The following is a 71072-nucleotide window of genomic DNA, read 5'->3' as shown; positions in this document are numbered from 1 at the left end:
TTGCTCCGCTGAAAACTGCCGGTTCTCCTCAGAGCCGGCAGCAAGGGGAGGACGCAGAGTGAGTACAACCTCATGAATTTTAGATCGATGTAAATAAACTCCACAACGTGGTAGAGGATTGCATGGAGGTGTCAGAGGAGATTCCTCTTTATCACCACTTTCACTGCTTATTGATGGATGTATATTCATCGCATCTTAAAGTCAATCAGTCAAATTTTATTTGTTATAGTGCATTTTCATGCTGAGGTACGTATAGCATGATGCATTTTCCCAGGAGAATCAAAAAACAGAAAATCCAGGCCAGCTGGGAAAAAAAACTGGAAAATGATTCCCTCACTCGAAGACAAGGCAGTCATGAGACTCCAGTAAAATAATAATTGAAATTAATGGAATTATCTGTCTTTATATATTTGTGTGCAGCGTATGTGTGTGTGTGTGTGTGTGTGTGTGTGTGTGTGTGTATGTCTACTGAAAAAAAGTGGTACAGAGGATTGACAAGAATTATGATATTTTACTAGCCTAAGTATTATATTTAAGAGCATATAAGATTAGCCTATTTGAGCCTGCTGAGATGATGTCAGACAGAAACACTGGCTGAGTCATTCACAGGGCTCAGATTTCCACAGGTTGTAAATCTGAATTGTTCTGTCATGGTTGGTTAGAGTGTCAGTGATCGGACATGGTCAACCTGTGTTCTAAATGTTGGTGACCAGCAGTGAAAGGGTGTGTGTGTGTGTTTTGATTTGCGATGTCGATGAGGAGCTTCAGGGTTCAGAGGGGCCAGATGCCATTTTATTGGGTCCCAATCCGAGTCAGAGGTCATCTGGCAAAGGTCACCCAGGCCTAACAGGGTCCGAACAGGAAGTGGGTCTTGTCATCAGTCCCATCACATTAACAGGACCTGAGGGAGGCTGTTCCCCTCTCTGTGACCCCAGAGCGACGGGGAGATGGGGGTGAGGACTCACACCGCACATTACCTGTTATATCTTACTTAATTAACCATTAATTAATATATTATTAAAGCAGTATGAACATGCTTTGCAGTACATTTGTTAAAGCAGCATATAACGGTCACTCTTTGTAAATGACCTCAGGAAAGACCTGCAAAACAAGTCCGTTAAATTGTATTGTGTTTTTGGATGTGTGATGAGAAGTAACTTAGATGACAAGAGACACTGCAGACAGTTCATTAATGCTAACAGTTGGCAATGCAAAATAAAAAAAAAATGTTCATTTACTGACGTTAGAAGAATGTATTAAAATTAATGGAACCTTAATAACAAGTTATGTGAAGGTTGTTGGCTGAATCCCTGCATACATATCTCTATGACAATCCACTGTAAAAAAGAGTTTTAAGAAGGACTTTTTTCACTGATCAGATAGATTGATTTGACCCACTCTGCTGAAACCCAGCAAGCTGGAAAATGAAGAAGGATAACAGAAATAACGGCAACCTGAACAAAAACCATCAGAGCTGGTGTACCTCTGTGAAACGAACACAGTTCCAAGGAGCTGGAATTTCTCAGCTCAGCATTTCTGAGTGAGGCATTGTGGGAATATCTGGTCTGAAGAAGAGTGGGATTGCTGGGTAGAGCAGTGGGCACAGTTTGTGGTGCTGGCCGTGTGACTAACGTGGAAGCAGAGACCGTGAGACAAGAGCCAGATCTCTGCTACCCTGTGGTAGGTCTCCACTCTGTGTGTGCGTGTGTGCGTGTGTGCGTGTGTGTGTGTGTGTGCGTGTGCGTGTGTGTGTTCTTGTGTTCTGCACTACTTACATAACCACACAGGGAGAGCTAAACACAGACACACAGAGAGAGAGAGAGAGAGAGAGAGAGAAGAGACGGGGAGAGGAAAGACAAGGTGGGGGGAGAGAGAGAGAGAGAGAGAGAAGAAAGAAGAGGCCCCTGGGGGGAGGGGGAGAGCTTGAACAGAGACAGGAAGACAGACAGCTCTGTGGGTGATGCTATATACACATACACCAGCAAACGCAAAGCAAGCATGAATCCTCCAGCTTCAGCAATTCACTATTCAGTAGAACTGGAGTCCTCTCCATCAGGAAGTTGTTTCTGTAGAGATCTTTTACCAGCCCCTTCAAATATCCAGGTTTAACCGCAAAAAACCATGAGGAGTCAACAATATTAGAAGCGCTGCTTGACCAGGTTTCAATGGTTCGCCAAACAAGATACAAGCTAGCTGGTACAGATAATAAGTGCATTAAACCATCAGATTACTTTTTAAAAATAGTTTACTAGGAAACAGTTTTGAGACATGAGAAATTCCTTTAGGTGGTAGTGTTTCAGGTGCTCAGGTGAGAGCGGAAGAGCTGTGTCTTCAGATGTTTCTTGAAGACGGACAGGAAGTCAGCAAAACAGAAGAAGAGTGGGGACAATGGCAGAGAAAGTTCTGGAGAAAGTTCCTTCAGGAATCAGTGGGCCTCTCACTGTTTTACAGCCACTTCCTGAAACTCAGACTGTTCTGGAAGTATGCAAGTGGTGCTGAGTGACAGGGATGGATGATATTTTTAACAGGAGATATTGTACACAACCCTCCCCCATTTCTCTCTCTGTCTCTGTCTCTCTCTCTCTCTCTCTCTGTCTCTCTCTCTCTGTCTCTGTCTCTCTCTCTGTCTCTCTCTGTCTCTCTCTCTCTGTCTCTGTCTCTCTCTCTGTCTCTGTCTCTGTCTCTGTCTCTGTCTCTGTCTCTGTCTCTCTCTCTGTCTCTGTCTCTTTCTGTCTCTGTCTCTCTCTCTGTCTCTCTCTCTTTCTGTCTCTGTCTCTCTCTGTCTCTCTCTCTCTGTCTCTGTCTCTCTCTCTGTCTCTCTCTGTCTCTCTCTCTCTCTCTGTATCTCTCTCTCTCTCTCAGTCTGTCAGTCTTTTATCTCTACTTCTCTGACCCTCCCTCAGATTGATTCAATTCAAAATGCTTTATTGGCATGAGATATACTTATATCCATAACATAAGAACAGCACTAACGGTAGCAACAGTGCAAATCGGACATGACTTATTTAGTCCAGATTCGGTGCATTCTGTCCCTCAGGAATGTGCTGGCAGAAACACAGCTTCCTTCCTGCATGATAATCTCTCCTCTCTGTCAGAGCTGAGAAAAATTGGGAATATTTTCAGGATTTCGTTGAAGAAAGCTCCTGTGGTTTCTGTCTACGTCTCACTTCAGGAGGGACAGCTCTGCCTCCATCTCTTGCCGCTTGCACGCTTCACAAACAGCCTCTCATTTTCTCTTAAGATGCGGGAAAACGGGAAGCATTCTTACCAGTCGTGATGAAACAACTAAAGTTCCTCTCCAGCAGTGCAGAAGTTCATGTGTTCAGTAACTAAGTGTTAATACATATGCAATAACATATATATTAATACTTTATGGCGTCTTGTTAAGTGTCTGTGATAGATAGGAATTCACCAGAGTCTTAAGGACAGTAGATTCAGTCTCCTTAGGTGCTGCAGTTACAAGCTCTTGCATCACAGCAAAGAGACCCAGCCCTCCTCCATTCCTATGAGTCAAACCAGGACAGAGTGGCAGCCTGGCAATGTGTCAGCGATCTTCAGTCTCCTCAGAGCAGACATGACACACTCCAGGCTAATCTAATCTGCGATAACATCTCACTACCAATGCTTTATTGCACGCAGTTTATTTTTTTTGCTTAGGTTGTTAAATACAAGATCAGAACTGGCCAAATTTAACAAAGTTCACTGAGCTTACCACACACACACACACACACACACACACACTCACAGTTAATAGGATGCTAAATATGTTGTTGATACAGACAGAAAAGAGCAATTAACAATTGATGTTTAGAATGTGCTGCACTTAAAGAAAATCTGAAGCTCATATCAGAAACAGACAAATCCAAAGGTCCATTTCTAGCAAAATACAGTGAGCAAACATTCTTTGTTCTGATGTTTGTGCGGAAAATTTGGGCTCTTTTTGGTTGTTTGTATGAATTTGGGGGGGGGGGGGGGGGGGGTTCGGTGGGCAGGCGTTTTAAAATGACAGCAAGATGTTTGAAGTGGAGTTTGTGAGCTCCCTGACATAGAGCAGCTCCTGCAGTGTTGGTGAGCTCTGTGAAAATGCTCTTATCATCCTGTATTCTGTTATTGCCCCGTATAAACACCGGGGGGATGTTTGCTGTTACTGAGGTTTCTGTGCTCTGGCTAGCAGTGGGGACAGAGGAGAGGGAGAGAGAGAGCCGTGAGAGAGGACTCGCTTACAGACATCGGGCAGGGGTGAAGCAGTGCATCATGGGCCGGCACTAAGCCAACATAGCTGAAGCCAGAGGAACTGTCTGAAGGGAAGTGCAGACCTAGTGCTGCTTTACCACTCATGAGACAGCACAGTTTAGATGTGGATCACAGAATTTAAACCACTGGAAATGCTAAAAGCCGAATCGTGGCAACCAGCTGTTTGTTGGATCACAGACACAAACCAAAAGAAGCTGGAAGTGGACTTGTATTATCTAAACAGCCAGATATCTCACCAGATTAAAATGCACTCACTTTTGATTTGAAATCATGATTACCTGCAGAAAATGTGTGGAGTTGTTTTATTTTTTTGAGCTCAAGTTTTTGAATATGTTGTTGCATGAACCTACCCATTTCGTAACCATAGCTGTTTGCGTTAGCTGTTGGTGCTGTATCTGTGTTTGGATGCCACCAGCTGCCCTTGTCGGTGGGTCAGTGTCTGGGTCAGTCTCCCCCCTTTGAAGTAAAAGGGCTGAGGTCATGATCAGTACTGTGTTAACTGACCCTTGATCAGCCAGAGGTGTGGCTCCCTACCGCCATCTTCTGGAGCTATCCTCTCTATGATACAGCTGGATATACCCTGACATAATTTAATAGGATGGGCAAAAGAGCAGCGTACTTATTGAGATTGACTCCTAAAATGTTCTCTGTTGTTAGGCCAGTTGCCGACACGTTACCATGGCGTTGCACTCGTCTCTAGAGTTCCACTGTCAGGCGGCCTGCTATGACTGTATTTCCTATTGGCCTTTCACTTCCTTTAACTGATGCACACTGCTGGAGCTCCTTCTGTTCAGAGAACAATGAGGGTTTCTTCTGAGAGCACTTTTTCAAAGAAAATGTTAACAAAAAAATTCTCTGTTAAGAAAAAGAAAGTGGTAGTTGTGCTATTGACCATAGCAGCAAATCATTGTTTTTCGGGAGAAAACGGTGAGGCTTAATATTTTTCCAGCAGGGGGCGTTCATATACAGTCTAAATGATCATAAATTAATGAAAAAAAAGATGATCATTTTATCTTTTTTGCATTGTTACAACAGTACAGCAAAAGGAAAAGCACATGCCACTCTGAAAGGGTTTATGTTCTGATGCCTTTCTTTGGTTTGTTTGTGTTCAGACAACATCGAATTAATTCCCAGCAGATATGCTAAAAGTAATATAATAACTTTGTAATTCAGAGAACAGTGCCGGGTGACCTCACTCTAATATCAGACATGGAATTAGCTTTTTACATGGGTGACATTAACTCAAGAAAACTCTTATCTAAAAATATTTGTCAGAAAGCCTGCTATCTCACAACATGATATTTTAGGTACATTTCAGCGAATCTGGAACCACTGAGTCCCACTCTTTTGCAGTTTCATAGAGAGAGAAACTTTAATATTATCTGATAAAAAGATGCTGCCACACGAAACCCATTCGTCTTTTAAACGTGAGCAACAACAGGAAAACAGTGTGGACGAAATTTGTAAGATTTTAAAACTGAAAACAAACAGTTGATCATACTTTCCATGCCCCGTGGTTACAGCATGGTGACGGGTTCAGAGCTTCCACTCTGTGTCATTTTCTGTAAAATACTACTGCTTTCACTGATCTGACCTTAACCGCATTTTGAGATTTTTGGAAAGTGATACTATTTTAGAGAAGGTGCATTCGGTCTGTACTTCTGCCTCTGTCCAGTTATGTTCCATATAAACAAGAAGCTTGGGGCTTTATTTAGGGTCTCTTACTCTAAAATGAAACTCTGTCTGCACAATTCAAGTTTTACAATTAGGCTGTAACTTTTGTTTGCCTCAAAACAGATTCCAGCTTAAAATCAGATGAAACCTAGAAATAATTTTCCTTGGTCTTCATCAAGAGGTTTCCTTGTTTTGCCATTTACTGTTTTTAAATATTTTTAGATCAGCACCATCAGTCATTTTAATAACCTTGAGGAGATTTTTTTTCTGATTTTCACGTCTGAGAATTAAATTATCACACTTTTTCTCTTATTTTCACTTTTGACACCTTAGGGAATTCATTTTATCTTACTTTTTTTTGGTCTTTTACAGTATGTTTTATTTGACACAAGATGATTAAGGTTTGTCTATTATGCATATTTCAGGTATTTAAAAACCTCTATCCTGCACGGAGTTAGTGGTTGTTCCGGCTAAGAAACCCATGTGACTGTTCCAGATGGCTCTATTGGTGGACAATCAAAGCAACAGTAACACAGTTCGGATGGCTTAGCCAGCACAAATCCTGACCTCTTTCCTCTTATTACTTTGGGGAGGTCTGTTTGGACTCAGTTTTTTTTTTTGTCTGGAAGCCTCTATATGTCATAAACTTTAAATGGAGTTACAGGTATAAATCCAATTGGGGTCTGTGCCTTTGTGGGCTGAAATGAGACTCTGAATATCAATCACTTCAGAAAATGCAGACGCAGGTACCTGGCCGTGTGTAAGGGCATTTGCCTTTGATTGTATCTGACTGCAATGCTCAAGAATCTAAGGAAGAGCTAAAGGCTTATCCTCGTGGTGGCTTAGAGGAGAGGCCATTGAAGGGGGGTTGGCGGTCGTTCTTGTAAAGCAGGGCTCAATGGTGTGATGGGGCAGTTTTCCAGAAGTCGTTGAGAGCGTTTGGGGGGGGGGGGGGGGTTCCCCTCCGCGCTCAGACGCAAATTGCTCTCCTTGGTGGGTGCTTACTCAACGCTCTCTCAGCAACACTTCACACATAATGAATCACTGCCTCTGAGATAACGAGGTCTGCTAACCAGCAGCTTTGAAAATGTGCACATTTCGAAAAATCCTGATGTGGTATCTTTTGCTTTGGGAAGGCCTGTGTTTTCTCATAGCTGAAGATGCATTTTTGCATTCAATAAAGTATCTTGTTTTCTTATGTTTTGTTGCTGAATTTGTTCGTAATTCCCTCTAATACATTTCTGATTCTCATATTTCCTGTTGGTACAGAGGCTGGTCATGAAGCTCTGAGATCATACACTTGCTATTAGTGATCCTGCTAAATATTTTCACACAGATGAAAAGGGAGAAAAAAGATGAATATGAACAACCTCATCTGTCTCTGTTTCAGAACAAGGCTCCAACTCATCGCATCACTGACAAACACACATGTGTCATGGAGAAGAAGAGCTCTGCTCCGCCTGAACCCTTGGTCAATTAGGTAAAGTGAGACGCTTGTCTTGACCCAGCATGGATGTATATTTGTAAGTGTAATAGATCTGTATGCAGAGTAATTGTGTATTAATGATGCAATTAATTGTGTTATACAGGATTTGTGTGTGTGTGTGTGTGTGTGCGTGTGCGTGTGCGTGCGCGTGCGCGTGCGCGTGCGCGTGCGCGTGCGCGTGCGCGTGCGCGTGTGTGTGTGTGTGAGCGTGTGTGTGTGTGTGTGTGTGCGTGTGTGTGTGTGTTTTGGTCATAAGCTAAGCATTGCTACATAAATTTTTGTTGACTACACAAAGTCTGCTCACCTTTTTTGGCCATTTAGAACTATTGCGATTAAACACGTTGTCTTTCGAGTCAATGTTATGTTTAAAAATACTGTAAAATAATAATGCTTCTTGGTGGAAAAGTTGTTTTATATTTTTTAAATGTAATATTAATGGAAAAGAAAACAAAGTACTGAAAATGAACAGATAAGCTTGTTCGAACATAATACTTTAATGTCTAACAGTGTGTTACAGTTTATTCTGTATATTTAACCATTATTTTGCTTAAATGATATGAAAGAACGGTGTGCCCTGGTGCGTTGACCAGTAAGTTTGTGTGTTTTTACATGAAAGATGCTCATTCTGAGATGCCATGGTAATGCCGCACTGCAGTACTGAAACAGGAGCCTTCAGCTTACAAGCATATTATCACCATAAACAGATGGCCTTTATACCCCCATTGTCCACATTATTGCTGTCTAATAAGAGATGTCATTTCAGCATGGCTGTGTTATTGGATACTTGTTGTGTGTGTGTGTGCATGTGTGTGTGTGTGTGTTTATTTATTATTCACCTGAACCTGTTTAAACATCAGATACTTAGATCTTGCATGTATGAGCTCCCCCCTTGGGCCATAGCAGTGAATGGACTGTAAATTGCATTTTTAAACAGAAAGTTTCACTATGACCCGAGGAACTTGCTAAAATACCTATATGACTTGGACGAGTTGCTTTTAAAGTGAAAATTCTTGGCTTTTGGTGACTTGGCATAGAGCGTAGTCACAGTTCTGAGAAGGAGGAGAAAACTGTCTGTGCTGGTTTGGTGTGTCTGAGAAAATGATGATGTGAAGGTTAGGAGGAAGAGCAGAATGAATACAAAGAATGTGCGATTAATGTTCTTTTTTTAGGTACGTGTTGACAGAACGATGTTTTCAGCAAAGTAGGGGGTTACCAACAGCCACTCGGGCTCATGCTTTTTCACAACGTTTGTCATGTCTGAAGAAAGTTTGACAGCTACATCAGAACAACCAATGGGGTTTTTTTTATTCAGCTTTCAAGAAAGCTTGGGCTTGTTCTGTGAAATGTCTCAATGTTACATTACATTACATTATTTAGCAGACGCTCTTATCCAGAGCGACTTACATCGGTTACAGTTTTTTTTTGTTATCCATTTATACAGCTGGATATTTACTGAGGCAGTTGTGGGTTAAGTACCTTGCCCAGTCTGGTTCCTTAAGCGCTATGCTACACTGCCGCCTGATGTCCTTTTAGCTAATGATGTTTGACATGCAGTACCAGTCAAAAGTTTTGGCACACCAACTCATGGTTTTTCTTTCTTTATTTTTACTATTTTCCACATTTTAGAATAATAGTAAAGACATCAAAACTATGAAATAACACAAATGGAATTATGCAGTGATCAAAAAGGCGTTAAACAAATCAAAACTATCGTTTATTTTAGATTCTTCAAAGCAGTCAAGAAAATATTTTTTCAAATTAATTCTTTTTTTTTTTGGGAAATAAATTCACACTATTTATATTTGTCTAAGAAATAAATTTCAAGCATTTACCCATAAGTCTTTAGATGAAAATGCCTTTGAATGCATGTTTCCCGGTATCTTAGTCAGGTGTTTTACCGGTATTGTGTGTGCCTCATTGAGTTTTTACATTCGCTGGAGAAAGGCACAAAGGATATTGAAATAAAACGTAGGGAACCTCTTGGACTTGGAAACTACTGGACACAGCATACACAGCCTTCACGAGCCTGGACAATCATTGATTGTTATGTCCAACCTAACACTCTCACTTTTTTCTGGTTTTAATTTTCACACACAATGACCCACAGCAGTCTTGAAGTGGTAAAATTATTTATAATTGTGCACATTTATGAATATGTTGACACTCTACTGTTGCATCAGACTTCAGATGGGTTTAGCGCTTGGTTTATTACCAACGACACATGCTTGTGTTTATATGAACAGAAACCAGAACTTTATAGATGGTTAATGGTTGTTACTATGGTAGCCAGTCAGTCAGTGAGTGACAGACACAACCATATCTGGGACAGCTTCCTCTGTCCCAGCCCATAATATTAAATTCATAACAAAACTTATCAGCGTGGTTAGAACATATTTACATGTATTGTGTACTGTATCTACAGGAAAGTGGAACAAAGAAAAAACACATAATGAGTAATGATTTAAAACAAAAAGGGTTTGCATACAGGAACAGCTACTATAATAACCAGCAAGACAACCAGACATTCATATTTGAGTGTTTATTATCATTATGCTATATCAGCAGTTACAGGTGATTAGTAATGTTGTAGTTAGATATGTTGTGGTTATTTTATCAAACATTTTATATCAATGAAAATGTAGTTATTAGATGTAAGTAGTTACTGGCTGTACACACAGGCACACATGCAGGGACACACACAGTATATCTACAGTATGTCAACACTTAATCCATGCAATATACAGTTTTTCACTAAAGTTGCATGGTACGTTTCCATTTGCACATCTGTGTTTATTTAATGGCTGTAACGGTAGAGCTCTGTTTTTTTTTTTTGTTAATCAATATAATTCTATAAAAGATGATGTGGATTCAGTTATGACAGAGAGATAGAGAGATAGAGAGAAAGATGGGGGGGGGGGGTTATACAGGAAAGACCATTAAAACTCTAGATTCAACTGAAACACGAAACCCGAAAACTCTGGATCCAAATTCACTCCATTATAAAAACCTGAAATACCAAGAGCTGAACCCAGAAAAGAGTCCCCTCAGTCAGCTGGTCCTGATGCCCACTGAGTAGAACAACACCACCATCGGTCAACTGCAGGAAAGCACTGCAAAAACGATTCTAATTACAGTCAAATAATTATTAAGCACCTCAGACATGCTTAACTGGAACATTGGGAAAAATGGAATCCTATTACTCCGTAAAAACAGAGATTATACCTTGGCAGAATGTCTGACCATGGTCAAAACTGCAAGAGGCAGAAGCATGGTAATTTTACATTTACATTTATTTATTTAGCAGACGCTTTTATCCAAAGCGACGTACAAAAGTGCAAATTAATTTAAAAAAAAGTGCAAAAGTGTAATTAATAATTCATAAATTTATGATTTACTGCTACATGTAACATGTAAGGTTAATTATTGTTTCTTTCTTATATAATTGTTTACTTTATTGTTCGCATTATTGCTTTGGCATCACAACGTTTGTTTGAAATGAATTGAGAGATTGAAAGACAGAGACAGAGGGAGAGGGAGAGGGAGAGAGAGAGAGAGAGGGAGAGGGAGAGGTAGGGAGGGAGGGAGGGAGGGAGAGAGAGACAGAGACAGAGGTAGGGAGGGAGGGAGGGAGGAGTCTCACTGAACTGATACACTTGGACTGGTTTTCTGTATGGACTTGATTCCCTCCTTGTCTGAGATGCAGCGGTTGTCCTGAGTCCTGCTGTGGTGCAGGAGACTGTGCAGCCAGTGCTGGCCCACCGGCACCTGCGCAATGCTCTCCTGCTCTATATCATCAGCTCAGAAGGGCTTCGACCTGAAACCACGCGGTGCGGGGAGGTGCACCTGTGACACCCTGTCAGGGGGCTGGGTTTTCGCGGTCCGGAACTCCAGAGAGACTGGCGCACTGGTGTAGTGTCACGTATCCAGCGGTCAGGGCCTGCGGAGATGGGCTAGTCACACAGAGTAAACCCTGAGAGACCAGAGCCCAGTAATACTGAAACAGGGGCCTGGATTGGTCAGGCAGAGGACAGGCAAGCGGACAGGGCAACCCATTAATATCAGTCACTCATCAGTTACTCAGTAACGTCAGTCATCACCATTTCTAACTGCTTTTTATTACCGGACATGGCAATTTTCCAGAGACACTGATGGGTAGCGAATTACTGAGGTGTCGAAACAGTTTAATTCAGCGGCATGTGATTGATACTGTTATACTGAAAAGTAATACCCACTCTGATGTGTGATGTACCCTTGAGTAAGATATTTAGCCCATACATCATCACTGAATATCCATCTGGATAAGTGGATGACGTGGTAACGATGCTAGATGCTCTGGATAAGCAACTGTGATTTTGCAGGTATTTCAGTAAATATTCCACTTGTGTTTTTTTTTTTTTTCTTATTCCTTTTGTAAGTTAATCATCTGTGTTTTTTGTAATTCAGTGTATGCCTGAAATCAAACACTGCGCATTTGGAAAATAATGTGCAATTCAGATACATCTGTATGGAGGAGTTGGATGTGCATTTGAAAAGCAGTCGCTAAATCTTGCCAAATGGCTTGATCTTCCAGTCGTGAAATGTATGCCACCCAAGCCATTTTAATTACTTACCCTTATTTTCAACATAAGTGAAGTGCAGTGCCTCTGGGTATTTTGGGACACCACAGCAATGTTTGATTCACATCAAACCTAACATTTTTACATACTTATCATTTTGAAAGGGGATTACAAGAATTTGAACTGAATGGATTGAAACTTTTCGTATCTTTCATACCCATTGAGTGTTTTTTTTTTTCTTAAGCAAAACAAAATCCAACACGCAGTGGGATTCTTGATTGAACTGATTGTTGATCTCATTCACGGTTTATCCAGCAGAGGCAGGTCTTATCTGTGAAGAGCCTGTTATTTACAAGCAAATGCGTGCTATTTAAAGCTGTCGGAGGGACTTCTGTTGTTATTTCACGCTTGCGCGGGTTTCCTGTTTGCGCGGTGACGCAGTAGAGTCAGGTGCGGTGAGCGCGCACAGGGATTGGAAAAGTGGAAACTGTGTGAGGTAGAGGAGGCCCTCTCCCTGCTGCCACCGGCGCGGCGCCGACGCCCACGCGGCCTCACGTGATTTCTCACGGTTTCGTTTCTCGGCAGAGGCGGGAAGGAGGGAACGGCGGACCGGGGTCTGGCTGGCACGGCCCTCGACAGGAGGCCTTTTGCTGAAAACGGAGGCAGCGGCAAGGCTTTCTCCTGTCAGGGGGAAACCACCACCTGTGTGGTCGTGGTCCTTGTCGTGGGGCTCTGATCAGCATCGGGTTTCTGAACCGTCACCGTGGCGGAGAGAAAGAGAGAGAGAGAGAGACTGACGGTCTGCATCGGCTGAGCACACCGAGAGGGAGAGATCAAGCCGGTGGAACATGTCGGAAACAAAACAAAAACAAAAATGACACCTTTTACCTCGAAGTGTGTTTGTGGCGCAGAGGTGTTATGAGTGGGGAGGTGTGGGGAGGTGTGGGGGGAGTGTTTCTGGCGAAGGGGAATAACCTAGAGAACAGGTTCAGTTGATAATACTGTGTGTGCAAAAATAGACTTACTGGAATCCGCTTACTGTACCTCGGCTTCAGACCTTCTCAAAAGCATCGCGGACGTGTTTCAAATTAACCATCGAAGTTTGGCAAAATTTCTGTTTTTAACGCGCGAATTTGAACGCTCACCAAAATAGTGAACTGTGAGGTAGACACTTCAGCACTTTCACACACAGTATCAAAATGAAAAAGGTGATAAAAAATAAAGCACCATGTATTAGGGTACAGGCAAACCCCCTTACATGCATTGCCAGACTGCTAAATTCCTCATGACCCCAAATCTGCCATGACTCTTTAAATGACATGCTGGGCCTGGACGACAGGCAAATTGTCTTTGAATTATAGGCAATGAGAGTACCATACTGCCCCTGAAATTACCCATAATGCTGTGCAACTATCCGACAAATGATTACATGAATTTGATCTTTAATGTGAGGTGTCAGGTGGGTAGAGGTGAGGCAGCAGTGTAGCATAGTCGTTAAGGAGCAGGACTCGTGACCAAAAGGTTCAATTCCCTGCTGGGGCACTGTTGTTGTACCCTTGGGCAAATTGCCTCAGTAAATATCCAGCTGTATAAATGGATAACATTGTAACTGACGTAAGTCACTCTGGGTAAGAGCGTCTGCTAAATGCCAATAATGTAATGTAATGTAGAGGTGGGTCTACAGGTGACCAGTGACTTTGCTGTTCTGACCATTACAGGAAGCTCGTTCCACCACAGAGGACATGACCAGGGTGCACAGTTTTGGGATGGGGGGACAACCAGGTATCTTGAAGTGCAGTGGCCTGGCTGGTGTGTAGGTAGGGATGGGTGATGGATTGAAGATAAGAAGGAGCCATTCTCCACACCACTCGGTAAGCTAACACCAGCATTTTGAAACAGTCTCAAGACTTCGCCGATATCTAGTCAAGGGAGATCAAAATGGGTGAGACATGGAAAATTTGGGAACATTTTGGCCCAGCCAAGGTATATATACATACTTACATTTATCAAGCCAGGGGTTTCTATGAAACTTGACTCATTCATCCTTATAGTAAAAATCTATGATTTCAGCTCAGGGAAACCCAGGCAAACACCTGCAAATAAAATTTCCTGACCCCTGTTTCCTGAAAACTGTTTTTGAGAGAGGCCCCTGTAAAACAATGGAAAAGACAACCGCCACTCAACAGTAGTGTAAAAAAACATAAGAAGAAAATATACATCATAATATCCATCATAGACCTTCTTCCAGTATAGAAGTTATTTCTCTACATAAACTGTTAGGCTGGCCTTTGGTGGGATCTGACAGGCTACAGGTGGGTGGGTCCCTTACAGCTGTGAAAAGGGGAGGAGTTTGGGGTCTTCCTAGCCAATAAATTTCCCATGTCATTTTCACCTCTAGCTTCCCCTGTGGAAATTTGCTCAAACGATAACAGTGTTTGACAGTCACCCAAGCCCATAACTTGGAATATGGTTATTGTGGTAAAATGTTATCTGCAGTCGACCACGTACGTAAAAATACATGAATTTTTATAATTATATTACATGTATTATATTGCAAGTGTATTACATGAACAGGTTGCAAAACCCAAAGGGTGTGTTCATATGGTGTTGACCAAGCAGCCGTTAGAGACATACATTTCTGTGTTGTGGTGGAATACGTTGTGCTGCATTCTCTGTTCGAGGTGAGCTTGAGTTTTCCTGTAAAATCACAGCGTACGATAATGGCATATGTGCTCTCCTGTTAGTGGCTGTCCTTACAGTAAATGCTGGAACGAGAGGTGGACAGAGAAACTGCGTGCAAAGGGGGGCAGCGGACAGTAACTCACAGTGTACAGGGTAGTGCGTACGCTCTCTCGTCTTAGAGGCGCTCCTTACAGTAAAGGCTGGAAAGAGAGGTGGCCACTGCGTCTGACTGGGGGGTTTCCTGCACCCGTCAGCGTGTGCGAGCACCGCAGGTATTAAAAAAACCGCGTGGGTGGGGGCGCCACAACGGCCTCTCCAGCCTGTCAAATGTCAGCGCCGAAACCCCGGAGCCCCTGCGAGGCTTTCCAGCGAAGCGCGGCTCCCGTGTCTCCGCTCCCGGGGCTGCGGTCGCGGTTTTGTGATGAGTTTCAGCGCCAGGCGGGCTGGATTCACAGGAAGCGCGCTGTTAACCTGGGGGTTTCGGTGCAGCAGGGCCAGGCTGACACGAAGGGGGGTTCTCTTCTCACGGCACGCTGAGGGATATACAGTGATTATACGTCAGGGATCCATCCTCCGTGAGCGTGTTATCTCTGTTTAGAATGAGCGGTTTGGTGAAGCAGAGTTAGAGCTGGAAAATGGTTTGCCAACGTGAGAATTGCAGTGATATCCCTCACCGTACTCACCATACAACAGTGTGAAAGTGCAAGAGCTCTACCATGCCTTAGACACAGTGGACAAGCATAAGCTTGCATCATGTGTGTGTGTATGTGTGTAGGTGTATGTGTGTGTGCGCACGTGTGAATGTGTGTGTGTATTTCTGTATGCATGTGTGTGTGTGTTTGTGTGTTTATATATGTATGCATGCATGTATGTATGTTTGTGTGTTGATGTGCATGTGAGCGTTTGTGCATGGGTGTGTGTGCGTGAGTATATTTGTGTATGCATGTGTATGTGTGCGTGTGTATGTATGTGTGTTTGTGTGTGTGTGTGTGTGTGTGTGTGAGAGAGAGAGAGAGAGAGAGAGAGAGCACAGATGAAGACTAAGGTGAAACTACTGTGGTTTTCTTAAAGGGAACTTTGGTAGAAAGTATGGCCATGTGGAGTGAGGATGAGGAAGACAGCCAGGCTGTACCCACACAGGGCTTCAGACCTCTGCCTTCCCTCTGAGTTAGGAATAAAAGACATAACACCATCACTGCATGTCTAACTCATCTTTCAGATAACATCTTTCATGCTTCTGTCATTCAAACATGCATTAAAATGGGACACGTCTACCCACTTGTCTACATCATTGTGTGATAAGTCTTTCTCTGTTCATGGCTGAAATGACTAATATTCTAAAACGATCCAGGCAAGTGTAATTATGAATGAGAGTGTAGTAAAGGAGCAATGTGTGGCAGTAGGGAGGAGTTTGCTGGCTCAGGACCCAGGTGGGCCACTGCTTTTTTAAAATGTTTGGGTGAATAAGGTAGTGCTTCGGTAAATTCCTTCAGCAAAGAGCCACCTCTACGCTCCTGGGTGAAATACAGCTTGCTCTGGATGAAGTTAGGATTAGAGTCATAGCTTCACTTTTGGCACATTTTCGCTTTTGGTGCAATAGGTGCAGTTTTTTGGTGCAGTTTTGCTGGGTGAAACGTCAGCAGACTTTGACATACCGGTGACTTGTGCTCCATTTACTGCCTGCTTGTCTTTGAAAATGCTGTGTCTGCTGTTATTCTTCACACTTTCTTTGAGGCAGGATTGGTTATACCAATGAATGGAACTAGGGTGGCTCTCTGAGTTGAAGTTCATCTGGATTTCAGTGGAATTAAGTGAATGACGTGCAACCAGTACAGCAGCCCCAAATATGTCCACATGTAGATAGTGTACCAAAACTGTAAAAAAAAAAAAAAAAAAAAAAACTTAAATGGGATTCTGGGATATTTAGCTGAAAAGTAGTGAGTGTTAATCAAAAGAGGTCATATTAATAAAATCATGCTGTGTTTTCATCAGACCGCATTTACGCTGTTCACCTCCGGATTATGCTAAGGGTATTGTGAAGAAGTACAGAGACAGGCAACAGGACTAGGTCCCAGTATCAAAGGTATCGTTTATGAAGAGAAGCCCAAGATATCTTTAGCCTCAACATAAGGGGGATCCTGAGTGACATGATTGAAGAATTTTCGAAAGGGAAGGCTGCCTGAATCTGCATTCCCACGGCTGTGCAAATCATAATGCTCTGTGCTCTTACACCATTGTGGCAGAGGCTTAGCTCTGATCTGACTGGGTGACCTTGACTCTGTCCCCACATGCGTGCTCATGTCACACCAGACCCTGAGTGGGATGTGTAATGTGTCAGGACTCGGTACCCCCCAAAACGTTTTTTCCGAGCAGTTCATGAATCTTCTCGGCTTCCCGAGCGGGGCTTCCGACACATTTGATGTTGTAGCAAGCCTACAGGGAAAAGCGTGGGGTAATCTCTGAATGTAAATCGGGGGTTAGTTATAGTAAAAGTTATAAATAAAAAATTGATATTTTGTGGCGTGGCATTTACAGACACTCTGATTCCTTAGTTTCGGACTTGAGCGGGTGCATGTGGGCACGTAGTTTCGGCTCAGGCGTGTCAGATACCACTCGCTCAGGATTGTCGAGACTTGCGAAACACATTTGTGGCGCTTGGCTAGCTTCCCCCTCTTCTCACATGCTACCTGACTGCCTGCGGACGGGGAAGCGAAACAAGGCTTCAGCGCAGACCTGCACCTTTAGACCGAAAACGGAACTGCTTCAAAACCTGGACAACCAGACCGGGACAGGACAAACAACTGCTTCACCACCATTACTGCGTGTTCACAGTGTAATAGTTGTGTAGCTACAGTGGTACATGTCTGCAGCCTGCACTCAGGTACACCTTATCTCATGCTCATTGTACAATAGCTGTATATAACACAGTGCAATAATTGTATAAAACTAATAGTTGTACAGACCCGCAGCCTGCATTCATGTACACTTTAACTTATTGCGCAGTAGCTGTTTGTATGTATTTTTATATACTTTATTCCTTCCATCCTTATTCCATGCATGTGTCCATGTACTGTTGTGTTTGGTGTATCGGTACTGTTGTGTTTGGTGTATCGGTACTGTTGTGTTTGGTGTATCGGTACTGTTGTGTTTGGTGTATCGGTACTGTTGTTTGGTAGTTGTCGTTTGTCAACTTGATGTGTGAAAGCACTGTGAGAGGCAGCGGGAACTGGAGTCAGATTCCTTGCGTGTCTGGAAGCACGCACAGCCAATAAAGTCTGAGTCTGATGAACGTGGTCTCTCCAGACGCCTCTGCCTGTTGCTGGAAGTGTCCTAAGACTGTTTTGCACTTTACAGGAGTTATGGTACTGTTAATGTTGCATGTGCCTTTCCGCTTTTAATGATGAACACACAGAAACAAGGCCAGGGTGGGGGTACGTGGTGTGTGTTTTCCCCACAACAGAGGTGCTTTTCCTCAGTTTTAATGTGTATTTGATGTTCCATCGTTGTAAGTTTGTTACCTGGTAAACATACCGCTGCTGCTTCCATTTATATATTCCATATCCCAAATTTAAAGTTGCTGGCACTACGCTAGCAGGGACTGGGGTAGGAATGAAAAAAAACAAAGACGACAGGGGACCATTTCTGGCACCATGTGACTTGCACCTAGAATTCGGATGTGTGACTGTTTTGGGGATGAACACACGAACCTCAGTTTGTGTAAATCGGACATGAATTCCATGCTGTGTTTTATGATCCATGCTGTTATTATTATTTTGTTTTATGTGATCCATAATTCTTTATTTTTGATGTCGGATTGTGACTTTATGCTTTTATTCACCCAAAATATGTCAAAAACATTAATAAATTTAAAAAATTTAAAAAAAAAAAAACGTTGCTGGCATAGAAATACAGGACCAGGCCTTTCCAGAGTTTCAGCCCAGCTGGGATGCAGTACATTCTGCCACACTCATAGACATATCTGACGATTCACTGCATATCTATGGTGAAAAGCAGGAAAGTGTGGCAAGCACAGCGTCCAGGCTGATTGTGTCCACGGGAAACGAGAAAAGAGGAAGTGGGAAGTTTGCTCTAAAGGTTAGACGCATAACACCTGCATCTTAACAGCGTCTGCAAGTGGGTCTTCCCTTTAGCAGAGATTTACCCCACTATTCTCATCTTCTGGACCTAATTTAAGCTTGGGAGAGTTTTTTTTTATTTTATTTGGTGGAAAAAAGAGTGGGGAGGAATCTGAAAATAACCTGATCACCAGTGAACGGAGGAAATCTGTCTTTAAGGGAGACTTTGTTCAGACAGATGCAAGGTGACAATGCAAGCGCGGCTTCCTTTACAACACCAAAAAACAACTGATACCATCTCACACAGAGAAAGCCTAATTATACTGTAAGTGTATGGACTTGATTCCCTCCTTGTCTGAGATGCAGCAGTTGTGTGAGAGAGAGAGAGGGGGGGAGAGAGAGAGAGAGAGAGAGAGAGAGAGGGAGGGGGGGGGAAGAGAGAATTGCGATACTCTTTGACTAGTAAACTGACATCTTATTTATTCATGTTTTGCAGGTTGCTAATGATTTGTTTGTTCATGTCGATGTCTCTCTGCAGTGGTTCTAAAACAGCGTCTCTAAGTGTCAGGGGTGTGTGTGTGTGTGCGTGTGTGTGCGTGTGTGTGTGTGTGTGTGTGTGTGTGTGTATGTGTCTGTGTGCGTGTGTGTGTGTGCATGTGTGTGTGTGCGCGCGCGTGTGTGTGTGTGTGTGTGCGCACGTGTGTGTGTGTGTGTGTGTGTATGTGTGGAGCTATGAGTATCTGGCCCTTCAGAAATGACTTTGAGGTTTCTCCCCTGTCTTTGATTTTGAGATCAGCATCAAAGAAGAGGGGGAAAAATACAAATGAAACAGGGATTGATAATGTGCAACGGCAGCAGAATGACTTTGTGCATGGCTGAAATGATTCAGGGAATCATTAGCATGTTAGCTGCATGGTGACTGCCACATGCTTTCATATGAGGTCTCCAGTCACCCTGAACCTCAATCTGTAGTTCCCCTATTTACACGTGATGGACCACCGGACCCTGCGGCCATAAATGACTGCTGAATCTAAGAAATCTGCCTCTTTTTCCTGCAAACAAAACCACAGTCTGTCCCTAACCACAACCCCAACATCCCAGCACCTACCCATGCCCCCCCCCACCCCCCACGCACACACACCAGGTTAGCTCCTTGGCTGGGCACCCAGACCTTTAAAATACAATCAGTAGTTTTCTTAGATGTATCAACCACATTGCTGTACAAAAGAAGATTTTTAGATACTCTCTATGGCCAACTAAATACTTTCCCTGAGGTTTATTTCCTCTGCAGAGCAATTGCGGGAGACTGTTGAAACTGTACCATTCAGCAGGACTAATTTGCATGGAGGAGATTAAGGAAGTCTCCAGTCCTGCTCTTACACAAATGTGCTCTGTAGCTCTGAGAGCTCATTCCACAGAGGGCTGTTTGCTTACATTAGAGCAAAGTGTCAACCTTATACCAATATAGCAAGAATCCTAGAAGGTAAATTACATGCGTCTGACAGATGCAAGTGGTTGGTTCAGAGGGGTATATTCCTATGGCTACTGTAGCTCTTCCACTGCAGCAGAGAGTGTAATTACTATAATTTCTATTATAATTATAATACTATAATTAATATAATTTCTAGCAAATACAGTTGCATCTATCACAGTCACGGAATGATCATTAAAGCGAATAGTAGAATAGTTTGGTCTCTAGCCTGTGTGTGTGTGTATGTGTGTGTGTTTATGTGTGTATGTGAAGGAGACAGTTATGCTGTCTGCAGCAGTTATACTGCAAAGGATTTCAAAATGGACTACCTCTCCTTTCTGCGCATGAAAGGTGTCTCATCTCGCAGTTCACCTCCACAAATTGGAACGTCACAGGACCTGCTCAGGAGCCGCCAGAGAAAACGAGTAGATACCAATGTGCCACGCCCTCTGAGTCATGCCCGCGTCCCATCAGAAGACTGGCATCGTCATGGCAGCCATACCCAAGAAAGCTGGTCAGTGTGAGTGGCGCTAACTGCTGTCTGAATCAGTGGTGGTTGACATCTAACCGTCACCCATGACTCACTGTAGATCAAAGACTGCACAGAGCGTTCAGAGAATCTACACAAGGATGTGAGCACTCAGATGTCATTTTGTATTTTGCTTTTGGTGTTTATAACAGAAAACCTTTCCAGAAGCTAATGGCCACACTTTACAGAAACAACAGAGGAATCAACAATAAAATAAAAATAAAATAAAAATGTATTAGCGTAAGATTAGTCCACAACAAACTGGCACTACGAACTTAACGATTTATGATTTTTCTGTTTTTCTTTAGTCGTTGAAATCCTGAGGAGCAACAGACTCCAGCCCATTTTTTAATGTTTGCGTGCATCTTCGTAAATGCTTGTTAGTGAAATAAAATTATTATGAAAAAGAAAATTTTATAACTGGGTATGTAATCATGATCAAACCTTTCTCTGATTTTTCACTACAGTGAGAGGATTAGTGTTATTAACAGAGAAGGAAACACAGAGATGGGCTCTTCAGATTATTTTAGATCGATTTACATACCTAGCACCACTGTGGTTAAATCGAATGCCCCCTCCATAAATTTCACTGGAAAACCAGATCTGATATTAAAGTTTCTTTCCCTGTAAGGGTTCAAAGGAACCTGGAAAGTTGTTCAGATTACCCGTAAAGATGGAAATTTCCTGTGTAATCAGACAATATCTATACAGCCTCATGCAGATTTGTTTGTCTGTTTTTCACCATTTTGACATGACTCTGTGTGAGCACTAACTGAACACTAAGCCCACCAAACCCAACCGCGACAGCTTTCACTCCTGAGTGGGAGAACAAGGCAAGGTTCATACAAGACAATGCGACTGCTTGTCACACTACAAGTCCCACAATGCACCAGGAGGCAGATAGCACGCGGAGGATAGGCACATTTTCCCGACGCTACTGGAGAGGAGTGACCCCTGACTATGGCGCATGGGGCCAGTATGACCTGGGAACTCTGGCCAACATACCCACATCTATCTCCAGGTGAAATCAATCAATCAAATTTTATTCGTTATATCGCATTTTTACTATAAAGATTGTCACAAAGCGCTGTACGTATAGCATAGTGCATTTTTCAGAGGGAATTAAAAAACCAGAAAACCCAGGCCAGTTGGGGAAAAATTGAAAATTATTCCCTGACCCTGGGAAAAATCAGCCGAGAAGCTCCTGGAAAACATTGGCATAATAACACAGAAGGCATCAGTTCATGTCAAAAGTTCGTGGACAGGGGATGGAAGTATTAGCCTCAGGCAGGGTATGAGTGGAGACCCTCCTTCTGAGAGTGGAAGGCGCAGCAATGGTTGAGGCCAGTTTGCTCTGCAGCTGATGTGATCCCGGCCGTCATCCTCATTCATTCAAAGAGAGAAATGACCTGTAAATCACACTGATTTTACATTGCATTACATTGCATTACCGTCATTTAGCAGATGCTCGTATCCAGAGCGACTTCAATAAAGTACAGTTTTACATGTTATCCATTTATACAGCTGGATATTTACTGAGGCAATTCTGAGTTAAGTACCTTGCCTTACCTTGCCCAAGGGTACAGCAGCAGTGCCCCAGCAGGGAATTGAACCGGCAACCTTTCGGTTACAACCTCTGCTACTTATGCTACATTACTGATTTCTGAAAGGATGTCCAGCCACTGATCAGAATGCTTTCACAGTAATCAGAGAACCAAAATGTCTGTGTAGCAGCAGCAGGCTTTTAGCATAAACGCAAATCTGTGCTGCCGAGGCCCGAGGCAGCGGCAAGAAGGCTTTTCCTAAGTGCTTTAGAAGAAAAGGAACCATCTCCTCTTCTTGTTTATGTCCTTCCTCAAATGAGCTGTTTCCTTTCAAGTTTAGCGGCTCCAACGCCCACTGATCTCTCTCTGAAGTGTGGGCTGAGTGCTACTAGCTTTTTCATTTATTTTGTTTATGGTGCATCATTATTTACTGTAATACAGACTGTCCGGGAATCTTCCAGATGCCTCAGTGTTGGAGGAGCTTTTCTTTGAAATCGGGTGACCCAAATATACGCCAGCCAAACAGCGTCTAGCAAGGGAAGCCCCCGTGCATCATGCTGACTTTGTCAGTTGTGCTACGGCGACATCAGAACGAAAGACCATTGGCAAAACTATGACCTATGAAGGGAATGAGTGTGACTTCATGTGATAAAAAAAACGATCCTGATCCTACAGAAAATGACCTCATGCCGAATGATCATCAATTCGAATGATCATCAATCTTTCTTATATTTTCTTCTAATATTTAATTAGAGGCCTTTGTGTTTGAATTACAGTCAGGATACTTTTATTTTGACCTGAGTTTGACATTATTATGCATATGATCCACACGAGCATGTAAGTATAAGCCTTCCTCAGTCTGCCAGCAGTGCTTCTGGAGTGGCTTTAACTGGGCTCCGTGGATTTGGGTTCCAGTTTTTCTTTTGCCAGTTGACTCTGGGTTTTCTGGTTTTTGTTTCCCTTACTCTGTAACAATCCAGTTATGAAAATACCCACTGACTGATACATTTTGATTGACTGAGTCACTTAGTTGTTGGTTGGCTGAGTGAAATTACTGGAACAATTTGATAAATGTTAAAAAAAAAAAAAAATCTAAACAAGACATTCAACTTTCAATTCATACATGAAGGATTTGGTAATATCTTAATTTATTTTTAATGTTAACGGTAATATGAGAGCAAGTTTCACACAAGTTAATTTCTTTTAAGATGCCCTTTTCTCATTTTCTGTTCATTAGTGCGAGTTGTTTTAGTTTTTATGTATTTATTTTTATACTATAGAACTAGTTTTTAGTTTTAGTTTAATAGTTAAGTATTTATATTTGACAGTATACATGTATGGTCCTGTCCTGTTGATCAAGCTTACTTTAATTTTAAAGGAGGGAGAGAGGGAGAGAAGTGTGGGAAGGAAAGAACAAGAGAGAGAAAGAGAGGCGTGGGGGTGAAATGAAGAGAGAGGGGGAGACTGGGGTCTTCCCCCTCCTTCTCCCTGCTTTCTTGCAGAACTGTGTCACAGGCCTCCGTATCGCCTGGAGCTGAGGCGAGAATCTACTCCCTCACCTGTCAGTCATTTCTCTCTCTCTCTCTCTCTCTCTCTCTCTCTCTCACACACACACACACACACACACACACACACACACACACACACTCTTATAGGCAAATACACAAGGACACACCCACACACAAACACTCAAACATACACTATCACACATACAAACACTCAAACACATACGTTCACAGATACACACACACACACACGCACACAAACACACTCTCTCTCGGGCACATACGCGCGCACCTGCCTACACAAACACTCAAACACACTATCACACAAACAAACACACATGTACAAACTCAACCACACATATTCTCTCTCTCTCACACACACGCATACAACACAAAATGCTTGCAATACAGAAGACTTATTTTGCGATGCCACTATACCAGAAACATATGACAATTTCACTGCACCATCACCTAAACCACAGAAAGGAAGCTGGGATCAGCACTGCAAAGGTGAGGGCAGCAAGCTGTGTGTTTTTGAGAGAAGGTGGGAGTAACTGCCAAAAAGCCAAGTGTTATTACAAGTCGAGATTTTATTCATTGATTTTATGATTTAATACAAAAAATCAAGGGCAAATAAAACATAGATCCTTTGAAAATCCTGATTTTCTGTATACTGTACATTTACCTGGATACATTTCAGTGCAATTCATCCATACACCCCGTCACACCTCATTTGCATATACAAATATTATTTAAGTAACAAATTGGTAAAAAAAAATAATAATAATAAAATAAAATGAGAAGAAAATAACATTTTGTACCAGTAATTCAGTTTAACATTAGTCCATACACATCCATACAGGTTGAGTGAGGGCAATAGCTTTCTCATACTGGTTTCAGTGTAACTCAAGATTCAGGGCAAAGAACTCACATAATCTAATTCATACTGGGAGGGAAGGAGACTGTCGATGTGTATGAAGGGAAAGAGACAGGGAGAGGGAGAAATAGAGGGGCACAGAGATTTAAAGGGAATAGAGAGGGACAGAAAGAAAAAAAATGTTCATCTTTACACATGTTCACTGGCTTAGGTGTGTAGTTTTCATTAATTTATTATTTATTTCTGTTTTTCTTTACCTATCGTGTAAGATGCCTTGGTAATATTTACAAAACATGATTCCTGCCACTAAAGCAAATTGAATCTAATTGAACCGAGAGAGTGAGAGAGCGAGAGAGAGAGAGAGAGACACGTAGAAAGATGGAGTGAGAGAGAGGAAGGACGGACAGAGGGACAGAGACGGAAGGAGGACGCCACGTTTTTTTTCTGCCCAAGTCCGTTGGTGTAGTTTTGCGTCCCCTGGCCCAGAGATGTCCGCCTTAGTGATGAGAACTCATTGAGGTCCACATTCGAAACCAGCTTGTCTTTCTGTTTTAGTTCCACACAGTAGTGGCAGTGTCCATTTGCAGGCCCAGCTAGTGTCCGCAGATCAGCACCCTCACTCCGGGAGGGCGTGGTGGTGGATAGGCCTCTGGTAGTCCTCCGTGGGGGTGGCCGACTGCACCGGCATCTCGTACCCGCGGCTGTAGTGACCGCTGGACTGCTGGGCGAAGTAGAGGAGCTGCTTGGCGAACACTGGCTCCACCTAGAGCATCGGAGGGGAAGGACGCCAATTTTAAAAGTCAGGCTCTGGTTAAGCAAATCACTCACAGTCAAGTAACAGTTAAGAGTCAAGTGGTGTCAAGAGGTGTCAAAAGATTCGGTGATGTGACCAATTTGGACGTTCATTTGAATCTTTTCTGTAATACTGTAATATGTGGGGACACTGGGGATCCTCACTTTGTTGTTCTCGGAAATCGTGGATGTGGGGATGTTTAAGGCTGTTTCCAGAGAGAGAGAACAGTCTAAGACTGGTGAGGACATAGTCAGGCTTTAAGATTTTCATCTCAGGTTGATTGGCAGTGATTTCATATTTTACAACTGCCATGTCAAAACAGAAACAAACATGAAAAACCACAATATAGCTAGATATGAGGACCAAACATCTGGAAGAGGAACAGGAGAAAAACAGATTCTGTACTATGAGTGCTTTAGAATAGTAGCATGAGGCTGTCTGTCAGAGAAACAGTTGGGTCATGTAGTTCATAAAATCAGATGGATTGTGGGTAACCCACCTGGGCAGTGATCATCTTGCTTTGCCTCTGGGGGTCGGGGTACTCGTCCCCAAAACAGAGGACCACCTGGAACCTGGGGGCAGGCCTACCATGATAGGCAAAGCCCTGGAGCTCTGAGGGGCGGGGAAAGATGAGAGGCAGCCAATGAGAAGCCACTTCAGTCCATGTCATTTTGTTTGATTAGTTGAAGAAGGTCATCTTAAAAAGACTGGGTACACAGCAGCCAAGAGCTCTCAGTGACAGGTATTCTCCATGATGGCAGATACTTTCAGCTCTATTAAAAGACACTGTTTCCATACCTAAGAAATAAACATAATTTTTTTGCATAATTTTTGACAGGTTTGCTTTATTCTCCCCCACAGACCTCAAAGTTCTCAAGAAGTCCTGAGGACCTTTTAAAGCTGTGTGGTCGGCTTTGGTGGATTTTCTTTTTTTAGATTCCATTGTTCAAATGAAAGCAGACAAAACATATGCAAAAGAGGATGTACAGATTTCAGGAGAAATTAGCTGGTGGTTTCTAGGTCCTCGATCCTGTGGAAATTATTACTGATTAAATGTCAGGCAGTAGCTGAGAAGAAGAGAGATGGAGAGATGGAGAGTGGTAGATGAGCTGACCAAAAACGTAGGCAGTACTGAGCTGTGTGTTGCCGGGAAACTAGGTGAGATGTCTGCAGGCTAGCAGTGGGAATGAGGCAGATGTGTTCACTGTGTCCACACCCTCGATAGACACGGTGCTTACTCTCTGAAGCATGTTTAAACGGCGCAGCAGTAGTCACTGATGACCTGCCGTGACTGCCCCTTCTCCATGCTTTTAATCATAACCGATGCTGTAGGACTGATCGTTCAATGTATACTACCCCTAACAAGAATTGTATTTTAACATAACTTAACATATGTGATTGAATGCTGTTTTGGCATATTGCAACATATTTCCTTTTTCTATAATATGTAACTTGTATTTGAAATATATTATTGGGCCCAATAATGTTTCATTTCAGTATGGAACACAGATAGATAGATAGATAGATAGATGGATTGATCATTGCCACTAGTCTTTAGAAAATACACCGTGGCTCCTGTTGGATTACGTGTTCCTCATTGCAGAGACTGTGTCTGAGAGAGACTATATTGTGGCTTGTATTGGAGTGTGTGTTCCTCATTGCAGAGACTGTGTCTGAGAGAGACTAGTTTGTGGCCTGAACTGGAGTGTGTGTTCCTCATTGCAGAGACTGTGTCTGAGAGAGACTAGTTTGTGGCCTGAACTGGAGTGTGTGTTCCTCACTGTGGAGCTCGTGTCTGAGAGAGACTAGTTTGTGGCCTGAACTGGAGTGTGTGTTCCTCACTGTGGAGCTCGTGTCTGAGGGTGTGTGCGTGCCGCTCACCGCTGAGGAACTGCTGCGTGTCGAGCAGCTTGCAGGTCTGCTCCTTCTCCAGCTTGTTGGGCTTGTCGGCGAAGGGTGCCAGCGGCCCCTCCCAGAACACCCGGCCCTGGCACAGGCGCTTGGCGTAGAGCCCGTCGGGCGCCATCCACAGCAGCACGCCCCTCTCCAGCGCGGCAGGCAGCTTCTCCGCCCCTTTCCTCTGCGACTGGGGGTAGGGGAAGGGGAACAGCACCTGGTCCATGCTACTGGGCAGCTTGTCGTCCATGCAGGTGGAGATCCGGCAGCCCTCCAGGCTGCTGGTGGTCACCTCCTTCACCAGGGACTCGCGGTAGAACAGGGAGATGTGCAAGCGGCAGTCTGGGGGACAGAGCGGAGCGGAGCATTGTGGGTAATGTTTCACCGGCACTGTCAGTTAACACGTTGCTTAAGTATCAACGAACACCTAGCACAAGGTCCATACTTAAACACAGGACCTGACAAACTGATGAGAAAAACATCACAGAATGCATGAACCCAAGAATACAAAAGCTAAATCCTAAAATGTCACAGAAAAAAACTAATTTTATTTCCACTCTCTGTTAAGTGGCCCTAATACCTGTGTACTTACAGTGTACATACACAGGTACTACTGTGTTCCTTAGCAACCAGTGTATAGATACACATTGCGGTTGTTTCACAGGTGATATTCCACAAAACCACTAACAGGATTAATAACTGTGAATGCTGTGTTACTATGTTTATAAGACCAGCAGTAACTAAGGAAGTACAGATTAAACAAACAGTTATTGGGGCCCCTTGACTCAAAGTGGGACCCTCATTTCTGGGGGGGTCTGAGCCCCAGTGCCTGATGGTGAAAACGATGAAACATGATAACCGTTGTTAAAAGCCTTAGACCATCAACACCAGTCGCTACGCCTGGGGCCTCACAGCTTCTGACATAGACACAGGGTTTACACTGCAAACATTGATAAGGTTTCTCATTGACCTTCATAATTTTTATGAACCAAATCAAGAGATAAAATTTGACAGCCCGTTGTTAAAAGCTGTGATGTTTGGAAGTACTGTGGGGCCCACCCCACCGTGAGGGAGAACACTGAATCTTTTACAAGGCTGAAGACGCACAGCAAATGAAGGAAGCAGACGACCATCTCACTGGAACACAGACGTGACCCGCCGCGGTATAAATAGGACCCAGAACGTCTTCATCGACAGCTCTACGATCCAGCACTCGAGAAAAAAAAAGACCGCACTGCCTCCTGCCTTCAGTAACAAAAGCCATGTTTATAAGTGTGATGCAGGAATTCTGTGGAAAACCTTCTGTCCCCTGCCCTGTTCACCTCTAACCAGCCTGGACTAAGGAGTGAGAAATAAAATAAATTCAGAATGGGGAACTAAACTCGTGGCACAAAAGCAGCACTGTGGTCTCTGATCAGACACGTCAAACTACTACTCCTTTCTAATAAGCAACAATGTGCTCTTTTATACCGCGGCCAAAAAAAAAAAAAAAATCCCAAAGCAAATTATTAATAACCACTGCCATACAGTTATAGACACAGCCAGGAGTCTGAGATGCGAACTCTGAACTGTGAGATTGAGCTATCCAGAATATACTAAGGAAAAAAACAGACATCTTGCTGTGCATCTGCATTCCGTCTTCAAACTCAAGATGCAATTCAATCCAAACCCTCACTCTACAGCACCTGGTTCACATCAGTGAGAATGATTATATCCAACAGTTACTCAACCATTTTTGACTGCTTTAAAAAAAAAAAAACAATTCTGCCTTAAATTTGACCAAACTATTCGGAGAGTTCGTAATTAATGTGAGTCGTGTGTGTGTGTGTTTGTATGAGCGAGCACCTGTGTGCATAAGTAAGGGTGTGTATGTGTGTGTGTGTGTGTGTGTGTGTGTGTGTGTGTGTCTTTACCAGAGAGAGCCATGGCCTCCGCTGACCTCATGCTGGGGTCCAGAGAGAAGGCTGGAGGAGGCTGGGACTCTGTGGGTGAACAGGTGTAGAAGGACCCTGTTACCTGATACCCTGTGACACAGCAGAGAGAAAAGACGTCTCTTTAAAACCCTGCGGTGAGATTCCCGCTCTGATCGTTCCCACCGTCTGCCTTAAAGCACAATGCAAACCGCTCCTGACTGAAGAAAAATAAAGTCATGTTTTGGTAATGACATATTAAAGCAAATGTTTCTGTATTTCCCCTCACAGCATTACACACCAGAGCAGCTTCTGGAATTAACTGAATATCTTTTGACAGAAACAAACAAACAAAAACCGGGAGATGATGGTTTAAATTCACCACTCAAAGTTACGGTGTGTGCCGCGGTAAGGCTGAATCTGTTCTTTGTCTTTCTGCCTGGATCTGATGAAAAGCGTCACCTCTTCAGCAGAAGAAGAGGAAGTCAACAGCCTCCACATGGTGTGATTGTTACCACAGCTTTACACGCTGTCTGCAAAGAGCCTGCAAAAAGGCCTTTCCAAAAGTCCCCTTCCACCAGAGAACACACCTTTCTTTCACAGGCGACCTCTGATCTTTCATTCCCTGGAACTGGCAAGTCTTCTGGCGGCCAGCTCTGAGTGACTGAGCCCTGAGCATAGCCTCCTGGTGTGTACAGATCACACGGCACTCTCTCCTCTCCCTCCACAGTAAGAGCCCTGCCCCTGCCCTGCCCTGCCCCTCCCACGGGCCCACCCCCAGACTCCACCCCCTCATACCGTTCTCACAGGGCACCCCCTGCCAGGAGAGGTTGCGCGGGGGGTATGGGCACTGGCCGAACTGCAGCTCTGTGGGCGTCTGTGGGTCCTGCACAAAGTCCCTCCAGTCCCTCCTCTCATGAGGAATATAGCCGGGCACCTGGGGGGCGGAGAAGGGGGAGACCAGCGTCACTTTGGGGGTCCCTGTACACACGTTTCCGTGGCAACACACAGGTAAGCTGAGGTGTTTTTACTGGTTTATGCTGTATGTCTTTGCAACCGATGGCTAACATGTTCATTCACTATCTACTCCAGAATCGCATGAATAACATTGTTTTGACAGACAGGTGGACATCACAAAATGAAAAGGCAAGACAGCCCACCATACTGGATGATTACACGCAGGGGAAAGAATCAGAAAGAAGTGGTTGTAGAGAAGGAAACAACTCTGACTTCCACGGAACCAGACTACAGTTTCTGTAAGCGCCACTGAAACCCCACAGGAAGAAGTCTCCCTTTGGGCACCTAATAATTCTTCTATATTCTCTATAACCACACAGCTGGGATATCTCCTCGAAGCGGTTCACAGAATTCACAGAAAGCCACACAACAGAACTCCTGGGGATCTGAACCCAAAACCATCTGGTCACCACCCCGTTTCGTGAGCCCTGTGCCCCCCCCACCGTTTCAGCGCTGGAAGGGCGGAGTCACCTGAGGCTGCAGGGGTGGGTATGATGGGTGAACGGAGAAGCCGTGAGAGTTGGAGTGAGAAGACGGGTCCTCCACGCTTATCTGCTTGGCTCCTAGAAAAAAACAAGATGGCGCAAGATCACAGCATTGTCACAGCGTTGGATACACACAACTGGATAAGCTTCAGCCTCCAGACACAATCACCAGCCAGGCTGGGCTGAATAACCTGGTCTCATTGTCCAAATTGCTTGGCTCCTATTTGAAGGCCAAGATCCTCTTTAACCCCTAAGAGCTTTGCCCTTAGCTTTGAGTTATGAATTTGAGCAGGCAATGCATTGACTTTCTTATAAAACATTATCACTGAAATGGCCAAAGAATGTGTTTAAAAAAACCATCAACAAAGACTACGGCAACTGAAGCTGAACTACTCTAAGTCAGTGACAAGCTGCACAGTGGTTATACTGCACTGAGTCTGGAAAACCCTGTGTGTGAACACAGCCTTCTCAAAGCAACTGCCCAAAAAACACACACACAAAAAAAGTGGGGGAGCAGGGGGGTGTAAACTCGACACGATTCGCAGGCCGTGCGCTGTGTTGTGTTTTTCCGCACTGAGCAACCGTAGCCCTCTAAAAAAAGCCTCCGAGCTTCGCAGCGCAGCACGTCAGCTTCCTCTCAGCTTCCTGCTCTGGTGACGGAGAGCACAGCGGGCCACTGAGAGGGTGCTGCGAGTCTCACACCAGAAAAACACACACACACACACACTCACACACAACGTGTTTGCCTGATGTGCAGCTGCACAGCGTCGGCCATTCATGTGCAAAAAAAAAAACATGAACCCATTCAAGCCGCGTTTCTCTGAAGGTCTCCCCGCGTTTCTCTGAAGGTCTCCCCTGCGTTTCTCTGAAGGTCTCCCCGCGTTTCTCTGAAGGTCTCCCCGCGTTTCTCTGAACCGCTGCCACTCCTCACGACCATGGCCATGCGTCCTGCCGATCACAGGTTCAGACGGAGCGCAACTCCTCCTCCGTGTTTTTAGTTGTGATTATCAGTGTATGAGGGGTGTCATGAGTAGGACGTTATGGTCGAACTGGATGGCGCTGTGCTGTCTTATTTGTGGCTGCTGTGTGGCACTTGCTTGCTGGCTATCTGTACCTTTGCACTGCGTTATGTTTTCTAACATTCTGTCAGCACTAAATATGATATGGATTGATATGTTGGTGTGTAGGTGTATATGGCAGCAGATTATCCCAGTTAAATAACGCACATCTTCTCTCTCTCTCTCTCTCTCTCTCACACACACACACACACATACTCACACACACACACATACTCTCTCTCTCACACACACACACATACTCTCTCTCTCTCACACACACACACACACACACACACAGGCACACACACACACACACACATATACATGCACACACACGCACAGCATATGGAAGCACTATCAGATGGTAACTTGCCTCTCTTGGCTCCTTCGGGGATGATCCTGTAGACTTTGTAGGGGTCTGATATGTCCAGCTGGCTCCTGTCCACCAGCTCGTCGAAGTCGTTGCTTTTGTTGAGCGCACAGCGGAGTCGCGTCTTCCAGGTGGGGGGGTCTGGCTTATCGATCCCCTCCCTGAATTTCCCCTTGAAGAGGGCCCAGGCCTGCAACAGCAACAGCCAGCTCAGAACCCCAGCTCCTCACTGTCCTCCAGCCAATGCCATTGGTCAGGCAGGATGGGTGGAGTCTGACAGGTGTGCTCCAATCAGCTGGCCTCATGTCCAGGGAGGCTAGGGGCTTATTTACACTATACCTTTGTTCATGAAACATTAATTAAAATGGCTTTTGTTCTAGAAACATTAATTAAAATTGAACTTAAAATTAATCAAATAAAAACATTAAAATATTATACATATAATTACTTTAAAAGCCAGGGCAGAGGATATGAGATATGCCATACATGTTATGACAATGACCATTACAGTTTAAAAATCCTTTCACAACTGTCATTACTGGCTTTTTTACAAGAAGGAAGCAACCGTCCACCAATGGAATCAAAGTGTTCATCGTTAAGCATTAAAAGTAAGTAGAAATACAATATAAAGATAACTTGTATAGATATAATATAGCTTGTGTGGACAAAGAAGTCACAATCAAATAAAATATTGATCAGTAAATAGTCAATACACCCATATATATTTTGCGCTTAAATTAGCTCCAATTAAATCATAAAGAATCATAAACTTGTAAAGCCTTTTCTGGTTCGTTACTGTGGGTGATGGAAAAACACCACAGCGGTTCACCATATCACTAAAATACTGTTTTAAGTGCGATCTTAGCACGCCTTCTGTGTTGTGCTGCGGTCCCTGCGCGTACGTGTCGGGCCGGTGAGCGCTTGGCGTGCCGTACCTTAAAGAGCGCAGCATCCTCGTCTCTGTTGTAGTCCTGTTTTCCGGCGTGTTTCCAGGGGATTCTGAAAATGGTTTTGTCGTCACTTTCCCAAACCAATCCAGGGTACTTCCCGCTGTCAATCTGCTCAATTAGCCATTGTCTAAGCTTCCCATTGCCACAACTGACTGTCGCGCCGTAGTCACTCTCTGAGTTCATATCTGTACAAAATGCATGCACAACAGAGTGGGTACGTGGGGGTGACTGAGCGCGCATCCGCAGACGGCTCAACACCTGCAAGACTATGCAAGTTGCGCAAGACACAGTTATGCCAGGCAGGAGGATGAGAGAGAGAGAGAGAGTATGTGTGAGAGAGTGTGTTGATGAGAGGAATCTTGAAAGCTCAAGAGGCTGCCGGCGTACAAAGACATAAAGAAGTTGGAAACAACGGCACGCTTTGACGTGCAGCCAAGGTATCTCCCGGCGTCGGGGGTTGCATTAGTTACTTGAAAAGCAATATCTTATTGTTAGCATCACCAGCAGCACTTTATTAGCAAATAACACGCAGAAGAATGAATAGCACACTGTAAAAAACAAATGTAACAATTAAACAGAGAATGAATTATGTTACTAAATGATAAACACTGATTGCTGTTTCAGCGTAACTGACTGAATAATATAATACACCCACAGAATGTAACATAAATATAACGCTTCATCTTTAGCATCCTTACAGTTATTTTTCTCATGCCGGAAGGCTCGTAACTTTTAAAGTAATTTTGCCGAACAGTTCTAATATCTTCGCAGTCAGTAGCTCCTTCTAGAATTTGACTTGCTAACAAGTCTGCCTGAGCGCAAGGATGAGCAGATGTAACCAGCATCACCATTTCTGTCCGGCTGTCATTCGGCTTCCACAAATCACACCTGTTCGCAGGTGCACACTTTCCTGCTCTCTCTCTGTTAACAGAGCCGTGACTGCTCTTACCTCAGAACGTTGGGATCCAGCGAGTTCTCACAACGATAACACTGAATTCAACATGCGAGAAGGAACTTTGTTGGTATTAATAACCCGTCTGGTTGGGGCGGACCGGTGGGAGGAGCCGCGTATTAGTGCAATGCGCAAGTTCTCTGAAGCTTATCGACGAGAGAACTACAGTAAACAGCAGGGAAATCCCTCGCTAACGGCAAGTTCAAGCCGCATAAACAAGAGCAATGGAACGATCGGCTATTTTTAAATTCAAAAACATTTCTTTTGAAATAGCTGTTGTTGCGGCAGGTCCCAACGTTGTTCGTTTACATTGCTGTTATTCACTTTTTATATATAGTATATAGTTTTTTTAATAACATTCCCTGCTTGCTGTTTTTTCATTTGTGTTTGATGAAGGGCACTGAAAAACTAATTTCATAAATACTGTAGTCCTAAGTGCGTACATGTTAGACCGACGCTGCTCAGAGACGAAAGTTGTCTTATACTGCTGCTGTCTGTCGGCCCAGTTACCTAAATTCGACTGTAGTAGATGGCTTGTCAACACTCGCGATTTCGACCATATACTGGAAGAGAGGTATGAATGAACACCCCCTTCTGGTTAAAGGCAGGAACTGCAACATTCTTGAGTTACCTGCGCGATGACAGAGGCACTGGAATTGCCGACCTTATGCCCACGCTCACTGTGAAATCCACACACGGGCTTTAACCTAAATGAAGATAAAATCGTACTAAAGGCACGTATTATAAGTAATGCTCAACTGTAAATCAAATCAATGAGCAGGAATAATATTCTTGTTAATGAACAACTACATATGAACGGATTAGTGGTATTTTAAGATCTTTCAGTACTTATGTAGAGTGTATCCAACCATTTCGTGGGGGGTGGCTTTCTTATAGGGGTACAGTGGGTGCAAATGTAAGTGTATTCCGTTTCTCTGAAACAAGCAGGCCGGACATGTTTTCTGATACCTTCACGCATGACCACCCTTGCGTTTGATATTAGCAGGAAGGGGGCAGAGACCAGTGGGGTTAACAGATGAAGAGACGCCTGATTCTAGGCCTGAAATCCCAGAGGAGTAAGACACATGGCCGTAACAGGGGCAAGACATGACCCTTCCAAACCTGGCGGCCAAAATGTGTGGCTACATACATCCTGTTATATGAATGACCTGTGTAGCTGCGTGCTGGGAAGATATGCAATGTCAAGGTAATGGCGCTTACATTGTAATACACTGACACACATTACATTACATTATTGTCACTTAGCAGACACTCTTATTCAGGGCGACTGACATAGGTTACAGTTTTTACATGTCAGCCCTTTCCACATTAAGAAGAATATTGAAGAAGAATATCACACCTTCATACATAGTATGCTGACACACCAATCCAGTTTATTTTCAATTTCATACAAACATTTTGCTGAGAAACATTTGTTGTATTACAAAAATGGGCCTGCAAATATAAATTGCTCAAGCACATCCAAAATTTTACCAGCAACAAGAAAAATGATCTCATGTGTATTGTTTGAAAAGCAACATTAACAGATGTGGTTTTTCTTATCTTTGCATTGATTTTGGAGATTTGAACAGTAGTGTATTCCCATGAAAAATAAAATCAAAACGAAAATACAACCTAACACACACTCAGCAGCACACAGAAACAAACAGCAGACCCCTTCTGAGCTAGTGGGCATCTCCTACCATAAAAGTGCCATTTTAAAAAATGGTCCTATTCCAACCCATGTACAAAACTGCGAATAGGTCACAGGTGGAAGGTCGCCCCCCTCCAAATGCATCGAGGTGTCTGTGAGGTCATGCAGCACCCATCGGTGACACTAGGGGGCGCTGTCAGGTGTACCTCGTTCCCAGGTAGGTGGACTCCATACCGTTGGCCTGGGGGGATCGCGACAGCAGCACTCTGACCTCGTCCTCGTCGTTAAAGGGATTCTCCTTGTACTTCTCTTTCAGCCACATCCTGTACTGGAGAAACAGCACATTTCACACGCTAACTTACCTCACAGACACCGATACCTGGGGCAGATCACACATACATCATTCATTTATACAGCTGAATACATACTGAAGCGGCTCTGATTACATACTCTGCTCAAAGGCATGCTGTGCCCCAGCCGGGATTTGAACGTGCAACCTTCAAGGCATGGGATTAACCTTCAAATATAGTTATGCTATATTTTCAATATACATACATCCCTTCATTTCAAAAAACATTCCAGCCAGAACCGATTGTCTAATCCGCTCAAATTTACCCCTCAACAAACTGAACTCCATGGATCACAGCATATCAGGTACTTTGCTGTTTCGGCCTGAGAGTTAGTCAAGGGGACCCATTTGTCATGTCAAAAGAGCCTTTTTATTGAAATATGAGTAAATTCTACCCTGTTATGTGGGCTTCTTTAGAAAAGCTTTTCCGAGGTGGACAGCTGTTATAGCACATGATTGCGCAGGTAGCCAGTATTTCAGACCAAAGACTGAAAAGGACACACTCATTCACACAGTATCGTTTACAAAGAATATGCCATTTCATTAACAGACAGTATTGTTAAAAGCATTCAGTGAAGTACAAAACAGGCTACTCCAGTCTCATAATCATTCAGTGAAAAGCTGGATGTCAATGTCTATAACAGACAAAAATAACTTTATCATGGTTCAGGGAAAAACACATAAAAAATCCAACACTTTCAGAACCTTTCCATTTTCTTTGCGCCTCTGACCAAACCAGAGTGGCAGGCCAAGATGAACCAATCATCTTTCAGATGCAGGCCAAGATAAACCAATCACCTTTCAGATGCAGGCCAAGATAAACCAGTCACCTTTGAGAGGCAGGGCAAAGACGAACCAATCACCTTTGAGAAGCAAGGTCAAGATGAACCAATCACCTTTGAAAGGCAAGGTCAAGACGAACCAATCACCTCTGAGAGGCAGGCCAATATAAACCACTCTCCAGGACTAGGTTTTATGGCGGTGAAACAGCATGTATGTTTCTGTGGGAGGATGTCAGGGCGGGGCCCTTGTCCCGGAGTGGAGGCAGTGCGCTTACATGGTCAGCCTGGGTGTTCTCAAAGTCCTCCAGCTGGCGCAGGAAGCCGACGTTGGGCCCGGCGCATGGCCGGGCAGCCCTTACCGCTGCCAGCGCGTCCTGCCAGCCCAGACCCGTCACCGTCATCAGGTAGGCCACCACCAGCGTGACACTGCGGGACACACCTGCCAGACTGACACACCGGAGAAAGAGGGAGAGGGAGAGGGAGAGACGGGGGGGAGAGAGAGGGAGAGAGAGAGAGAGAGAGAGAGAGAGAGAGAGAGAGAGGGGGAGAGAAAGAGAGAGAAGGAATAGAGAGGGAGAGAGGAACAAGAGAGAGGGAGAGATAGAGATGAATAGAAAGAGAAAGGTGGAGAGGAAGAGAGAGGGATAAAGCAGGAGCACGACAGACAGAAAGATAGAGTGGTTAAGAGAGACAGGAAGAGGGATAGAGATGAAGGGGGGTGGAGAGGGAGAGGGAGACAAAGGGAGAGATGGGAAGGGATAGAAAGAGATAGAGACAAACAGCGAGAGGGACAGACAGAGAGGTAGAGGGATATAGATGAATAAAGAAAAAGAAGGAAGGTGAGGACATTACAATCATTCACTGTCTCAGATTCTAGGGAAAGACAGCAGATAAGACCAAATGAACCCTCTCACAGAAAAGAGAGAGTGAATCCTTTTTATTGTGCTATCATTGAGTGAGAAAGGGAGAGAGGGATGAGAGAGAGAGAGTATACGGAGAGGAGGCAGATTAAACCCACCACTCTCACAGACACATGAGACAGAGAAAAAGGGGTCAGAAGAAACCACACTCACAGAACAGACAGATAAAGAGAGATAGAGAGACAGACAGTCTGGAACCAATCGCAGAAGCCACAAAAACAAGTAGTTGGGGAAGGATATACTCTTGGCTGGTGGTTCCTAGGTGCACCTGCCCCTGGTTCAGTAACATCACCACTCTGATATTAGTACTGAGATAAGACCAGTAGGCTCTTGTGCAGAAAACTGTCCTTACGTGGGTCTCTGGCACCTTCACACCCCAGGGTCAAGTAGTCTATTTGTATGTATTGCTTTATCAAAGGGTTTTGGGAAGTGCAAGAATAGGCTTCCTTTCACACCTGCTTATCAGCGCTCTCACAGAGGTACGCTTGGCTTCGTCAGGTGACGTCACTCTTCTAAGTACAATCTCCTGTTTTTTTGTTTTTTTTTTTTTTTATTTTGTGGTCATGTCGATTCTTCATTGATGGGTGTCTGTGTGTGTCTGTGTTTGTGTGTCTGTGCATGGGTGTGTGCATGTGTGTGTGCATGTGTGTGTGCATGTGGAAGGGGGGTTGTTTTGGCTGAGCTCTGGTGCATTCATATATGTTGATTTCAAGACCGTCAAAGACATCAGCATTACACTTACATTTACATTTATTCATTTGGAAGACGCTTTTATCCAAAGAGACTTACAAGTGAGGCAGAGTACAACACAATCAAAAAAAGGAAAACATAAGGAGCCAGCAATATTAGAAGCACTGCTTGACCACGTTTGAATGGTTGGCCAGAGAAGGTACAAGCTAGCTGGTAGAGATAAAGCGTGCGATAAACCATTAGACTGCATTTTTTTTTTAGCTTAATAGGAAACAGCTTTGAGACATGAGAGATTCCTTTAGGGGGTAGTGTTTCAGGTGCTCAGTTGAGAGCGGAAGAGCTGTGTCTTCAGATGTTTCAGCAACATGCATTAATCCCAGTGAAAGCCCCCCCCTCACTCCCCCCCAAATCAGTGTCAGAGGACGACAGGGGGGATTTGAGGTCACAGTCCCCAGTGATGCCACTCACCAGTGTACGAGGCAGCTCTCCCCCTTCAGACGAGACTCGTGCATGAAGACAATACTCTCCTTAAAATACTGCGTGCTGCAAAAACGTGAAAACACAGGTCAGAATGCAAGGGGTCCCAAAACGTCACCCTGGGGTACAAATTACATTCTTACTTGGATGTCTGTTGTGGGAGGTGTTTGGTAAGTAATTTGTACATACATCCACCGTATGGTATAGGATGCTAAGGGAGAGGACCCCTGGACAGGATCAACAGAAGCCCTGGTTCGGTACTGCCTGGTTAATCGGGCCAGTGTCATAGCCTGACTTTGCGCTGCCTGGTTAAACCAGACAGTGTCGTGCTTTGGCTCGGTGCTGCCCAGGTTTCATGGCCCGACTCTGCACTGTCTCGGTTTCATGGTCTGACTCAGCACTGCCTGGATTTTAAGGCCTGGTCCGGTACTGACTCGGTTTCACGGCCTGACTCGGTACTGCCTGGTTGAAGGGGGCAGTTTGGGCTCAGAGGCACAGGTTTATGGCCCTGTAGGCTGAAGGAGGGTAAAAATAGCTGTGAGGAGAGGAGGCAGAGTCTCAGCACAGAGCCGAGAGCTTCCTTCCTGAGCAGGGGGGCCACACCACTCCACAGGAAGGCAGTGTGTGTGTGCATGTGTGTGTGCACATTCGTGCATGCACGTGTGGGTGTGTGCATACTCACGTGTGTATGTGTGTGTGTGTGTGTGTGTGCACATTCGTGCATGCACGTGTGGGTGTGTGCATACTCACGTGTGCATGTGTGGGTATGTGCGTGCATGTGTGTGTGTGTGTGTGTGTGTGTGCGCGTGCGCACTCGAGTGTGCACATGTGGGTGTGTGCATACTCACGTGTGCATGTGCGGGTATGTGCATGCATATGTGTGTGTGTGTGTGTGTGTGTATGTGCACTCGAGTGTGCACATGTGGGTGTGTGCATGCATGTGTGTGTGCATACTCGTGTGTGAATTTGTGGGTGCGTGTGTACATACTTGTGTGTGCATGTGCGGGTGCATGCCTGCCCGTGTGTGTGTGTGTGTCTTCATTCACACGCGCTCCAGAGAAACACAACACTCTCTTCTGCTCAGGAACGTGTTGCTTCAGTGTTTATCTGTCTGTGTTTTAGTGCTGTTTGATTTTGTAGGGTCACCTGTGTGTGACACAATGGCTGTAGGTGAGAGTGAACACTTACAGGTTCTGCGTGGGGAGGTCTGCCGCTGGGATGCAAAGGTAGGTCATTTCCTGTGGGCAGAAACAGATCTGACAGTTACACACTCTCAACATGCATCACACACTATTACACACACACACACACGTGCGTGCGAGCTTTTAACACACATTACACACTATTACACACACACTCTGAACACACATTACACACTGTAACGCACACTCTTAACATGCATTACACACCATTACACACATACGTACATATACATACATACTCTGAACATACAGTACATGCTATGACACTCACTTTTAAGACATTCTGTATTCTATTACACATACTGTTAACACCCTGTACATACTGTTACACCCAAACGCGCTTCTACAAATGTGTCCATTAAAAAGCATCACGCAGCTACACACTTATTTTCCGTAACACAGTGTAGCTGCGTGTGACACACCGCCGCACCCTGGTACATATACACGTACGTATTTAAATGCACTAACGGACACTCTGCCATTTTAAATCCATCTCTTAGCATTATGTAACAGGATTCCTCAGACCCCCCGGAGGCCCGTGGTCACTATTCCCAGCATCCTACTGCCGCTTAGCTTTAGCTTAGCGATCTGGAATGTTTTCATCCTCCAGAAAGACCTTCCCCATGACGGTCCACAGCTCTGCAGAGTCCCAGCAGGGATGTAAACCACAGTGAACGGGTCACGAGTTCAGAACTCACAGACTCTACTCTACCTCCCACACACTCCCGTATGCTTCACTGCGCACACTCTGGGTTTCCATGTACTCACTGTAAAGCTGTATTTTCCAAATGTTCTTGTGTATTAAATACACACAGGTATTGATGCATTCCTATTCAGGTTTATCGGTTTAATTTCACTACATTTTAGATTAGACGGAGGGAGAAACAGACATGAAGACCAGGGAAGTGTTTGACTCACAGAGCGATTGACCGACTTGTGTGTATTGTCCATATCTCCCAGAGTTCCTGAAGGTGAGGTCACGCAATGTGATTGGACGACATCACAGCACATCTCTGAACGGACTAGCGCCCCATTGGCCACAGTTACACGTAGCACACCCCGAGGGGGAGGGGTCTTATTACACATGGAGCAACAGCTGGAGCAACAGGTGGAGCCTTGATCACACGGATCAAGGCTCCACCCCCTTCCCAGAAACCTGGACCGAAACACCAGGAAAAAGCTTCTATCAGAGCGGAGAAGGATGCACCCCAAGGAAGACTCATGGTGAGTGTCTGAGCGCTAATCTGTCTACGGCAACATCAGGGGAGGAACGGAACATGTCACATATGACACTGTTACGCACGGCGGTGCTCTCAAAGAAACGCCAGAAATGTCAAAAATATGCAAAAAGAGAGGAACATGTTATATATGACGCGGTTACATGCGGTGTTACTATCAAAGTGCGGAAACGTCAGAAATGTCAAAAATATGCAAAATGAGAGGAACATGTTAAATATGACACTGTTACACACAGTGGTGGTATCAAAGGATGGAAACATGCCAGAAATGTCAAAAATATGAAAAGAAGCGGGGGAATCAACCATGACAGCACATGCCCATGCATTTGGGTTATGCTGTTTCTGGGTCATGACTTCAAAGGGTTTCCGAACCTTTTCTCTTAAAATATACCAGCAGTCTACCTTAATGTTGCCACTGCACACCTCCTCTCTCAGATTGGAGTGTACAACTCATTGTAGGACATCTGAAAACAGTCAGAATGAGCCTCGGGGAAGGAGTTTGTGGGGGGGTACCCGGCACACCCCAGATCAGCAGTCCTTCCGCGGCCTGCTGTAAGAGCTTGGTCTGTTTCTGAGTTTTTAAGAGGAAAAAGCAAGAGAGGGACCTGCTTGGGAGTGACGTGGACGCGATTCTGACGTGGCGCTCCGCGGCGCTCGCTGCGTTTGCAGGAAGGAGGCTTGTTTGGCCGCGTCGGCCTGAGAGCGGAGATAAGGTGAGGTGAGGCTCTGAGGGAGGCCTGGCTCCTGTAAGAGCAGATAAGCGCGCTAATTCACAGGAGACCTGACGAGGAACAGCCGCGTTGGCGCGTCGCACGCCTCTTCCCCTCCCCCCGTATCGGGGCGTCTCACGCCACACCGCGTCAAGGGACCCCAATACCGCGCTACGCTCCAGCTTCCTGCTCCAGAGCAGGGGAAACGATGCAGCGTACACCGGCTAACAACGTTTACAAAGTAGCTCCAGCCCGACTAGGAATTCATTCATTGCGTTTTAGTTGCCTGGCAGACACTCATATCCAGAGTGACTTACACACAATTGCATACCAGTTTTCACATGCTATCTGTTTAAACAGCTGCATATGTACTGAGGCAATTGTGGGTTAAGTACTTTGCGCCGGCTAACACAGAGAAGCTCTGGAGCCTCTCACAAACACGCCCTGTGCACTTCCTGTAAAGACCCCTCACAATTTTTACAAAGTAGCTCCAGCCTGGCCAGGAGCTCATCTTAGCCAGAACAATTTACATAGGTTACAATTTTTACATGAACTGCATTTATACGCCTGAATGTGTATTGAGGCGACTGTGGATTAAGTACCTTTCCAAAGGGTACAGCAGCAGTGCTCAGCAGGGGACTGAGCTGGTAACCGTTGGGTTATAAGCCCTGCTCCTTACCACTATGCTACACTGCTGCCCTATTCAATCTGCTGTACTGTCCGCCAATCACTGACAACATGGCTGGTATGATATAGGGGATGTACTGCATTACCGGAGGTGGCAAGAGGCATCGTTGTTTGGATGAGCGCCTCATAAAAACCGAACGCTTCTGCTGACCTTCCCCTTAGCCTTTTCGTTTCATTTCTTCTGAATGCGACTGATGCTTAGGTGACCGTCGCTGTGCAGAGAAGCTTGCCCGTGACCAGAAGAAGGTAAGGGTTCATTTTCAATAACAGCACTGGTATTGAGAGATTGGCAGTTCGACTGAATTCTGCCCACTGACACCTCACAGATGTTCCCCAAGTGCAGGTGCTAGTCAGAATGCTCAACCGTGTTTCCCTGCCAAAACATTAGCCGGTATTATATTGGCGTGGTTATGAAATCAAACGATTTAAAGCCAAAACGTGAAATGTTTGCCTGTGACAGTTGGCTTGGGCTTGCCGTGACCGTGGCTTTGAATCTCCATAGCAGACAGTGTGGAGCACACGGTAACAGGTCTGGCCCTTAAGTCTGATTGGCTCCTGATGGATTTCTATCCTGTTAGGGCAGAAATGGCCAAGCAGCAGGACAGAGATCACTCCAAACGGAGCACCTGTGCGGGGGGGGGACAGTCAGAAGCTGACAATGCAGATGCAGGTGGGGGCTACAGTCAGTGGTGTTTGAGTTGATGCACCCCCCCTGAAAGCAATTTGTAACCCATGAAAGGCGCTATATAAAGGCCACCGTAGCCCACACCTGCACCCTTCTACCTCTGTACCTGCGAGTGAAGTGGGCGGCAGTGTAGCATAGTGGTTAAGGAGCAGGACTCGTAACCGAAAGGTTGCCGGTTCAATCCCCGCTGCTGTACCCTTGGGCAAGGTAGTTAACCCACAATTGCCTCAGTAAATATCCAGCTGTATAAATGGATAACATTGTAAAGAACTGTAACCTATGTAAGTCGCTTTGGATAAAAGCGTCTGCTAAATGAATAAATGTAAATGTAAATGAAGTGACTTTGAGCCTTGAATTCATTACTCACTCTCCGCAGCACTGAAAACACAAGCAGAGAACCCCCCTAAGAGTTAAACCTTTCTGGTCTTCAGTTGCTTCGACTTCGGTGGTGGAAGCTCCACCCTGCAACCTATAGAGGCGGTGCAACATTCTCGGGCTCTCTCAACATTTTCACTCTGATCACAGGGCCTCCGAATTGATTCTCAGCTAGAGAAAGGTGTCATGTATTTATTATAAGTGGTATGTGTGAAAAACTTGTTTCCTACGCCCTTAAAAATAACCTGCTGTGAAAACAGAGAGAGGGGGTGACTGGTGTCGCCAGCGCAGCGGGGTTCTTGGCATTTCCATGACGACGGCGGACGATGAGCGACGCCCGTAGCCCTTGGCGACAGAGGCAGAGGAATAGCCGGAGCACGGCGGTCAGGAGCCGGGGGGGGTGGGTGGGAGGGAGCGGGGAGGAGCCGGTGGGGGGGGGGGGGGGGTGGGGAGGAGCCGGGGAGGAGCCGGGGGGGGTGGGTGGGGGGGAGTGGAGAGGAGCCGGGGGGCACTGGGAAACATTATCACTCCCCTGTACACTGATCATTTCCTCTGCAGGTGTATTATATCGCCTGCTCATCACTCACCCACTCAGACCCTGAGCCCACACTCACCCACGCTCATTTACAGTAAGAACGGGTCCATTTATGAAATTAAGAGCTGGGGACGGGGCTGATTTTGGAAACATCTCAGGCGTACCCCGCCCCATTCCTGACCCACACCTCACAGAGGGCGTGGCCTCAACTGTGTCACATGAGCTTCGGTGACGTCTGACAAGCAGATCAAACCTACTGCCCCCTCATCATCACCCTGCTTGCTGCAGACCCTGTGAAACACGGGGGTTGCTGGTTCACTTCCCAGGCGAGGCACTGCTGTAGCACCCTTGAGCAACTCGGATTGGTTCACTAAAATTCCAGCTCTATGAGATGTGCTGATTGGCCCAGATAAATGCATCAGCTAAGCCAATGAGCTTAGTGTAATGCAATGTAACACCGCGCCCGGCTCCACCCTCTCGTACCTGCAGCAGTGGGGCAGCGCTGTCATGGATGGACAGGATGTGGGTGATGTTGTGTCTAGCCAGCTGCTCTCTATCTCGTGCATCTGTGAGGGGGAAAAACATATATGCGTATATCATATATACACACACGTACATATACACACAGTCTCACATTTTACCAAATTATGAGCGTATTACAAACACATTGCAACTTAATTCCGTGTGACATTTAAAAACACTGAAACTCGAAAATGGTTTTATGTTACAAAATATTTTTAAGAAAAATATAAACCTGAAATATGCTAATATTATGTTTTTTTAATTCAGTAAAATTGAATTGGTCAAGGGTCTGATTACTTACTTAAAGGTCTGTAATACAGACACACACACTGTATGTGTGTGTGTCTGTATACATACATATGTTTAAGCATACATATATGCATACTGTATTATTTAAGATGGCAGCCTCATAGCAACCACATGAGTTTGGACAAAATGCTGTTAATGAAGGAATCTCTCTGTCAATCAGTCATTCGGTCAGTCTCTGAGTGGCTCAGTGAGTCAGTGAGAGGGACAGTGAGCTTGTTGCACTGGTAACACCAAAGTTCCACGCACTCTTTGTTCTCCACTGGTTTCTACAGCAGCTAGTGGCTGGAATGGGTTACAGTGGATACTGAAATTAGGTCATTCTCAGTTCCTGTTTTCAAGAACAAGGTCTAAGCTCTGTTGTCTGGCGCTTACATGCTGTTCGCATGCTCTGTCCACCCGTACCTTGTCTCCTTGCTCTTCACTTGCGGTGTTGCCAGCTTCTTGGCAAAGTCACGGGAATAATTAATGAACCTCAAGTCTCAATTAGCTTACCCGTTTGAATACAGGTAAATTACAATTAAGCAACACCTTAAATGGTACGATAGCGCTACCTCAGCAGAGGTTTGGGAGCTGCAGCTAATCAGTTCCCTAACCACAGTGCCACACGGCTGCCTCACAGATTACCCATAATGAGAGGAACTGAAACCAATTCGCCGCACCGTCTCTACCTCACACCCAACCAGAGAATGGCACCTCTGGAGATACACACCCAACAGCATGAGCACAAACACCTCTCACCTGTCCGACAGGTATACTCACTGCCAACATTCCCTTTCACCTCAGCACACAGCAATATCTGACTCTTACCTACAGACAAAGATACCCAATGCACATGGTAATACGATACAAAGCATCTAAATTTTAAAATGTAATCAAATTACCCGATTAGAAATATATTTTACATAAAAACACCTACCTTTGAAGTTTCCAAGGTATAGCCCGGGCAGGACCTGAAAGAAGCCCAGGAAACAGGATTGATGTTTGACCCACTTTTCCCCTCTTCATAATTCACACACCAGGGTGGTGTTGTGTTCTCATTCACAGGATTTCACAGCCACATGCAGTGCGCAGGGGTTGTTCACCATATCCAGATCGTTTCTGAATACAGAGCCCGAGCTGTGTTTTACAGAACACGCAGTCCTTTGCGGAATCGGCTGGAAAAAAAATGGCTGAACATTTTTTTTTTTCCAAACAACGGTAGTGCATTTCCACGTGACGGCTCCTCTAGTCCCCCCAAGAAATGAACATTAAACACATTGCATAGAGCTATTTTCCTCCCAGAAAAATGTGGGATACAAAAAAATCAGACCACACCGGATGTGTGCAGGATGGCCACAGAGGCCGAAGACGGAATTCAACAACATGAATTTATCTCCATCACAGACAGCACAAAATCTGTGAGCAAAATGTCACAACAACATTGTGAGAAATATAGATGGCACAGTGTGTGATGGGGGGGAATTTTTGGGGGGTCCTAGCTACAGAATGAGGGCCCCAGACACAAGCAACCAACTCTTGTTTCTCTATTCCTTTCTGAAATCAGTTGCTGTATCTGTGTGGCTCCGACGTGAATGACGCTGAAATCTAGGGCTCACTTCAGAGGGGGTCCTGCTAATTCTCATTACCCTCAGCCCCCCTACAGGGCCAAAACAGCTGGAGGTCTGACACTGAATGTGAGAAGACTCCACAGGAACGCACTGGGGCCTATGGGCCTCAGTCTGGCACCTCAAGCATACAGCCTGCCGAGACCTCAGCCGCTAAACCTGTGTTTCTCAGGCCTCATTACAGGAACGCACTGTGTACTTGTATCTGTTTGAAATGATTTTAATAACTAGGGGCTGACTGAGCTGATAACTGATCCAAACTGAAACATCCCTCAACATCTAATCTTTCACAGTTCCTGTAAGTGCCATGAGGAAGAAATGCATTGTTCCAAATTATGCTGGTAAAAAGATAAGCAAAGCATTTCATTCAACATATTTGTGTCAATATTTGCTCCTGAAACACATTTAGAGCTGCTTACACAGTAAACACCTTTTGGACACTAAAACGAGTGAGAAACTAGATTAATCCTATCTAGGTAAAATAAGCACAAGCTTGTACTCATTAATACAATATAATCACCTGTGCCTTTATTTCCCAATACCCACAGCAGATTGAGTGACTTAAATACTTACATTAATTTAATTAACCTATACACACCTGCACCCTAAGACCACAGATAAGTTGCTGTTACAGACATACTGTGAAATTCTGTGGAATTTACTGTCTGGTGACCTGAAGCAATATCTAGGACAAAAGCTGCTGTATAACATTTCAATACAGGAGACAGTGAGAGAGCAATTTCCATATCCAATTTCCATTTTCCAGTTTCCCTATACCACTGCACTCTTTTCAGTAATGTGCTGTAAGATGGATTCTCTTGCTGAAACATTTCCTTGTCGACTTTCTGATCTTTCCACGTTACTGTGAAAAGTGGTGAAGAGTGTCGATGAAGGTCTTCCAGACTTAAGGCGAGTCACAAACTTACCATGAAAGGCAAGACTTACTGAAATGAAAATAAGAATCACACATCAGATGTCAGAACTCACAATTCTCATTATTTTAAGATACTGTGTGCGTCTGACGGTGACACATTCGAGGTTGGGGTGTTTGGTCTTACTGATATCTGCGACTGTCAGTGCTTATTAAACATACCCGACAATGAGAGAAAAAAAAACACAATAATGGATACGAGGCGCTACATGCAGTTTCCTGGTCTGCTCTATAACGAGTTCCCACTTAAGCACTAGGTACAGTATAATGACTCCACGCTGCACGATTTTTCGTTTTTTCCATACATTATGTAGCCAATGCAGCTTTCAGACTCCGATATCTTAAAGATGTAACTTCTGAAGCATGCAGCTGTTGGCAAAAGAAAGAAAAAACGACTACCGAGCACAGCGTGAAACATAAAGTGGAGCTCACCGCCCACGAATGAACCGGTTGCGTGGGTGTCCGTGACAGACAGCTAAATACTAGATTACATTGTGTCCATAATTCTAACATACTCATGTATGCTCTCCGAAGTGTATCACACCAACGACCAAATAATTTACAGTAAAAAAAAAATCTTTTGGTATAAGATCCACCGGTAGTATTCTAACTGCCTTGCAATTACATGAAACAAATGAATGAGTTTGATTCAACAACATATCCGACTGTTTCCCGCAATGATTGACCACAGCACAGAAGATGTTTCCTTTTGGAGACATGCTAAAACTTTGCAGCCATTCGGAAAGCGAAAAGTACCTCGAGCACGGGTGATTTTCCCAACTTAATCACCGGCAATTAATACATACGCTGCCAACACAGACGCGAAATACCTTGTTCACTCCGTTTCCCATGATCACCAAAGACGTCAGTATTTCTGCCGGCGACGTTGAAATGTAATGTCGATCGTTGCCTAGTTTTAGCGTTCATATAACGACAGAATCCTACTACAGCTGTACCATTCGGTTACATTAAGCTTGCACCCCGCAGCTGGCTGTCAAGCGCAACAGTAGGTGCGTGGTTTCTCAGGCTTCTTGGGATATGTAGTTCTCAACTGTTAATAGTCTTTCACTGTCTCGTCCGCATGAACTACATTTACCACACTTCCCCAAAGAGCGTTGACAAGACACCCTCGATTTAAATGTATGCGCGTGTAGGATGGTGTAATGCAAGGCGTTGAAAACGACGCCGACGTTTGACTTAGAGGCTGGTTCATTACCATGTGTTATCTAAGCATCTAGGACTTAATGTTCCTAATAACGATGCATTCTGTGAAGCGTATTCCCCACAGGAATAAACCAAACACATTATTAGACTGAAATATATTAACCGCCTGATTTAATTTTGTGACAGTGCCTGTCGTAATTTCTTCACTTATGGATTATAATGAGTTTATATATGAATGTATACAAAATTTCAACCAAGCACTGCACATGAAAAGGAGGTCAGCTGTAGCAACTTACCTCATACACGTGGTGTGTGTGTGTGTGTGTGTGTGTGTGTGTGTGTGTGTGTGTGTGTGTGTGAGTGTGTGCGTGTGTGTGTGTGAGTGTGTGTGTGTGTGTGTGTGTGTTTGTGTGTGTGTCTGTGTGAGTGTGTGTGTGTGTGTGTGTGTGTGTGAGTGTGTGTGTGTGTGTGTGAGTATGTGTGTGCGTGTGTGTGTGTCTGTGTGAGTGCGTGTGTGTGTGAGTATGTGTGTGTGTATGTGTGTGTGTGTGTGTGAGTGAGTGTGTGTGTGTGTGCGTGTGTGTGTCTGTGTGAGTGTGTGTCTGTGTGTGTGTGTGTGTGTGTGTGAGTATGTGTGTGTGTGTGTCTGTGTGTGTGTTTCAGTGTAACGTTCCAGGCCTCCTGCCGAACGCCAGCCCTGGCAGCCTGCAGTGTGAGATGGAGGCAGGCGGAAAACAATGCAGCGGGTATGCATTCCCTCACTCCCTCCCTGCACAGCACACTGAGTAAGGCGGAGTTCACTCAGTGCGTTCACACTGACGCACTGTCCTCGCTCAGCACACTTCAGTGACTGCGTCAGCGCTCATGACTGAACAGCCCAATGGCAGCGCTCTAACAATGACCCCTAACAATTCACTTCTAACAATCACCTTTTGTGACAATTCGCTTTTCAGTCTTCCAAAAATATAACGAATCAAAAAAATATTCCTGATACAACAGGTTATGTTCAGTCAGAGTGCGATCTGATGTGAGTACGTCAGTGTAAGGATTAAACTGGTTTGGGACAGAATGGGTCAGGGGGGAGGCCATAAAACTGTGTTTTATGAATACTATCAAGATGGTAGCGGGTGACAAAAGTAATCAGAGCTAAAACTGTCTCGCCTACAAGAGTCAGAGTCTGCTTGTCAAGAGTTGCCAACTGCCTCTCATCCCTCACAAGGGAGAAGAGTCTTTCCACGGTGTTGTTTTCTAGTAGTCACTTTAGAGTACCCTTTGAAGCAGATTCGGGGGGGGGTTGGGGGGGGCTCACTGTTCCATCCTGTGCAGCGGCGCAGTGATGTGCAGAGAGATCTCTGTGATGCCCTCTCTGATAAACAAGCGCCTCTGAGTCAGAGGCATAAACGTGATGGCTTTCTCATGCACCTCTGCCCTCCCGGGGTTCCTGGCTGCTGAATAAGCACACTTGCCGCTACGCTGCGGCTGGGCGTTTCTACGAAGACGCCCTGTCTCTCTCACTGACTCTGCGTCTGATAGCCTCCGATCACAGTGTGACTCTGCTGCAGGCCAAAAACCCGGAGAGTCTCCCCCCGGTGCTACCCGTAAAGGGCCTGCCTCTCTGCATCCAGGCTTCTCTGAACAAACATCCTGTTTTCAGCTGCATCACGGCGGCCCCGCCGTTCCACGTAGTGAGGCGTGACTGTTCTGTGAAAACGATTTCACTCTGGTCAAAAGCAAGGAGGCTGGCGTAAGCTATGTTTTTATACCTCCCTGCAAATTTCAATTTTTTATTTTGGTAGAATTTCAGTTTCAGCAGATACCTAATAACTAAGTGCATTTGCATTATTCAAAATATATCAATCAAGCAATAAGGACCTAAATGGTCATGTGTGCTTAGAGTTAGTCTCTACTCCTTTTGCCCATTCAATAAGCGAATTGGGCTTGAATAGATGAGCTAAAGACAGAACTTCCTCACTCATTGCAATAAATCTATTAAACATAATCTAATATCTCTAACCTAATAAAGGGGAAAAAAAGCAGTGTTTGCCTCCCAAAAGTTGTCAGTTCAGTTCTCAGGTGGGGCAGTGCTGTTGTACCTTTGACAAAAACGCCTGACCCAGTTTGCCCCTTCTAGCTGTATTAATATAAAAACTTTCAAGATATTTTTTTTGAAGATATGAAAGTCGACCAGGATGAGAATATCTGCCGTGTTTGTTTATGTGCAGTATGTCACTTCCAGTAGCTCTATATTTCTTAGGTTTCCAATTTCAGGGTGTTCTATTTTTAGCTGTATTACTTTGTGTCTGATCTGTCTCTTTCAGCTTGTGGCTTAGAGTATGGTAGATCAGAGGTAAACGGAGGGGGCGTTTCCAGAAACCAGATGAATGTTTTGCAGCATTCAGACTCGTTTTTTTCTCACATGATGGTCACATGTCACAGATTGTTTGAAAAAAAGAAAAAAAAAAAGTTCCAACACGGTGCTTTCCCAACCTTGTCGGAGAGAGAATGACATTTTTATCAATGAGTGATCTCACATTTTTCACTCGTAATCTGCTTTAGTCATAGTGCCAGGAAATCAGTAGAGCTTGTTTTGATCCTCTTTTGCTGTCAAACAAAAAAATAGACAAGTCAGCACTGCTTTATTCATCTATTAAATATAAAACAAGATGAGCAGGAAATAAACAAATGTTATTGACAAATTCACACTTCTGCTGTGCTTTTCTGCCACCCATTAATAATTACCCACCATGCATTGCAGCGGCATCAATTAGTAGTTAGCTAATGAGGCATAATGACCCATTTCATATTGTGATACCACTGAAATAGATCAACAGTTGAGACATTCATTCTGATACTGGTACATTGCAATAATTGGCTAATCGCAATGCTGTTTGTTTAGGGAAGTGGTAATATTCTGATTTCATTGCTGTTCCACAGCTTTCTCTGATTTTAATCACTCTGGAATCAAAGATGAGTAAGAGGGGGGCAGGAAGATAATAATAATAATTAATAATAATCAAGAGTCAATAATAATAATAACAATAACAAAACACGATAAAAGGAAAAATACTGTAAGTCATCAGATGTGCCGCGGGTTCCTAAAAAGAGCTTTCGGGTCAGTCTGGGGTCAGTTGTACGTCAGTGTGCTGTTAGTCTCTCTTTTGTCACTTTCCCATAGGAAGATGAGTGCGATCACGGCAGGCCGAGGAAAGGCGGGTGTGCCTGTTTTACGATGTTGCAGAACGGCAAATTGAGATGTTTTCACTCGCACGGGCCTTCCATAAATAAACAGAAAATAAATGTCTATGCTTTTTTATTTTATTGCATTATTGTGGGGACAATTATAAAGTGAAAAATGACCAGTCAAAGTTATGTTCTGCCTTCAGAAAAGGATGATCCTACCACTGCTGTTAAAAGCAGCTGCACAATCACTTTTCCCCTTCTATTTTTGTGTTGATTTCATTTTAATATTAATACCCACAAAAAAGTGGTTAACAGTATGCATATTCACTTTCTCTTTCAAACGCTTTTAATAATATTAACTTTATTGAGGTAACAGCAAATTAGAACACAAAAGTGGTCCTAAAATCAATCCCTGAGGGATTATACAAAGGAAGGTGACAAAAGGGAGAAATATGCTCTCTGATAATTGCTGAGACAATTCATTTTCACGATGGCTTCCACAGGGACAATTGTACATAGTATCCATTCAGAAAATACTACTACTGCTACTACCGCTACTGCTAATATAAATAGTAATGCTAATCACTGGAATGCAGGGGTGGTGTGAAAGGCAGTTGATATCTGGCATTGCTGGAATGGGTCTGAGGGTCATGTATGCCTGCAGAAATACAACAAAACCCTTGAACTTGATTTGCAGCATCCGAAGGTGTGATTTATTTATGATAAAGGTCGATATAACCTCCCCAGCCTACCGATGCAGATCTCCCTGCCCCAGGCAAACCTGACTTAGCCCCGGATCTTCTCAATAGCTAGAAACGTCCCTGAACAGAACCTTTTGTAACCAAAAGTTTGCTGGTTCAGTTCCTCACTGGGGCACTGCTGTTGTACCCTTGGCCAAGGTACTTAACCCAGAATTCCCTCAGTAAATATCCAGAGGTATAAATGGATAACATTGTAAAAAAAACTGTAATCGATGTAAGTCGTTCTGGAAAAGAGCATCTATAAATGCCAATAATGTGGTGTAATTGTTCCTGTCAACGCAATCACAGACAACTTTTTTATGTATAGTGTAATGAAATAATGTAATGGTGGTTTGGCAGGGCAGGTGGGAACCACGCGGGCGCTCTCTGCAGTGAGTGTACACTGTAAGCGTGGAACAAACCCACGGGACCAGTCCTCCGGGCGTCTGAACAGTGCAGGCAAACTCCACGGCTTAGAGCGGCCCTGCAGATTTCCTGGTACCTCAATGCCGCCTGCTTCCTCCCAGTTTCACATAAAGCACGGCGTTGCCTCTCAGAAACGCGCGAGCAGCGAGAGGGAGAGAGTGCGGTTTGAGCTGACGCACTCGGCACCGCGGCACTGTAACCAGGTCAGGCGGAGCTGGCAGGAAAACCCCCCACGATGCTCTCTACCGTGTCAGCGTCTGTGCGCTGAATCACAGGGCCAGCGGGAGGCGGGGGAATTCGAACCCGGAGCGCCGCGCTGGTGGGCGGCGGGCAGGAAGCAGCGGGAGTGAGGGCGGGGGTGGGCGGGGCGAGGCGAGGCGGGGCGGGTGTCCGGCGGCCGCGACGGCCGCGTATTTTGGAAAGGGCTGTGAAAAGACGCGCTGCGTGTGGCAGAGGGTGTGGAAGAACATCCACCACAGCGAGGAAAATGAGCAAAGTTTTTGAGTGAAAAGGGTGTCCACGGGCAAGGGGGCGGGGATTTCCCCCGCTGCCTGTTCCAAAACAAAAGGGGAGAACGACGTGGTCCTGACCAGGACGAGCCCCCCCCCCACCCCCCCTTCCACCAGCACCCTCCTGCGCATACTGGATTGGGGAGATGAGTGGTAATGAGGTGTAATGATTATTAACCTCGAACGCTAATCAGAACATTGCAGGTTCAGATCCTGGGAGCATGTGTACCCAGTACAACATTTATTCAGATCCAAAGAAAATGTGAATTCATGTTACCGATTCTAAATAATGCATGCGACCAGCAGATGGCGACAGTTTTTATAAGTACAATTGCTCTGTCTCATTCATCTCCTTTGAATCCTTTTACACACTGCCTTTTAACTCTTAGTTGACCTCAAGAAACACACACACACACCCTTACATAAGAGTAATATCAAATTGTAAACTGATGGTTTCAAAATGTCATTTTTTTGCATATATATTCTACCACTACATTATTTGTATGAAAGATACAAATACAGTATGTAATAAATGTAACCCTACTATAGAAGTGCAAAATATATTTTGTAACATTGAAGAATATCCTTCATATTTGGCATTGCACATTTACATAAGGACTGAAAAACACACACTCGCGCACACACACACACTTATACGGAGGGACACATACTGCATATGTAAATATTCTGTAATAAACATTAACCAGAGAGATTAAATGGTGGTCCTCCCTCTTTAGTCATTTAGGCCTAAACGTAAAGGTTCGCAACCTCGTTCTTTGCCCCAGTTAACCTGTGATTAATATTCACATGTGCATGCACACGGTTAGCCGTTTCACGTTTTGAGTATCATTTGCAATAGAAAGTTTCGCCGAATATGGGCTCGTGTTTGTTTATTCTCTGCGTTACGAGGCCGCTGACCGCAGTAAACAGCCCCGCGTCGGATCTGACAGCTTCCTGCCGCTTCCGGCCCTCGTTCGTGGGCGCAGAGGATGTGGCGCAGAGATCTCTGCCGCGGAGTTTCAGCGGCGGCGAGGCGGCGAAACAGCGCAAAATTCCGCACGGCGGCCTGCGTCGAACCAACACATGCTGCACCATGAAGTTACATCATTGCAACAGAAAAAAGTGTCAGAAATCACTGTGTCAATACAATTAATGTTAAGTTAGATTATTCTTAAATATTTGTAATGACTACATTTAAATATAGTCAATATATATATAAATATATTTAAGACTTATTCTTCTTTATCTTCATTATTATTATTATTATTATTATTATTATTGTTGTTGTTGTTGTTGTAACTGTTGTTGTTATTGTTGCTAAAACTGCATTACCCCTTTCTGGGCGAATCAATCCATGTCTCTGCTTTCGACTGCGCTTGCCTGCGCTTCGGAACGCCTGTCTGGAGTTTCCGCGTAGCCCTACTTTCAATTTCAATTACAGTTTACTTACAGGAAGTGTCCAGGTCTCTAAGGACGGTGTGATGTAAAAAGGTAACGTAACAGTATTTAACATTTTCTTTTCTTTTGCTTTGCTTCACTTATGTTGACATCATCGGATGAGAAGAACTTTTTATGTAGTTTAAATAAGTTACGACGCGCGAAACTGACATTCAAACATATCGGCGCGCCGCGCTAATCGTTTTAAACAGGACGCAAGTGGCTACACTGTGTAGCATTTGTTTTGTGATACTAAACTACGCTTGATAGCTACTTTTTGTATACTTGTATCTCAAAATACGACGCCTTTAAACAGTTAGCTGCTGTGGGGAGGCGTGGCATGAACTGTCTGATTTATGATTGTGTAGACTTTCACCAAGAGGTACGAGATCTAGCCTGTGAACCTCGATAATAAATCTTGCATTATCAATCTGTTTGTCGAAAAGGGAAATAAAAACAAAACGGAAAAAAACCTGTTGGTCTTCGTAAAATATTATGGTCTAATCATGTTTTGACAAAGCCATTTCTTGTGTGTGTGTGTGGTTTACTGAGTATTACAAGCTGTAGTTATTTGGCAGTGTGGATTTTGCAGTTAAATCTGTCTTGGTCCTTTGGCGTGTTATCTCTGAACACTCTGACAGTATGGTAGGGTACAGTTTTGCTGTGGACTGAACAAAGTTTTTCTGGTTACCTTTTGTGCTTTCATATTGTAAGAGCACATCACATCTTACGAGATGCCAGATGAGCTTTACGTCACACTGCCCAGTTTCGCAGAATGCACCAGTTCGTTGCTCAACGGTGAAACTAGCGCTTGTCCAGCGCTTCCATATTTTGAAACCGGAATGTGGTTAGTGTCAAAAAGTTTCCCATGCTAAAAGGTTTCCCAGCTCCAGACACGGCACATGGCCCTTGCGCATTCCTCGCCATGGATGACGCCTCGTGTTTCCCCGCTTGTAGAAGCGCGCAGAGGAGCGGATATCACGGGATCGGACCCGCGGCTGAAACCGGAGAGATTGACGTCGGTGAGTTTTGCTTTTCCGCAAGTTCCGAGCGAGGGACCGTGCGGACAGCCATGGCGGGGTCGCCGGAATCTATCTTCATGAGCTCCGCCGACCTCATCAAGAAGGAGCCGCTGGACTATGGGGGCTGTGGTCAGGTGTACCTGTGCTACCACAAGACGTACGGCCAGGTGGTGCTGAAGACTGTGTACACCGGCCCCCCGCGGAACGAGTGAGTCACCCCGATCCGTCCGAGAGCAGGGTCACTGCTGGCGAGCTTCGCCTCTGCGCTTTCGAACCTGCATTGTGATTATGACGACATTGATCACCTGTTTCTAAGGGGGTGAAACTGTTCAGTCACACTGTTATATGGCGTTCTCTTGAGCAGCAAAATCCATGGCCTTTACTGTTATTCCTAAGACAGTCCAATTTAGTCTGAATTTAATTGATGGTTAAAGTTATAGGTAGAAGGCAGCCTTTCAGTTATGATGGAAATACAGGCCCAGCCCCTTTGGAGTTGGATAGAACTGCCCCCTCTGCAGCACATTTGAGAAGAATGTAACTCTGTTAATTTTATTATTGTCCCATTTATCCATCTGACGAAGTCGCATGTCATAATGAAACACACACGGGGGACGTACAGTATTGGTCGGAGGAGCATCCGAGGACATCGTTTTTATGTTCACCCCACTCTAGACGGGGTCATAACACTCTCAGACTGTTAAACAATGGTTTTTCAATGCTTCCTCTTTCCAGCAACACAAAGGCAGAAACAGGGATGTCAGAGGTGCCGGGGTAACTTCCACAGTTGTCCACAAGCATCTGTTCTTCTCTTAATTTATGTCTGTTTATCTCCCGCCATATATTAGGCGATCTTTCACAAACACCGCAGGGAACTGATGAATACATCACCCTTGTTAGCACCAGGAGAAGTCTGTCGGCTTTTCCTGACAAAAGAGAAAGCCTCCACACAGGAAATGGTGTACTCTCTCCTTAAATTGCTGTCAAAAATAACTAAGCAGGTGTTGTCATAATTCTTGGCACATACACGTTAGTTTAAATTCTTTGGGTGTCAGTATTAGACTGATGTATGTTGTGAAAAAGCTAATGCAGAAGCTTAATTTTATTCACCCAGAAGGTCATAGACAGCGCAGATTGTGGTGAGATTGTGTCTGGGATCAGGGCTAGGGGGAGTCCGTGAACCACATCATAACAAGGCTTGGCTTTTTAAGGAACTGCACCATTTCTGTCATGGCTTCTGCCTGTGGGCTCTGATTGGCAGGCCGTGGTTCCTCTTCCCTCCAGGGGGAACAAACGATCCCTGATGGAAGAGGGGAGCCTGATGCACCGGCTGAACCACGAGCGCGTCGTCAAACTGCTGGGCCTGATCCTGGAGGACGGGGCGTACTCGCTGGTCATGGAGCTCATCCCCAAGGGCAACCTGCTGTCCATGCTGGAGGAGGTGTGTGTGTGGGGGGGGGGGGGGGGGAGGGGGGGGGGTCAGCGGGGGGAGGAAGGGTGGGGTCGGGGGGGGGGGGGGGCTTGTCAGCGGGGGAGAGGAAGGGTGGGGAGAGTGATACCCCCGACCCTGCCGCTGGTCCCCTGGCAGACGGAGCAGCTGGGTGCTTAGAGCATTCCACATGCGCACCCGCAGTGTGTTAGCAGCCGGGGAACGCGCCTGCCATTCCGCACCAGAACACTCACCGCACGCCTCCTGAGGTGGAGAGGGAGGGAATTTACAGACTGAACTGCCGGGTCATGAGGCCAGATTGCCCAATCTGCAGGGGAAACCCCCCCCGCTCCTCAGATCCGTGCCACGGCACATTTAATTATCACAGGACCTCCTTTCACCATCTCTCCTGCAGAATAGTGTCCCCATCAGTGGAGTGGAGCAGTGATTATCTGCTTGCTGCAGAAGGAACAGCGCCCCCTATCGGTTCACATACACCACTTTCATCAGCAGCTAAGTTTTGCTAAGTGGTGTCCCATTCAGTGCTAATGAAATTAGCCCAGCTTTGGGTCAGCCATCTGGCAGGTGGAAACTGTAGGGCAGTATGGCCGCTGGCATGTGAGTATTCTGTTACATGCAGATGGCTAGTTTCTGGTAAAGTGAAAGGAAAAGTGAAATCTTATGTAGATGCATTATATACATTATTTTGTCTGTATATGTATGCTTTAGTATTGTTTGTGTTGGGGGTAGGCGAGCGCTTATCTCTGCCTGTGAAGTCATTTGAGGTCAAAGGGAGTAGTTTTCAGTGTAATAAAAGCCTGTTTCTAATATACTTTTCTTTTTTGCAGGTGGATGTACCAGTTTCCATCAAGGGGAGAATTATTCTGGAAATCCTGGAAGGAATGGTTTACTTAGCCAAGAATAACGTCATACACAAAGACCTGAAACCAGAGAACATTCTGGTGGACAAGGACTTTCACATCAAGGTACTGTCTGAGCTTCTCCTTGCTGTAATTTTTGATGAGTAGATTGGAAAGTTTTGGTCAGTTAAAAACCCAAAACCACTCTCACTTTCAGTTCGATGGTAGAACCAGATGCCTCCTGACAGACAAACGTACAATTATTTTTAGAATTTGCGTCAGAGGTGTGTGTGTGAGTGACACACATGTGGGGTTTGTGTGCATGTGTGTGCACACATGTGCAGGTTTTGTGCATGTGCATGTGTGCTTGCATGCGCGTGTATGTGTGTATGTGTGTGTGTGTGTGTGTGCTCATGTGCATGTGTGCACATGTGTGTGAGAGCGACTCTTGCCTGTGTGGGGTGCATGTTTTGTGCATGTTTTGTGCCTGTGTGTCTGTGTGTGCACGCACGCCCATGTGTTTGTATTGCGTGTTAGCCCTGCGTGCGTCCTGTGGGGCTGGGTAAACCCGGATTTGCCGTGTGTCAGATTGCAGACCTGGGCCTGGCCACCTGTCAGAGCTGGAGCAAGCTGACGAAGGAGGAGTCTCGCCGGCTGAGCCGCCGCGGCGGGCGTGGCAGCATTCGAACCGGCGGCACCCTGTGCTACATGGCCCCCGAGCACCTGGAGAGCATCCACACCCGTTCCTCCGAGAAGTCCGACGTCTACAGCTTCGCCATCGTCGTGTGGGTCATCCTCACCCGCAAGGAGCCGTACGAGAGTGAGTGAGCCGCCGGAGAGTCAGAGGGAGAGTCAGAGGGAGAGTCAGAGGGAGAGTCAGAGGGAGAGTCAGAGAGAGAGTCAGAGGGAGAGTCAGAGGGAGAGTCAGAGGGAGAGTCAGAGGGAGAGTCAGAGAGAGAGTGAGCTGTCAGAGAGAGAGAGTCTCATACGAGAGTGAGTGAGCCAACGGAGAGACGGTGAGTCTCGTGTGAGAGTGAGTGTGTAGGCCCCCCTTTAATTCATATGTCCTAGGCCTGGCCTGGTTATAAGGTGACCTGCCACTTAGAACCATAGGTTATAACTCTCCCCAGCAAGGCTCCATGCATGTTGTACAGCATTGACGTGGTGCATTTGATGGTAGTTGCCTTTGATCTGCCTTTTCAGACGCCCGGAGTGAGGACCAAATCTGCCAGTGTGTGCGGAAAGGAGACCGGCCGGACGAAGGCGCCATACCCCCCTGCACGCCCACGGAGATGATAGCCATCATGAAGAAATGCTGGCAACAGGACCCAGAGCTGCGGCCAACGTTCACAGGTTGGCCGGAGCCTGATTACTCAGGAGCTCTGTAAAGTTGTAAGCTGGTGTCCTGATTGGTCAGGAGCTCTGAAAAGTTGTAAGCTGGTGTCCTGATTGGTCAGGAGCTCTACGTTTTGGTTAGCACTTTACACAGTTTTCTTTCTTCCGCTAAGACAATAGCAAAAGCTATTGGCAGGACAACTGAGGCCAGCTCATTATTTTATCATAAAAAGGAGGATATACACATAACTTTACATACACATGCACAAACATGTACGTTATTGTTTATTGAGAAAAATGTTATTGAAAAATATTAATTACCAGTATTTGTAATTTTCATGTTGTTTTACATGTATTTTTTACATGTACATGTATTTCTTATCTGGTTTCTTTTCCTCTGCTAGCTTAAACTGCCCCCTTCACACAGGCTGTGGTGGAATGCAGCTCATATGACTGCCGTAATTGAGTTATGCTGTCCCTCTACAGAGAGCTATGAGTCATTCCAGCCCTTCTACAAGGACAGCCTGGAGAAAGATGTGGAGGAGGATATCCATAAACTCATGGTAAGTACTAACGAACGGTCATAATTCAGACTGTTTTGTTTAGACTGTTGGTAATTAATGATATCCTTGACTGGAGGTAAGGAAAGAAAGAAAGAAAAATAAAGTGCTTTTATTTTTGGGAGCAACTGTTTACTTGCATTTAATTAAGTGGTGAGTTTTTCATTGTTTGTGTAGTTCTTATAACAAATTAGTGTGGGAGTGATTTGGGCATTGCACAGGAAGAATAAGAAACAGCACCCGGACCGTAGGTGTATATGTCTTGGTGTCCACACGCTGTCTGACACTTCAAGTCTTTAATGAAGAGGAAAAGAGCGGTGTGCTGACTGTGTGCTGATTGCTGATACCTGCAGGCTCTCAGATCTGACTCACTGTTTGTTGACCAACAGGCCATGTATGAGGGTCCGGACCACTTTTTGGAAACTATGAAATCTCTATCACTCGACAGGCCCAGCCTACAAGCTGGTACGTACTGCGGGGTTAAAAACTTTAACAGTAGTGGGTTGGATCTGTGCAAGATGAGGTGCACTGATCTGAATGTTAAGAACCAGAGAGCTATCGCAAAGTGCACGGTATCAAACCTGCCTACAGTGCCATAGTGCAGCATCCTCTGTTGGGAATAACACATCAGGGACAGCTGATGTGCTTAGGGAGCTTTGTGTGTGTACGTGTGTGTGTGTGTGTGTGTGTGTGTGTGTGTGTGTGTGTGTGTGTGTGTGTGTGTGAGTGTGTGTGTGTGTGTGTGTGTGTGTGTGCGTGTGTGTGTGTGTGTGTGTGTGTACGTGTACGTGTACGTGTACGTGTGTGTGTGTGTGTGTGTTTGTGTGTGTGTACGTGTGTGTATGTGTGTATGTGTGTGTGTGTGTGTGTGTGTGTGTGTGTCTGTGTGTGTCTGTGTGTGTGTACGTGTGTGTGTGTGCGTGTGTGTGTGTGCGTGTGTGTGTGTGTGTGTGTGTACGTGTGTGTGTGTGTGTGTGTGTGTGTGTGTGTGTGTGTGTGTGTTTGTACTGTCACCTCTCTTTACAGTGGTGGTAGATTTGTCAAGCACTGTCAATCACTGACTTGTGATTGTCAAAAGACATTCCTGCCCATAGGACAAGAGTTACAGGAGCAGTTGGCATGTGCTGTCAATCACTGACTTATTTGAACCAATCAAAAGACGGGAAAAGTGTACAGTCAGGTCTGATGAGAGAGCTGCTGGTGACAGTGTAGCCCCGCCCTTTGTAAGGTTGAGGAGCACCCCCTGTCCTGTGATTGGCTGTATCTCGTGTCTCTGCTTTGGAAGATCCCCCGGCCCCCCTGCGCAGCTCCGACATCGTGCCCATTGAGGCGAGCATCGAGGACCTGCACTTCCACCCGGTGGAGGAGGCGGAGCCCTCGCTCCAGACGGACGCCGCCCCCGCACTCAGCGACCTTGAGCTGAAGCTGGCGCAGGAGTACGACTACCACAAGCACGGCAGCTACAGCTGCGTCGACCCCTCAGCCCAGCCCCCCCACCCCCAACACGCTGCCATCCCCTGGACCCCCGGCCCCTGGCCCGCCGCCAACGACGCGGACAGGCCGCAGAGGGCCGCAGGGACCATCCCGCGCCAGGTGTCCTCCGTCCAGTCCTGGAGCAAGGCCGACGCAGTCCCCGCGACCCCGGATGACCCCCTGCGGAGGTTCAGCCCGTCGGAGGCGGCGCCCAGGCCGGATTACAGGGGCCAGCCCCCAAGCCCCGCCTACAGCGTGGGAGCCTCTCCCATGAGCCCCTACCCACCCTATACGGGCCCGGCGTTCCAGCGGGTCCCGTCCTGGACGGCGCACCCGGTACCGGAGTCGTCAGACATGCCTGACCTGGGGGCTGGAATCCGCCAAAACTCTGCCAAGATGCTGCCTCAGGACCCAGGTAACACCAGTTCATCAGCCCTTAGGCAGTTACCTACTCATAAGCCGTACATGCTTTACAGTACATTACTGTCATCTAACAGACACTCTTATACAGCACTGGCTCATCTAGGTTACAGTTTTATCCCCTCATACAGCTGGATATTAACTGGGGCAGTTGTGGGTTAAGTACCGCAGCCAAGGGTGCATCTGTAGTGCCTCAGTGAGTAATCAAACCAGCAATTTTTCGGTTGTGAGCCCTGTGAGTTACAAGCATTACCACTATGCCACGCTGTATGCTTTATCAAGACCAAGGTAACCCTTCTGTAATTCATTGAGTAAATCTACTTTTTCAAGACCCAGGCGACTAGTTCATCATGACCCAGGTAATGATTTTTTTAGGCTCAGGTAATGATTTTTTTAGGCCCAGGTAATTCTTTTGTTGACAACATAATGGCTTCACTCTTATCCAATCCAAACACGCATTGCAAGTGTTTTTCCTTTTCAGAAGTGTACTTCTTTCAACCTTCAAAATGAATTCAGCGTTTAGAATACTAAGATGACTGTACAGGACTCGGTCTCTCCACTTGCTTATGTAAACGGTAGACCATAATTCCTCCGCCCTCAGAGCTGGGTTTGCTGACCCAGCGGGGAGTGTCGGCCCACGGTTCGAGCTCCCCGGCACAGCCTGCACCTTGTGGTATGGGGTGCTGTGAAGGGCTTCTTCCCTAAAATCAACCGTCCCTGTTTCTGTGTCTCTGTCTGCGCAGGAAGTCTGTTTATACACAGTGCCAGTGGCATCCAGATCGGCCATAACAACCACCTGAGTATCCGCAGCCAGGACTTCAGCTCAGGGAGCTACCAGCCGAGCGCCGTCAGCAACAACAGCCTGTACAAAGAGCTCCTTCTGCAGTACGGTGAGACCGTCTAACACTCAGCACCACACCTCAGACTAACAGAGCTAACCCTGAGCCTGGCTTTAAATATCGCTCTCACAGAGCTTCACTGAGAGAGAGGTGAAACCCTGAGCCTGGCTTTAAATATCGCTCTCACAGAGCTTCACTGAGAGAGAGGTGAAACCCTGAGCCTGGCTTTAAGTATCTCTCTCACAGAGCTTCACAGTGAGTTAGATGGAACCCTCATCTTGACTTTATGTAGCTCTCTCATACAGCTTCACTGAGAGTAAGGTGCAGCCCTGAGCTGGGCTTTAAGTATCTCTCACAGAGATTCAGTGAGAGTAAAATGAAGTCCTGACCTTGGCTTAACTTATCTCTCTCACAGTGCTTCATGTTAGTGCGGTGAAATCCGCAGCTTGGCTTTGTGTATCTCTCTCACAGTGCTTTGTAGTGTTCAGGATTACATTATCTTTTATGTCAGTGAGCAGAATCCTTGTGGAAAACAGTTAGAGTAAAGAAAGAAAAGTGTGTCCAAACTTTTGACTGGTACCGTATGTATACCTTGTACAGTGTACAAGGTACATATACAGTACACTGTGTTCCTGCGTGTGTACACCTGTTTGAGAGGAGCGCAGGCAGCCCCTGTGTGTGTGTGTGTGTGTGTGTGTGTGTGTACACCTGTTTGAGAGGGGCGCAGGCAGCCCCTGTGTGTGTGTGTGTGTGTACACCTGTTTGAGAGGAGCGCAGGCAGCCCCTGTGTGTGTGTGTGTGTGTGTGTACACCTGTTTGAGAGGGGTGCGGGTGAGCTCCCCAGGCAGCCCATGTGTGTGTGTGTGTGTGTGTGTGTGTGTACACCTGTTTGAGAGGGGTGCGGGTGAGCTCCCCAGGCAGCCCATGTGTGTGTGTGTGTCCCGCAGAGGACCGGCCGGTGAGGGAGGACCACCTGGACGTCCTGCGTGAGAATATCGGGGCGCAGTGGAAGCGTTGCGCCCGACGCCTCGGCCTGACAGAGACGGAGGTGGAGACCATCGACCATGACTTCTCCCGGGACGGGCTGAAGGAGAAGGTGTACCAGACGCTGGAGAGGTGGAGGATGAAGGAGGGCTCCATCGGCTGCACCGTGGGCAAGCTGTGCCGATCCCTCAGCGACTCCGTCAAGGTGGACCTGCTCTGCCAGCTGCTGTTCCTGTGCCAAACCTCCAGCTCCTCCCCGTAGCGCTTTCCCCCTGCAGCCCCTCCTCTTTACACGTCCTCATTGGCCCTCCTCCTGTAGCCCCTCCTCTTTACACGTCCTCATTGGCCCTCCTCCTGTAGCCCCGCCTCTTTACACGTCCTCATTGGCCCTCCTCCTGTAGCCCCTCCTCTTTACACGTCCTCATTGGCCCTCCCCCTGTAGCCCCTCCTCTTTAGACGTCCTCATTGGCCCTCCCCCTGTAGCCCTGCCTCTTTACACGTCCTCATTGGCCCTCCTCCTGTAGCCCCGCCTCTTTACACGTCCTCATTGGCCCTCCTCCTGTAGCCACGCCTCTTTACACGTCCTCATTGGCCCTCCTCCTGTAGCCCCGCCTCTTCCCCATAGCCCCACCTCCTCATAGATCTGCCTCCTCATAGGCTTGCCCCTCCACAGTCACATGTACTTGTAGACCCGCCTCTCCGCAGACCTTCTTTGCTTTAGCCCCGCCTCCCAATGGACCCACTTCCTCCTTCCCTGTTCATTGACCAGCTTCCTCACACTGCAGCTGTAGGCGTGGCCTGGGTGGAGCCACAAGTTTCTGCTAAGTGACAGCCGTGTGCATGCCCTGTGAGTGATGTGGGAACTCTGAGGAGAAGACTGAGGGTGTGGCCAGGAGCGAGGGTCTAAACCCAACTTACCTGTGTGGGATGTGAGCTGTAGCACCTGGACTGTTGCTGCCGCTGAGCAAATAAAACGACCGTAGAATGTTCCAATCAGCCAACAGCCGTGGAATGTTCCACAGCAATCTGTGGCGGGGCGGAAAGCTTCAGTCTGAATGATGGGTCACTTTGCTCTTTACTAATGATCTCACCACCTAACTGAGCCTCAACAAGTGAGCAAATTTAATCGTGTCATTTTTCTTACTTATGTGTCATTAGAACTTCAACAGTCACTAAAATTTAAGTAGTTAAGTAAGTTGTAAAATTTTTAAAAATGTTATACTTCTTTGATTTGGTTTAATTTTATATTTACAGTTAAGGACAGTGTGCCATAATGCTTAGATTGAATGTCCCCCTTGGTAGCAATATAGAAACGAATCTCTGAGGAATGTGCTCTGAATACATGCCAAAAAAGCATTGTATGTATTTGAAAGTGTAACAGTTACTGCCACCTTCATATATTAATTCCTGTGTATTGTGGAATATATTGTAAAATTATTTGATTGAAAAACATGTGAACTACAAGATATGCACACAATTACATGTGAAGATGGCTGTGATATAGTTTGCTACATATAGCAGACTTTATGATCTATTAATGGATGTTTCATATCTTGGATTATTTCATCACAATATCTTGACAAATATTACAGTGCAAAACAGACTTCAGCTCATGACTGCTGCATGAAGGACATTGGCTGATTGAGCCGCCTGTAACTGCTTCCCCAAGGAGTGGGGATCTCCAGGACTTGGGGGGGTGTGCTTTGCTGGTTTTCTGTGAGCTTGGATGAAGTTGAATAGCTGGTTGTATGATGTTCGACCAGCAGGGGGCAGAGTCCTGCCCAGTTGCTTTGTAATGCGGCCTGACCAAGAAGCCTGAAGAGGGCCGGCAGTGTAGCGTAGTGGTTAAGGGGCAGGACTCGTAACCAAAAGGTTCAATTCCCCGCTGGGACACTGCTGCTGTACCCTTGAGCAAGGTACTTTACCCACAGTTGCCTTAGTAAACATCCAGGTATATAAATGGATAAAATTGTGAAAGCTGATATAAGTCACCATGGATAAGTAAGTAAGTCTGCTAAATGCCAATAATGTAATGTAAGGTAAATGCTGTAGTGAGGCTGAAGGGAGAGGATCACATGAGGACAGCAGATGGACACCTTGACAAAGGAGTGTGTGTTTGGCAGGTGCTGTGAGTCGCCATGGTTTTCAGCCACAGGAAACTGGCTGAAAACACACAGGTGGATTACCTGAGATGTAACACTCCAACCAGGGGGACTGCTGATCGCTGAATTCGTTACAGTTCTGCTTACACTGCCATCCACACACGAGGGCTTGTCCTTTCAGCAGAGCGGAACTCTTTCTGCCAGGTTATCATGCAGGGCTTGCTAAACAGTCGGACAATATGAAGGCAAAGTAAATGAAGAGCTGAAAAGTTCCAGCCTGTCCTGCTATCCACTGCAACTACGTATTTCACTGTAGCCAAAATGATTCATGCAACGTTTCGCTTCTCAGACAACAAAGCAGAATCATACACCTGCATTCTTCTCTACAGATGTGCAACAGAATAGTGGAGTCAAGTTTGTCTTAGCGCATTTTTATAATTCAGGTTATCACAAAGCAGTTTACAAGTAGCACAGTGGATTTAGGGTCAGGGTTAGGGTTAGGGATTCATAAAACCAAGGAAAAAAACAAGGGCAATTTGGAAAAAACTGGATAATTATTCCCTGACCCTGGGAAAAGGCGGTCAAGAGACTCCTGGAAAATGGTGAAAATGCATAGTGATTTGCGTAAAAGGCAAAAGAAATCATTCACACACTCATTTCCTAAATGCCAGACATTAACTTAAGTTATGCAAAAGAAATGTTGCCTGCACACTAGTTCTTTCAAACAGATTTTTATTACTTTTTTTTTTTATAAAGACAGAATTTTTAATTTGATGAAGCAGTCTTCAATGTTCCGTCCTGTTGATTGTTGAATTCTATCTAAATGTACAAAAAAAATTAACATTTATATGAACATGTTTTGTATGTTTTTATATTTACCATGAGCTAGCTAGTGTGTTGTGTGTGCGCTACGTTTGGAAGTTATGAGTGAATTCATTGTACAGTTGAAATATCATGGGTAGGCCTACTGTTAGTTTGAAACTCCTGTTTATTTTCTCTGATGTTACTGTACTTTCCTTAAACTTTGTGGTACCTTTACACATGAAGACTATCTTTTATTTACTTAATTTTACATACATTTGCTTACAGTAAAAATCCTCATTTCCCCACTTTCTTCTAAGAAATGTATTCACTGTATATAGATATTTAGTGGTAATCAAATAAGTATTTTTCATACGCTAAAACGTCCTGAATAAGGCCTAAGAATTGTGTGTTTGTGTTGTCAGATGCCCGGAAAAGCCAGATCACTAATGGCATAATTTATTCAATCAAAACGTGGACAAACTTGGATTAATGTGAATATGTCTTATTAAGAAGCAGACAAATTATGATTGTGTTTTCTTTTCATGTTTTAGATGAAATTAATTCTGATACTGTTCCACTCTTCTGGTTGTGTGCAGTCTATTGAAGCAGAGACATACAACAGGATTTTGTAAAGCCTGTGGTTTATTAGTTTACAAATTTCTGCAAATTTCAGAGGCTAAAATTCTATCAGATATAAGTACCAGAGAACGTAGTACGTAGAGTCAACATATGGTCTTGTCAACATCATTTGGACTTAATTTAGGTCTTGGGTCTTAAATTGGTGAGTGTAGTTTCATATTTGAAATGTTAATAAACTGCCACAAGGTGTCAGTCTTGGGCAATCTTTAACCATGTGTAGTCATTCGTTAATGGTTGACTAGTTGTGAAATTTAGTACTAGCTGGGGGAGGGGAGAGGGGGGGTCACGGAGAAAGGTTTTATCTCGCTTTCGTCTCATTTTGCCGTCAGCGCTGTAGTATCGTGACAGTTTAGCAGACATTACAGTTTTTTACTTGATATAATGCATTTTAATTCGGAATCAGCGCTGTTATGAGTGTGTGTTTAATATCGTTATTAGAGATGCGTTGCTTGTATATCATGTGTGGTTATTTGTTTGCTACCTTAAAACAAGCAGAGCGGTATTTATCTATTTTCTTTTAAATTGATGAATTTTTTGTTGCTGCTCCTTCACCTAGAAATGCAGTGGGTTTTTACATTCTTAAAGTGGAGACACACAAAGATAGATATGAGACCGCTCAGTGTCAGGGTGGGCTTCCACGTTTATTTCTGTGTTGTATTCAGCAAGCATCTCGTGTACATGCCGAAACAGTGATTGATGTGTTGTGTTTTCAAACAAATCTATACACATATAGGTCAGCAGAAAACAGACGTGCATAAAGACGGAAATGAAGGGCCAGTAATCACGTCAGTTTAATGAAGAAACGTTTCCAAGTGGTGGACCTAAAGGCAGTATCGAGAGGAGGTGTGGAGTTTAGTTAAGTATCAGCAGTTTCAATGATACTCAGTGCTTGCTTACTTGCGCCCCGGTAATGAATGGTCGTCATGTGTCCAAACCGGAGATGAGGGAGTTTGAGCAGTGATTTACCATCCTCTGTCACAAGATGGCAGCAAAAGATCGAGATTGTTGAAGCAGGTTTCGCTCTCATTTACAGGTATGACCTGCTCAAAGGCTTCGTATAGATGGTTAGGTGAACATTCATGACGTCACACGATTGTTAACATCATCTCATACTTATGGGGGGGGGGGGGGGGGGGGGGGGACTGATGCTTGCGACGTTTACATTTGGCAGGCGCTTTTGTTCATGTGTACATGCCGATTGTGTTTGGTGATTTAGAGTAACCGGGTTTCTACAGTGTGTCCATCCGTTAATGTTATTATCAATAACAAAAAAGAGTACATTTAAGCTTCGTGCACTGAAATATTGTATTCCACAGAAACAATATTTCGATACAGTGTTGATTGTACATTATGTCAACAAAAGCCACGTAGCGCACTATTGCGTGCTTGTAGTAATTGTGTGCGTGACTGTAGTATGCCCACAATGAAAAGTGGGTAAACCAATAAAACGTCAGCTAACAAGACAAAGATACTTAGCTTTGACGCTCCTCTTTTATCATATAGTAAAATTCCTTAAAACCGACAAAAACGTGAACGTTGTATTCATGCATAAATTTTTATTTGATTTATTCTTTTATTCCGGCCCAACTTAATCACAGATGGTTCGACCATTGGAATGTAGTGGTCCCTTTAAAATATGCGCTTGAGAAGACTGAAAGGGAAAAAAAACCAATCACGGAGAGTGCTGGATTCTGCAGAGCGCTAACGAACACGCACACTACTGGCAGCCGACAGAATACCTTTCTGTTCGAGAACGCATCGCTGCATTGGATGACAGTTGGTTTATTTTTTTATTCTATGTATTTATTCTCAGAACCAGATGGGTTGTTATACCAACGCGTGCTGTCTCCCCAAATATAACAATATCGACGGAATGCTCGCTCGAACAGCCACCCCAGCGCGTCCTCCTTCATCAGAGAATGCCAGCGGAACGGGCGCTTCCATTCAAGACATTAACTGTCTATTTTCGGATACAAAATCCTGGGGAGCAGGCGAGCCCTCTGAGCCACAACTTAAATTTATGTGAGTTCTCCCAACTTCAAAGCAGCGGCGGGGTGATGTAGTTTGGCGTGGACACGTCGGCGATATCCGTGCAGCTGCGGTCTCTCCATCCTCGCCATTGGAAGGAAGCAGGTCGTCTGGTTACAGCTTATTCTGTGGAAGCATCTACGCGATTTGAGGAAGGAAGGGAGAGAGAGAGAGTGTGTGTGAGAGAGAGAGAAAGAGGGAAACGGTGGCGAGAATTAAGTGGGCCACCTATCGATTGATGGTTTATCTCTGTAACTCCTCCTGCGACAGCTGAAGAGTGCTGAGATCACGTGGGCCAAACCCACCGGCTTGAGATACATATGACCCAGCGATGGCTATATAAACCGGACACTTGTCCGATGAGAGTATCAGAAACTGGCCATTCGAGTCCAGGTCTTAAGCAGCTGACGGGATAGCACGCTTTAAACAGCCGAGTGCACACAGTTGGTCACCATGTCTCACGCCTGGGGATACGCGCCGCATAACGGTGAGCTTCGTGACAGTCTGCTGTTGACCTCGCGTTTTGACACTGCGTGTCCAGTCACTATGAAGGAGGGGTTGAATGGAATTTCATTTTTCACGCAATAATTCATAACGGAAGCTTTGTCAACCTCCGCGTTACTTAAGCTTTCTTTAAGTATAAACGCCAAGTGTAAAATACAGCATCGTTGTTGTAGTCCGTGCTGCAAGTTCACCTGTGCAAGAACTGAGAACTGCATTGCTCAAACAAAGTCTCAGAACAGCCTTGTGGATTTTTCTTTTTTGTTTTTGTAGCATTAAAACCACGTTAAACACCTGTTGATAATTTGTCACCAAAATGCACAAATGCACAACTGAATTCTGTTCCTTTCGGTCGAAAACGTTTTGACTTTATTTTGTCCCTTTTCTGTTTTTGTCTCCAGGACCGGACACATGGGCTAAAAACTTTCCCCTCGCCAGCGGACCGAGGCAGTCTCCCATTGACATTGTTCCCAGCCAGGCGCAGCACGACCCCTCTCTGAAGCCGCTGAAGCTGAAGTACGACCCGAGCACGGCCAAAGGCATTCTCAACAACGGACACTCCTTCCAAGTGGACTTCGACGACGACGCTGACAGATCAAGTTAGTCATTTGCAGCATTTTTTTTTATGGGAATGTCTCTAAATATGTAACCTATTATTACGGCCGAATTACCCTTTACTGGTCCCTTCAGGAGAGAAAAAACAGTTCGCTAAATGCTTCATCATTTTCATGCTAAATGAATAGAAAAATGAACAGTATTACAACCCTCGCGCTGTAACGCAGACGTAAATTATGCAGAGGCACGCGCTGTACAGTATGCACATCCAAGACGTGAAAATGTGTTATGTGGGATATTTTTATTGTCATTA

The 71072-nt window shown here is 45.1% G+C and overlaps 4 protein-coding genes across 5 annotated transcripts in view; 2 read left to right on the top strand and 2 right to left on the bottom strand.

Moving 5' to 3' along the window:
- Positions 1-25045: 25045 nt before the first annotated feature.
- LOC118770999 (interferon regulatory factor 4-like) lies at positions 25046-34154 on the bottom strand. The gene is made up of 9 exons (XM_036518822.1): positions 34083-34154; positions 33119-33318; positions 32187-32373; positions 30742-30833; positions 30052-30190; positions 29257-29367; positions 27329-27685; positions 25947-26059; positions 25046-25417 (listed from the first exon to the last, which is right to left on the bottom strand). The coding sequence occupies exons 2-9, from the start codon at positions 33314-33316 to the stop codon at positions 25271-25273; spliced, it is 1344 nt and encodes a 447-aa protein (XP_036374715.1). The 5' UTR covers positions 33317-33318; positions 34083-34154; the 3' UTR covers positions 25046-25270.
- A 1388-nt stretch (positions 34155-35542) lies between these two features.
- On the bottom strand, positions 35543-48748 carry LOC118771305 (dual specificity protein phosphatase 22-B-like). Its single transcript, XM_036519261.1, has 7 exons — positions 48586-48748; positions 46137-46170; positions 44873-44955; positions 40146-40195; positions 38949-39023; positions 37146-37317; positions 35543-36067 (listed from the first exon to the last, which is right to left on the bottom strand). The coding sequence occupies exons 1-7, from the start codon at positions 48604-48606 to the stop codon at positions 35936-35938; spliced, it is 567 nt and encodes a 188-aa protein (XP_036375154.1). The 5' UTR covers positions 48607-48748; the 3' UTR covers positions 35543-35935.
- Positions 48749-55203: 6455 nt separating this feature from the next.
- On the top strand, positions 55204-64741 carry ripk1l (receptor (TNFRSF)-interacting serine-threonine kinase 1, like). 2 transcript variants are annotated; one of them, XM_036519109.1, is made up of 11 exons: positions 55204-55265; positions 56169-56441; positions 57515-57671; positions 58508-58645; positions 59108-59339; positions 59723-59872; positions 60341-60417; positions 60804-60879; positions 61700-62302; positions 63051-63197; positions 64094-64741. In XM_036519109.1, exons 2-11 carry the CDS (start codon positions 56284-56286, stop codon positions 64390-64392), a joined length of 2037 nt encoding a protein of 678 aa, XP_036375002.1. In that variant the 5' UTR covers positions 55204-55265; positions 56169-56283; the 3' UTR covers positions 64393-64741. The 2 variants fall into 2 exon arrangements, with proteins under 2 accessions (XP_036375002.1, XP_036375003.1); XM_036519110.1 differs by having other exon boundaries at positions 63051-63192; positions 64094-64203.
- Positions 64742-69351: 4610 nt separating this feature from the next.
- Positions 69352-71072, top strand: part of LOC118771144 (carbonic anhydrase-like) — a 10265-nt gene continuing 8544 nt past the window's right edge. The window contains exons 1-2 of the mRNA XM_036519035.1: positions 69352-70190; positions 70606-70803. Of these exons, the coding sequence (XP_036374928.1) occupies positions 70157-70190; positions 70606-70803 (232 nt within the window). The 5' untranslated portion in view covers positions 69352-70156. The remainder of the gene's footprint in view (positions 70191-70605; positions 70804-71072) is intronic.

This window comes from Megalops cyprinoides, chromosome 24, assembly GCF_013368585.1.
Source record: "Megalops cyprinoides isolate fMegCyp1 chromosome 24, fMegCyp1.pri, whole genome shotgun sequence".
In the NCBI taxonomy this organism is placed as follows: Eukaryota; Metazoa; Chordata; class Actinopteri; order Elopiformes; family Megalopidae; genus Megalops; species Megalops cyprinoides.
The sequence above is the reverse complement of the archived record's forward strand: the minus strand, read 5'-3'. Positions and strand labels throughout refer to the sequence as shown.

Coding starts and splice junctions, on each gene's coding strand:
- LOC118770999 (XM_036518822.1), bottom strand. CDS start 33,316: ATGAACTCAGAGAGTGACTACGGCGCGACAGTCAGTTGTGGCAATGGG. Junction 32,374..33,118: donor AGGATGCTGCGCTCTTTAAG/GTACGGCACGCC, acceptor TTGCTGTTGCAG/GCCTGGGCCCTCTTCAAGGG. Junction 27,686..29,256: donor GGAGGCCATGGCTCTCTCTG/GTAAAGACACAC, acceptor TCTGTCCCCCAG/ACTGCCGCTTGCACATCTCC.
- LOC118771305 (XM_036519261.1), bottom strand. CDS start 48,606: ATGGGAAACGGAGTGAACAAG. Junction 46,171..48,585: donor TGGGAAACGGAGTGAACAAG/GTATTTCGCGTC, acceptor GGCTTCTTTCAG/GTCCTGCCCGGGCTATACCT. Junction 44,956..46,136: donor ATACCTTGGAAACTTCAAAG/GTAGGTGTTTTT, acceptor TCCCCCTCACAG/ATGCACGAGATAGAGAGCAG.
- ripk1l (XM_036519109.1), top strand. CDS start 56,284: ATGGCGGGGTCGCCGGAATCTATCTTCATGAGCTCCGCCGACCTCATC. Junction 60,418..60,803: donor AGGATATCCATAAACTCATG/GTAAGTACTAAC, acceptor GTTGACCAACAG/GCCATGTATGAGGGTCCGGA. Junction 63,198..64,093: donor AGAGCTCCTTCTGCAGTACG/GTGAGACCGTCT, acceptor TGTGTCCCGCAG/AGGACCGGCCGGTGAGGGAG.